This window comes from Manis pentadactyla, chromosome 12, assembly GCF_030020395.1.
Source record: "Manis pentadactyla isolate mManPen7 chromosome 12, mManPen7.hap1, whole genome shotgun sequence".
Lineage (NCBI taxonomy): Eukaryota > Metazoa > Chordata > Mammalia > Pholidota > Manidae > Manis > Manis pentadactyla.
In genome coordinates, this window is record NC_080030.1 from 57,963,137 (window position 1) to 58,035,225 (window position 72,089).

A 72,089-nucleotide genomic window follows, 5' to 3' on the forward strand; every position below is an offset into this window, starting at 1 on the left:
AATAGCAGAGAATTGCAATCCAGGATATGAAAGCTATAGCAGGACCACAGACATGGCCAGAGAACAAAGGAAAGGAGCCTTCTTTTATAGAGAAATGGGCCACATTAGGAGGAATGTTTCTAAGCAAAAAGTCCATTGGCGTTAACTGGCAGCCCTGTGTATCATGGCTTCCCATTGGCTGAGTTGTGGCGGTCTCTCATTGGCTGGGCTGTAGATGGGAGGTGGAAGGTGGGTGGTAACCAGTGAAACAGTGTGGCCTCCATTTCTTCTGATGGGATCTGATATTTACCAGGGGTGGTGGGCATGAGCTTCTCCTGAAGGGCTCCCAGCGTCACGTCAGTGAGGTTTCCCTTAAATAGTTTTCACAACTTTCAAGTCATCTCTCCTGAGTCCTGATTTGTCTTTTATTTAACAGGTCAAAATAACAATAGCTATTTTATTTCCTTTTCTTGGTGTATACTAGTATTTGTTTTTCAACAGTGATTATTGGCTATTTGGGTACCTTCTTACACAATTTATAAACCTCCCCAGATTAATCCCAGGGGACGTCAGTCATTTGTCTCTTAGAAATTCAGCCTGCAGGGACAACTCAGCACCCCTGGGTCTCTCTGCTTCTCTGTCATGACTTTAGGTTCCCGCAGAGTCTCCGCCAGGCAGTCTGGGTGACAGGACCAGTGCACTGTTCAGTGAAATAAAGAAAAACTGACCCCATGCTGGGGACCACCAAAAGGATTTGTAAGGCCTAAGTATTGAAAGTTTCATTAACTCTGGGAGCCTCAAATGGTCACCTTTGAAACTTAAACTTCCAACTCTGCAATAACGTCTGCTCATTAAAACCAAGTTAAAAGCTAAACAGAACATATAAAATTCTCTTTTGCCATCCAGATTCCTGCTCAAGGACATAAGATAAGCAAGAACGTTTGCCCTTCCCTTTCTTGTCCTTTGGTACCAAGATGTAAATCAACCTCGACCCTTCTTTTAGCACTACATATTTTAAGTGAATGTACCTTTTTTGAAATTCTGCTTTTCTTGCCTGTCTCTCTGAGGATATAAGAACCTTAGCAGGAGTACGGCCATTTCTCCTGTTCATGGGCTTAGAAATCCTCAGCCAGGCCCAAGTAAAACTCCACCTTTACTTCAAGGTGACTTCGATGAATTTTGCCTTGACAGTTCTAAATCAATCAATCCATAAAGACTATGCTTCTTCCCTCACTTTCCCCTCAGAAAATGTGCAGTTCTAAGTTTGGGATCTGGCTTTCTACTAAACCTGGTTAACACAACTAGAAAGTGTGGAGGGCTTAATGCCTATGGGGTACATTTTGATCCAAGAGAATCAAGAAAAGGTTGGGAGGCAAAAGTAAACACCTCTCCCTTCTCCCTTTTCCCTCACACTCCTCCAAATTTTGTTTGAGGGCGCAGTGGTTCTACAAGGCCCATCTGGAAAATGCCCCATGTTGTTGGTCCTAAGTGACTAAGCCATGTTTTTTGTTGATGTGCCACTTTGCGTTCACTCTCCCTCCTTTCCTGCAGTTGTCCGTCCTTCCTCCTTGCTCTTGCCGCCCTAGGATTACTGTACAGCTTTCGTATAAAGGGTTGGGGAATAGGAGAGCGATGGTTTAAGGGTACAAACTTGCAACTGGTAGATAAGTAAGTCCTGGAGATCTAAGGCGCAGTATAATGAATATAGACAATACTGCATTATAAACTTCAAACTTGTTGTTAAAAAATGATTAAAGAAGACAAGTTCGGTGATACAAACAAACTTTATTTAACACTTCTTAAATTACACACTCTCAGAGAACTGCAAAATGGAGCAGAAGGCAGGAAACTCTCACAGAATAAAGAATAAAGAAAAAAGAAGAGAAAAAAAGAAAATACCTGATTGGCTGGGGCCATAGTCAACCTTGTTTAGGGTGAGAACCAGAGTTAGCTTAGCATCTGGGGATTGGCTGACTGGCTATTGTGTTTCTGGTCAAGTGAAGCATTTACAGGATAGGAAAGTTATCTAAATTTGCATTTGCTAACATGACACCCCATCTTGGCTCTCCTTGGGACTGGGGATTTATTTCAATACTGCTCAGATATTAGATCTTAATTATTCCCACCATGAAAAAGAAATGGTAATTATGTGAAGTGATAGAGGTGTTAGCGAACTCTGCATTGACAATCATATTGAATATATAAATGTATCAAATGAACATGTTGTTTACCTTAAACTTCCATGATGTTATATGTCAAATATATTTCAACTTAAAAAGCTTTAGTATGTAAAATTGTGCCTTAGGCTCTATTTTTTTTGGAAAATTGGACTAAGACGTTTCTGTGAAGTGTCTATGCTGAGCTTTTGTTAATTTTCCTAGCCTAATGTGTTAGATTGGTTGTCTAGATACCCAAACTTCTGTGAGGAATGATAGAACACTGAGAAGACTGCTCACAGGAGAGGAGGAATAAGGAAAATAGGATGAGCAGTGGGAAAGCAAAGAATGTGCTCAGCTGGGTACTAGCTTCCATCCCATCCCATGTGAAAGCTCTGGAGCACAAGCTGACCACAGAATCAGTTTCACTACAAGTCCAGGAGTTGATTCCAGTCACTGACTAAGCCTGCAGGGTCAGAGGAGGATGACTTCTGTGTGAGGGCCTCCCCTTGAGTCAAAGGCAGTTCTCCAGAGTAGGCAGATGAGATTTGTCTCCTTAGCTGATATGGCAACTATAGTAGGTTACAGTGACAGTTAAAAGGAATCAGGTTGGCAAATCAACAACATCTACTTATGAAGTTTGTCTTTCTTGTAAGGGATGTTAAAAAACAAAATTCAACTCACTAAATTTGAAGATCTAATTGGCATTATTAAATGATTCATGAATCTGGCAGCATTCCCATCCAACAAGTGGAGAGATGCTTGTACAAAATGGAATGCTTTTTATAGGAAGGAGAGTAGAGCAAGAAGTTATTAGCAAATGCTAAGAAAGTATTGTTTCAGACAAGGTCACTCTTAGGGGAAATGGCAAAGGGTCTTATGCAGATTGCTCCATCTTCTTTTGGGTGATAGTGAGGGCTCATGTGACAGATTACGTCATTGGTGCTGACTAGAAAATTCCTGATTGATTGCTAAGACTGCATTACTGGGGGAGGTCAGTACTGCATTTAGGCTAGGTTTGAGCTCTGCTTTGGTGACCTGGTCCAGCGCAAGTGACTCTCTCTTGGTTCTGTGGTTTTCTTTTCAACAATTAAAGTATGTAAACCTTTGTATTAGAGCTTGCAAGTATTTTCTATTCATTTGTCATTCTCTTTCATTTTGTTTATGATTTTAATGAAGAAATTATGAATTTTTATGTAAAGGGGATTAGAATATGCTACCACAAAACATACCACTTTGGTATAAAGATTAGTTTAAGCTGAAGATATTTTAGATTCTAGAGATGAAAAAGAAACAATGAACTAATGTACCTTCTCAAAAATTCTCTTATCTGACTAAAAGCAGCAACTTGTGAGAAATAACTACTAGAAAATTTCTCTTCAGAGTAAATCTACTCTCAGAAGGGAAACCCCCAAATAAAATCTACCCCAAATCCCTTCTCCAGGGGAGTTTTAAGACTACACAGACCTGCAAAGACAAACATTCTTAATTGTAGTCTGTTCTCTTAAAAATTGATTCATCTTTCCTAAAGAAACCTATTAGTTTTTCCATGAGAAGCCTTTACTGCTCCCTACTTTTCCCCTACTAAGTTAGGTATATAAGCCTCCATCTCTACACATTTGATGAGCCAGCTACTACCTTTATTGGCTCCTACATATATGCAAAAAACCTTTATGTCCTTTTAATCTGTCTTTTGTTAGTTTAATTCACAAGCCCTAGCTACAGAATACAAAAGAGTAAAGGAAGTTTTTCCTCCCCCACAAGAGTCATAAATACAAATCATCCTCTCTAAGGTTTCTGCTTTCCTTGTCTTTTTCAATTCAAGGTGAAAAAAGTCACTTTTAGGTAAGGGAATATGATATAGGTCATAAATTTGGATCAACACAAATGTGAATATTCAGAAATGGAATATACAAAGTTAAAACAAATTTTTTCTCATTTTAAATTGCTCTAAAAGATGAATGACTATATCAAAAATAGAAAAACACATTGTGCTTTCATAACATATGTAAAAGTGAAATGCATGACAACAATAGCACAAGAATGAGAGAGAGAATTTGGGAATACACTGTTATAATGTACTTAGAAATATATTACTAGCCTAAGGCTAAATAGCTGTCACCAGGGGAAATAAAGCCACAGCAAAGTAGAACAATTAATTATTAAGAAGATGAAAAATCAAATCAACTACCCCCAAAGTCAATTGAGGGACAAACGAAGAGTACAGAATATGATACCTAACATATAAAGAATGGAGAAGGAAGAAAAAGGAGGAAAACAAAAAAAGAACCTTCGGTTGTGTTTGTAATAGCACTAAGTGAGTTAAATTAGACTGTTAGATAGTAAGGGAATTACCCTTGAATGTTTGGTAACCATGAATCTAAAGCCTGCAATGACAATAAGTACATACCTATCGATAATCACCCTAAATGAAAATGGTCTGAATGCACCAATGAAAAGACATAGAGTCACTGAATGGATAAAAAAACAAGACCCATCTATATGCTGCCTACAAAAGGTACACTTCAAACCCAAAGACATACACAGACTGAAAGTAAAAGGATGGAAAAAGATATTTCATGCAACTAATAGGGAGAAAAAAAGAGTTGCAGTACTTGTATCAGACAAAATACACTTCAAAACAAAGAAAGTAACAAGAGACAAAGAAGGGCATTACATAATGATGAAGGGGTCAGTCCAACAAGAGGATATAACTATTATAAATATCTATGCATCCAACACAGGATCACGTACATATGTAAAACAAATACTAACAGAATTAAAGGGATAAATAGAATGCAATGCATTCATTTTAGGAGACTTCAACACACCACTCACTCCAAGGGTCAGATCAGCTAGACAGAAAATAAGTAAAGAGGCAGAGGTACTGAACAACATAATAGAACAGATGGACCTAACAGACATTTACACAACACTCCATCCAAAAGCAACAGGATACACATTCTTCTCAAGTGCGCATGGAACATTTTCAAGAATAGATAATATATTAGGTCACAAAAAGAGCCTCAGTAAATTGAAAAGACTGAAATTGTACCAAACAGCTTCTCAGATTACAAAGGTATGAAACTATAAATAAATTACACAAAGAAAATGAAAAAGACCACAAACACATCGGGGCTTAATAACATGCTCCTAAATAATCAACCAACTAATGACCAAATAAAAACAGAGATCAAACAATATATGGAGACAAATCACAACAATAATTCAACACCTCAAAATCTGTGGGATACAGCAATGCCACTCTAAAAGGAAAGTATATTGCAATACAGGCATACCTCAGGAAAGAAGAACAATCCCAAATGAACAGTCTAAACTCACAATTAACGAAACTAGAAGAAGAAGAACAAATGAGGCCCAAAGTCAGTAGAAGGAGGGACATAATAAAGATTAGAGCACAAATAAATAAAATCAAGGAGAATAAAACAACAGAAAGAATCAATGAAAGCAGGAGTTTGTTCTTTGAGAAAATAAACAAAATAGATAAACCCCTAGCCAGACTTATCAAGAAAAAAAGAGAGTCTACACACATAAACAGAATCAGAAATGAGAAAGGAAAAATCATTACAGACACCACAGAATACAAAGAATTATTAGAGAATACTATGAAAACTTATATGCTAACAAACTGGATAACCTAGAAGAAATGGACAACTTTCTAGAAAAATAAAACTTTCCAAGGCTGACCCAAGAAGAAACAGAAAATCTGAACACACCAATTACCAGCAAGGAAATTGAACTGGTAATCAAAAAACTACCTAAAAACAAAATGCCTGAACTAGATGGTTTCACTGCTGAATTTTATTAAACATTTAGTTAAGACCTAATATGCATCCTCCTTAAAGTTTTCCAAAAAGTAGAAGAGGAGGGAATACTACCAAACTCATTCTATGGGGCCAACATCACTCTAATACCAAAACCAGGCAGACACCACAAAAAAAGAAAATTACAGACCAATATCCCTGATGAACATAGACACAAAAATACTCAACAAAATATTAGCAAACCCAAAATACATCAAAAAGATCATCCATCATGATCATGTGGGATTCATCCCAGGGATGCAAGGATGGTAAAATATTTGAAAATCCATCAACATCATCCACCACATAAACAAAAAGAAAGACAAACACCACATGATCAATTCCACAGATGCTGAAAAAGCATTCGACAAAATTCAACATCCATTCATGATAAAAACTCTCAACAAAATGGGTATACAGGACAAGTACCTCAACATAATAAAGGCCATATATGATAATCCCACAGCCAACGTCATACTGAACAGTGAGAAGCTGAAAGCTTTTCCTCTAAGATTGGGAAAAAGACAAGGATGCCCACTTTCCCCACTTTCATTCAACATAGTTCTGGAGGTCCTAGTCATGGCAATTCAGGCAACACAGAAATAAAAGGCATCCAGATTGGCAAGGAGGAAGTTAAACTGTCCCTGTTTGCAGATGACATGATTTGTACATAAAAAACTCTAAAGAATCCACTCCGAAACTACTAGATCTAATATCTGAATTCAGCAAAGTTGCAGGATACAAAATTAATATGCAGAAATCTGTGGTATTCCTATACACTAACAATGAACTAGTGGAGAGAAATCAGGAAAACAATTCCATTCACAGTTGCATCAAAAAGAATAAAATACCTAGGAATAAACCGAACCAAGAAAGTGAAAGACCTATACTCTGAAAACTACAAGGCACTCATGAGAGAAGTTAAAAGATACCAATAAATGGAAACACATCCCACGCTCATGGATAGGATTAATTAATATTGTCAAAATGGCCATCCTGCCTAAAGCAATCTACAGATTAAACGCAATTCCTATCAAAATACCAACAGCATTCTTCAACAAACTAGAGAAAATCATTCTAAAATTCATATGGAACCACAAAAGACCTGAATAGCCAAAGCAATCCTGAGAAGGAAGAATAAAGTGGGGGGATTATACTCCCCAACTTCAAGCTCTACTACAAAGTGACAGTAATCAACACAATTTGGTACTGGCACAAGAACAGACCCATAGACCAATGGAACAGTCTAGAGAGCCCTGACATAAACCCAATCATGTATGATCAATTAATATATGATAAAGGAGCCATGGACATACAATGGGGAAATGACAGCCTCTTCAACAGATAGTGTTGGCAAAATTGGACAGCTACATGCAAGAGAATGAAACTGGATTATTGTTTAACCCCATACACAAAAGTAAACTTGAAATGGATCAAGACCTGAATGTAAGTCATGAAACCATAAAACTCTTAGAAGACAACATAGGCAAAAATCTCCTGAATATAAACATGAGCAACTTCTTCCTGAACGCATCTCCTTGAGCAAGGGAAACAAAAGCAAAAATGAACTCATGGGACTACATCAAACTAAAAAGTTTCTGTACAGCAAAGGACACCATCAACAGAACAAAAAGGCATCCTACAGTATGGGAGAATATATTTGCAAGTGGCATATCTGATAAGGGGTTAACACCCAAAATATATAAAGAACTTACACATCTCAACATCCCAAAAGCAAATACCCGATTAACAAATGGGCAGAGGATATGAACAGACACTTCCCCAAAGAAGAAATTCAGATGGCCAACAGACAGATGAAAAGATGCTCCACATTACTAGTCATAAGGGAAATACAAATTAAAACCACAATGAGATATCACCTCACACCAGTTAGGATGGCCAGCATTGTAAAGACTAAGAACAACAAATACTGGCTAGGATGCAGAGAAAGGGGAACCCTCCTACACTGCTGGTGGGAATGTAAGCTAGTTCAACCATTGTGGAAAGCAATATGGAGGTTCCTCAAAAAACTAAAAATAGAAACCCATTTGACCTGGGAAACCCACTCCTTAGAATTTATCCAAAGAATACAACTTCTCAGATTCAAAAAGACATATGCACCCCGATGTTTATAGCAGCACCTTTTACAATAGCCAAAATCTGGAAGCAACCTAAGTGTCCATCAGTAGATGAATGGATAAAGAAGATGTGGTACATATACACAATGGAATACTATTCAGCCATAAGAAAGAAACAAATCCTACCATTTGCAACAACATGGATGGAGCTGGAGGACATTATGTTCAGTGACATAAGCCAGGCACAGAAAGACAAGTGCCAAATGATTTTCCTCATTTGTGGAGTATAACAATGATGCAAAACTGAAGGAACAAAATAGCAGCAGACTCAGAGACTCCAAGAAGGAACTAGTGGTTACCAAAGGGGAGGGGTGTGGGAAGGCAGGTGGGGAGGGAAGGAGAAGGGGATTGAGGAGTATTATGTTTAGTACACATGGTGTTGGGGATCACAGGGAAAACAGGGTAGCCCAGAGAAGGCAAATAGTGAATCTGTGGCACTGATGGACAGTGACTGCATTGGAGTATGGGTGGGGAGTGGTTAATATGGGTAAATGTAGTAACCACATTGTTTTTTCATGTGAAACCTTCATAAGAGTGTATATCAATAATACCTTAATAAAAACTTTAAAAAAAATAAAAAAAGAATAGGCCAAACAACGCCTGGTGTATGACCGTGGATTACAGAGAATGGAATAAAGTCACACCTCCATTGCATGCAGCTGTTCCCTCTGTAGCAACAGTTTTGTTTTATCTCTGTGGCCAGTGCACATGCCTCCCATAGCCCTATATATTGACCCATCTGTTACTCCCACAGGGAGGGGGGTGAAGGTCTGGTATACTAGACTGGAAGGAGATGCCATTCCTGCCACTGTCCTATTACAGGACCACCCTCTTGCCTGCATCCTACTTGATGGGCTGGATTTGCCTATGCTACTATCACTGAAACATGTATCTTATTACTCTTAGGGTTATTTTCTTCTACAGTCTTTGTTGCTTGTACCCACCTCTTGGCTACAGCTGCTGCTTGCTGAATATGCACAGAGCTCCCTATCTGTTCAGCTGCTGGCCTCCTGTAGAATGAATGGGCAAGCTATGAACTTAATCTGAGTAGGACTTTAAACCTAGCTGGATACTCAGGCTTGAGTATTATCATGATTTTATTGTTACCTGTATTCCTGCTGGTTACAGTGCCCCAGCTTTCTTACACAGGGGCCATTGTGAAAGATGGGAACTGAGTAGATTGTACGGCAAGAATTCTGGAGGGTTGGGCTGTGGGTAACACATAATGATAGGTGTTTACCGCTGCAACCTCTTGCAGCCTCTGGGGACAAGGAGTAAAGAGAAGCTGTTCTTTCCTCCCCTTGCTGCTCAATTGGTCTAGTGCCTGTCAGTTGCCAGGGTGCTGCCTGCAGAGTTTCTCCCAGAAGGGGTGGGGGAAACGTGAGCGGGTGCTGGGACAGGAAAGGAACTGAGAGCAAGAGCAGCTGCAGGAGAGAGACCAATGAAGCCAGGCATCTTGTAAGCAATAAAGAGTTTCTGCCATCTAGCTTTTCCCTTGACTAATTTCAGCTTCACTGGTTTCCCTGGCTTATTAACCCCAGGCTGGGCACATTCTTTCCCCCAAAGCTACAGGAGGTAAAATGGAATCACTTAAAATTTTTTAATTAAACTCAGAGAAGAAAGAAACAGAAAAACACGCAAAGAACAAATTGAACAAATAGACAAAAATTAGAAAGATGGTAGATTTTAATCCACATATAACAATAATGACTTTAAATATGAAGGATCTTAATATATCAGTTAAGATCAAGTGGAATTTGAAATTAAAAATACATTTTTGATAGCACCAACACAGATGAATAAATTAAATGTGACTTACAAAATATGTGCAGGATCTGCATACTGATAATTATGAAACATTGATTTAAAAGATAAAATAAAATAAAAATAAATGTAGAGGTGTACTGTGGCCATGAAGAAAAAGTGTCAATATCTTTAAGGCATCAATTCTTCTCAGGGTAGTCTATGGATTCTATGTAGTTGCCACCAAAATTTCAGCAAGATTTTGTAGCTATTGACTAGTCGCTTCTAAATTTATGTAAAAAGCCCAAGAATTGATATAGCCAAACATTTTTTTGGGAAAAAAGAGATGCACATAACCCAATTTCAAAACTTGTTCTAGAGCTTCAGTAAATAAGACAACATGCTGTTTGTTGAAAAAAAATAGGCTCATAGACAAATGAAACAATAGGGAGAACACAAATAAATTCACACAAATATGGTCAACTAATTTTTGGCAAAATGCAAAGGCAATTCAATAGAGAAAGGACAGTTTTCTACAAATGCTGGTATAATTACATATTCATACCAAACACACACACACACACACACACACACACACACACAAAAGAAACTTGATACATGCCTCAAATATTACAAAAATTAACTCAAAATGGATTGTAGACTTAAATGTAAAATGTAAAACTATGAGACTTTAAGAAGAAAACATAGAAAATCTGTGTAATTCTAGGTTTGGTGATGAAAAGATTCTACATTAAAATCACGATCCATAAAAGAAAAATTCAGCAAATTGGACTTTGTCAAAATTAAGAAATATTGCTCTGTGAAAGATATTGTAAGAAAAATTAAAAGACAAGCCACAAAAATGGGAGAAAATATATGCAAGTGACATATTTGATAAAACACCAGAATATATAAAGAACCCATTAAAATTCAACAATAGGAAGGCAACCTAGCAACAACAAAAATGAGCAAAAGATCTGAGCAGACACTTCAGTAAAGAACACATGAATTTCAAGAAATGTATACAAAGATGTTCATCATTATGAAAATGAAATTAAAACCACAATGAGAAGCCACTATATTGCTATTAGAATGGGTAAAATTAAAAAGTAAAATCCTACAATATTAAATGGTGACAAGGGTTCAGAACAACAAAAATCCTTCTTCATTGCTGATGGAAATGCAAAATAATACAGCCACTTTGGAAAACAACTTGCCTTATGCAAATAAATACATACAACCCAACAATCCTACTTCTAGATATTTACCCAAGTGAATTGAAAACTTATATTTTTATCAAAACCTTTATAGAAGATTTATTTGTAATTTCCCAAAATTGGAAACAACCAATAGGTGAATGGATAAACCACATTACATCTAAGCAATGGATGGAATATTACTCAGTCATAGAAAAGAACAAACTATGGATTCATACAACTATGCGGATGCATCCTAAATGCACACTGCTAAATGAAGAAGTCAGACTCAAAAGGCTACATACTGTATGATTCATTTTATGTGACATTCTGAAAAGACAAAACTATAGGCACAGAAAATACAAGTGGTTACCAAGGGTGGGGAAGAAGCTTACTAAAAGTTACTGAAAAAGGGAATTTTACCAAGGTGAAACTGTTCTGTATGGTATTGGGGCAATGGATACCTGACTCCATGCATTTGTCCAAAATCCATAGAATTGTATACCACAAAGATAAATGTTACTCAAAAAAAAAAAAAAATCAACTGGTATGTTTGGTGAGTTCCCAAATAGAATGCAGATGTGTGACAAATCAATCTAACTGCAATACAAACATACAACTTCACTGAAGGGGGTGGGAAAAAGAGTTGATCTTGATAATTTTGGAAAACGTTGTTTTGACTCAATATTGGAAGAGAAAAAAACAAAAAGAATGGTCTTTTTGTACTTTTTGAATACAGAAAAACTAGTTACTTTTTTCTCTCACAGGAGTACGAGTCAGCAATTCTGAAACTACATTACATAAATACGTAACTGAATCTTAGGTCCATGGGAGTTAGGTTCCTCACTGTTAGAGAAATAAGTTAACAATAAGGAAGTAGGGAAGGCTGTAGAATGAACCTGTGGGGCTGGATTGGAGTCGGAACTAGGTATATGAGTTTATATTTATATACATACACATAAGATCAGATAGAATTACAGATATGTGTACACATGAGTTAATAGGCATTATTTCTTAGCTCTGTCTAATTAGATGGCATAGAAGCAATGACACCCCAGTGTAACAACGAGAAAGCTAGCTCCCAGATCTTGTTTTCTAAATACTGTTTTCCAGTAAAAGAAAAAATAGCTACATAGTCAAATGACTGCTTTTAGAGCTGAAACAGGGAAAATATAAGAAACACATGGAGCATTTTGTTGTACCAACAAGTAAGGAAATGCTAGGGGGATAGACATGGAATCTGTGAAAGGACACAGGAGTCAACCTGAAAAAAATTCCCAGTGATGGAGAGGGAACTTAACTAAAGAATAAAATAAATATCCATAAATCCACACTTATATAAAAAAATGATTGAAAAAATAAATTAGGGACAAGTAACAAATATTACTTAAGGAAGAACTGAAGTAAATAGGAAATCATCTTTAGACCATAGCAATAATAGACAAAATACATAGATTAGTGCTAAAATCAGTGGGCAAAACTTTAAGGAAAAGCAGGATATATGCATAGCCTTAAAGTATCTCTCTCCATGTATGTATTACTCACTAGGGTAGTTTCAATATAAATCTGTACATTTTTACTATTCCTCCTTCCAAAGATGGGACTCAATTCTCTTCCTCTTTCTTGTGGACTGGGCTTGCTAATTCTCTTATAATGAGTATAGTATGGAAATGGAAAAATAGTAACTGCATGTTGGGGAAAACTCACAGACATCACCTTAGCCAAGTGATATAAGTCAGCATCACCAGTAGGAGATCATGTGATATCATGTACACCATGAAATGGTCCAGTGAGAACACCTCTGTGGTATTCTTTCCAACAATCTATAAACTAGTCTACTCATGAGAAAAACCATAAATGTCTATAAATCAGTCTCATCATGTGAAAACATTAGACAAACCTAAACTGAGGGACATTCTATAAAATGACTCACCAGTGTTCTTAAAAAGTGTCAAGTCCATGACAAAAGGAAGGACAGAAAACTGTCACAGATTGGAGGAGACAAAGGAAGCATACTGTATAAATAACGTGGTATCCTGGATTGGAACCTGGAACAGAAAATGCACTTCTGTGGAAAACTAGTGAAATCCAATCAAGTCAATAGTTTAGGTGATACTATACCAATGTGAAATTCTTAGTTTTGACAAAGGTACTACAGTTATATAAGATGTTAACATTAGGAGAATCTGAATGAGGTGTGTATGGGAACTCTGGACTATCTTTGCAACTCTTCTGTAAGTCTATAATTATTCTAAAATTAAGAGTTTATTTTAAAAATGAGGAGGAAGAGAGAACATATTCTAGTTCAAGGGAACTGAATGAGCAAAGCACAGAAATAGGAAAACCCCTGATATGTGGTTGGAGTGCTGGTGGCAAGCAGGAGGGAACAGAAAGAGAGGGAGCAGTTCTTGAAGCTAGCATATTCCAAAGTATGACTTTTGATAATTTTGATGCAGAGAAAGGCAGGATCCTGTAGGTCCTTATAACATAAAGTGACCACACAATGCTTCATTTGAACAGGGACACTTCTGAGAATGAAAGGGGATGCTCCGCAGACAGGAGACTGGGACAAAAATCATAAACTGGGACTGTCCTAGGCAAATGGGATGTATGGTCACCCTATTTATATGCCATGATAATGGGCTTGGACTTGATTTCAAGAGCATTGTTTTCTATAATGCATATTTTGAAGGTCCTTGCAGCCATTAAGCGTAAGGAAGTTTTACTGTCAAATACATTCAGAAAATACTAGGTTAAAAGAAGTTGTATTTGTTTCTTTACTGAACTAGTTTCCAGAGTTTTTAATTTATAATCTTGACGAATGTATCATAGAACAATTTCCAAGACGTTTCTCCATAGACATCCTTTTCTGGTTCGTTCCCCCAACCTACTCAGCCCTGCATCCCTGCTCAGCTAAGTACTTTTATCTTTAAAGAGTATATTTGGGGCGTGCTGCAATCACGGAGATGGCATGAAGCCTGGAGTGATGTTTTCAGATTTGTGTTTCAAATGTTCCATGGTGGCTCTGAGGATAATAACATTGAGTAGAACTGGAGGTAGAGATGCCAGGAAGGAGGCTGTTGCAGTGGATTGGGACATAGACAACGACGGACAGAGAGAAGAGGGCACGTTTGAACAATACTTAGGAGGTAAAATGAGAAACGAGCATACCAATCTCATGCTCTAATTGTCTATGTAAGATTTCTGTGGGTTGCCTATTTATTACTTCTAGGTTAAACAGACAGACCAAAATCTGTTCTGTGCTTGGCATATTGCTAGGCTTGTGTGGTCTTACAAAACAAGCAGACTGTAGAGGGAGATGGAGGGAGATGCTTAAAAATAAGAGAGGGTGAAATAAACTCCCATTTATTAGATACTAATTTAAGCTGCTTTTTAATCTATCACAGATTTCTGAAAACAGCTGTAATTTTTCCATTGTATTATAAATCAAAAACAAACTTTCACAAGTCAACTTGAACCTCTCGTTTCTCCGTAAGTTCCTTTTCTTGCTATACAATCCTTTTTGTGTCTTTTGCTTCTCTGGCTCTACTACAAGATCACATGGTGATCTTTTAAAACATTTTTTTTAGTTGAGGGACTATTAAGTGAACAGGTGATTATGTCCTTCTGCTCACCAGCACTGCTCTTCCCCAACCTGGAGACAGAGCAGAAGAGAGTGCCTCATCCCACACGCAGAAGTAATTTAGGTGATATTTCTATTAGTAAGGACACAACGAGTATGCCTGTAACAATCCAAATTACAAGCCATCAGACATAAGTCACTTGCACAAGTGTAAAGGGTTTGTTTGGAGAAAAGCAAAATGATCACTTGTCAAATGAGTGTTCTTCTTGAGCCCTACTGGGTCCAAGGCACCTGGCTGAATGTCACTAAGTACTAGCAGGCAGACGCTCAGGTGGGAGTCCATGTCAGGAACTCTTTTGGAATTCATTTATCCTCTGTGCCTCAAAATTCTGCAAGATTACCTAAACCATACATATTTGTCCACTTAAGGACAAAGGAGTGAAATCTTATTCCTAGTTTTCACAAGACCTGGAAGGAATCCACTCATAACATATTTTACAACGTGAGAAATTGGAAGTAGCCCAGGAGAAGGATTCAGACAACTGAATTTTGGTCCCAGTTCAGTCAGTAGCTATCAGGGAAACCTGAAGATGCCACCTAGACTCCGGTTCTTCTACCAGGCAGTGTGTGCTTTTCCTTCCGACAGCCCATGGTTCTATCAAAGTTAGCATGAAAGGATGTTTGGAAAGCACAGAAGACCCTATGCAGATGTTAAGTTCTTTGCACAATAGTTCCTTGAATGGTTGAAATGCCTCTTCCTATATTCACTGACCGTTTCCTAATTCTCAAGTGCAATGCACAGCTTTTGGTTCTTAATTTACTGGAACTTTCTGTGACATGTGATATTATAGACCATTCCCTCTTTTTGAAATGTTTTCCTTCATTCTCTACCACACCTTTTCCTGGCTTACCTCCTCTCTCTCTCTCTGATTACCCCCTTTCAGGGTTTTTCTTTCTCTACCCTTCTTTACACACTGAAGGGCCATAACATTCCCTCTTGGAAGAGTTAGGGAGTTAATCTCTGCGTAGCTCCAGCCAGAACTGCAGCCTGAGCTCCAGCTCACATTTTCAAGTGCCTGTAGGGCATCTCAAAGTAGATATCACTTCCCCAGAATATTAAATAAAACACCTCTAAAGCTAAATTTATTTTGACTTTCTCCTTCATTTCCCCAGCTCCATCCTCAAACTGCAATTGCCTTACTGTCGATTTTAGATCTCACATAGCTACATCATGTTCAGCTCAGCTTCACAGGTTCAAAAAATACTAATCATCTCTTTCATTCTCCATATTTAATTGATTTCCGAGTCTTCTCAAATATTTCTCAGAGCAATCCTCACCTCTTCTTTTCCAGTGTATTTGCCTTAATACAGGTCTCAATTCCTCTTTCTTCACCCCTCCAGACTCAGTGATCTTTCCCTTTAATTTCCCACACTTTTCCAGTTTTCTTCATAGCATGGAATCATGATCACATGAAACATTTGCTTAAAATTTATAGTTTAACTCCTATTAGATACCCATTAACAATGTACAGAGGCTTTTCATCATGTAAGTTCCACATGCCTTTCCAGTCTCATGTCCCTCCAACCCACCTACTATGCTTTACTCAATAAAATTATATAGAGATCCTTTACAGTTTGCACTTGCCTACGGTTTTATGAATAGTTAAGTCATCTTCCTTTTGCCTGGAATATCCTTTCCCGTCTTCTTTTCCTAGTGAACTCTTATGCATCTTTCAATATTCTGCTAACACTTCCCCTTTGGAATGGTCTCTGACCCCACAGTAAGTCAACCTTATCTCTGGGCTCCCACTGTGCTGTGTACAAATCTTTATCTATACATACACAGTGCATCGTTTACAGTGTCCTAGGAAGGATCTCACTCCTTGAGCTCCTTGATGGGAAATACTATACCATACTCATCTTTATGTCTGCAGTGCATAGCACATTACCTGGCACATGGCAGCTTCTCAATAAATATTTGCTGAGCAAATAATATGATAGGAAGAACTGAAGATTTTGAATTATATCATTTGTATCTGTGTTGCTTGTACTTATCTGTGTGATTTTGTTGAAGATTTTTGCAGTTTCTTTTTCTTTAATCTCTTTCCTAAATGATGATGTAGAGCTAGATATCCTATAAGGTCCTCTCCATCTTTAATACTCTATGATTAAAACTATTGCTTGTTATAGAGGATGAAATAGCTATTTGTTCACAGAGTGTTTTATAAACATTTAATATTGAAAAAAAAGATTTCACATAGAAATCTGAATTTCCACTACATTTTGAAAAGCAGATGATTTGATCATATTGGAGCCAGATTCCTAAAAGTCTACAATTGGCTCTAGCTGAGTCATGCTGCCTTTTTAGATGGGATTTGTGCCTTCTGCTTGGCCAGCATGTCCACCTCTCTCTATTGCTCTTTCTTTACAGAGGCAGAGTATAAGTTGCTGTTTATTATTATAATTGCACTGTAGTTTCTTCAGAAAAGATGAGCAATAGGAAATATATTTTGTGCATATTTTTCTGTTAAAAATATAAACATGAAAAATAAACAGAGAAACCCTTGTGTTTATTATCCCTGGCTAACCTCACTTACTTACATACATATGTATGTATAAATACCAAAACAACTTAGAATGTACTCAAGAGGTACCAAATCAGAATATTTGGGGTTTTTTTTCCACCTAAGTGCATCTGGACTTTCAATATCCTCAGGATTCTTTCAGAAAATAGCGTTTCCTTGATAGAAGCAAAGGTCAAATCTCTCATTAATTTGGTATTTCTTTCACCTGAAGCAATTGATGCTTAAAAAAATATTTTTTAAACTGAAATATAGTTGACATACAATATTATATTAGTTTCAGGTGTACAACATAGTGATTCAACAGTTACATGCATCATGAAATGCTCACCACCATAAGTGTAGTTACCAAGTCACCATACAGTTGCTACAATATAATCGGCTACATTTCCTATGCTGTACTTTCATCCCTGTGACTGATGTGTTTTATAATTGGAAGTCTGTACCTCTTCATCCTCTTCACCTATTTTGCCTCTGGTTTTTACCTAACAATTACATTATGTTTGTATAGTTATCATGAAAACATTTCCTGATCTTTTCAAACCCTGTGAAAACTACTCTCTGCTCCTCAAGGATGCTTAGAATGACTCGTATGTGCTATGAAAACTTGTCCTAAATGAACACATGGAGGTGGCTCTTCATTTATTCTTTCATTGTTCTTACTAGGAGTGCATGTTTGCGATCACATTTTTAAATGGAGCTATGAATGCAGTCTACTGCAGATAAAGGTTAGGAAACAAGATAGGCATGATTTAATGGGGCAGGCTGAAGACATGAGTCCAGGGGACGCAGCATCGCCAGATAAAGAAGACAGCTGCTCTCCAACCCCTCCTCTTGTTTTTTGCACGCAGGGTGAGGCATCACCGTCTGTACATCAAACCTCAAAGACCATCTCCCTTGCAATTTTTCTGTTACTCCTTTTGCTTAGAACCTGAGTGGGGCGGGAAGGGAAGCTATCACTCAGCCTCTCTGGCCAATGGGAGGGGAATGAACCCCGGCTCCTTCCCTGGGCTGTGTTGCGGGCATGCGCACTGGGTGTCCCAGCGCCACCGCCCATCAGCTGAGGACCGTAGCTGGGGTCTCTGGGGCCGGTGGGTGCCCGCGGCCGGAGGAGGAGGAAGCCGAGGAGGTCCGGGTAAGAGGAGCCTGGGGAAGGGTCCCGGGCCGAGCGCCCTGGAGGCGCGTTGTCGAGGTTGCCGCGCCTCCTTGTTTGTGCGCGTTGTCAGGTGGCCGCCGCCCTGCGCTTTGCAGCAGGGCGGCGCTGCCCCAGCTCGGCAGCGCCCGCAGCTCCCCGCGCCTCCTGGCCGGGTGCGGGTGCGCGGCACGGTGAGGCGGGCAAGGGCCGCCCCGTCAACCCCACGCCTGCCGCGCAGCCGCCCGGACGCCTCCCCGGGCCGTGCTCGCCCAGGCGCACCCGCCGGCTGGCTGCGTGCACCCGCGCGGGGCCGCGCCCAAGCGGCGGAGGCCGAGCTCAGGAATCCAGCTTCTGCCTCGAGCAGGACGCGAACCGACCTCTTCCTCTTTTTAACTCACGGATTAGAGAACACTTTAAAGTTCTCTTCCCGAGTACGGAGGAACTGGAAATGTGTGGCTACAAGAAAGGTACCACATACGTGTATTCGGAGGCTCACTGTAGTTGGTTTTCTGTTTGCCATGATGGCACGTTTTCTTTGATGCTCTCAGTGCTTGTCATTTAATTTGTTTACATTAAGACCTTTAACAATACATAAAATATTTCAAGATGCCTCTTCTCCCCTTCTTTGTTGGGTTGTTATTTCCTTTAAATAGAGACAAAAAGAAAAAACAGCATTGCCTTTCTGGTCAAATGCTGTATTTTTTATTTTTTGCGCAAGCTTCTTGAATTTGCTTGTTTTATACACACACACACACAGTAATTTTTGTTTAATTCAGATCAATGTATTCTGACTATAATTTAAAACTTTCACAGACTCTGGAGGAAGAGGAAATGATTATGAAGTGCCGTGCTGTTTAGTTATATTGATGGTGGACGTTTCTTATGGGGTTGCCTTGAGTCTCACCCGGGTACAGAGTCTTACACTGTGTCTTGTGATGTGGCCAGACCTCTGTTTTGCAGGCCACTTTGAGAAGTTTGTCTCAGACTTGTGACTAATTAGGACTTACGCTCTAGTTTCAAGGTTTCTGAAGTTAATATGATACCATATTAACTTATTAAGGTCTGCATCATTTTTCTTCAGTTACTTTATTTCTGCTACTCCCAATAACAAAGTAGGTCCTAATTTTGATTAGGATCCCAAACTTTAGCCAAGTGCTGGTAGTTGGAAAGTAAATTATAAAAAAAACACCTGCGGTAAAGTCTGACTAAAGTTTGCCGTGATTCCATTTAACTTGAAAGTTTAGTGTATGAAAGGATAAAAAATAATCCTTGGGATTGTGAACTAAAAGGAATAGTAGAATAGTTGATGGAGCAGCTAAGCTAAAAATCGCAGTGAATGTTGTTTATGTAAGAATGCTCATGTCCATAGAGTGATCACCCTCATATTCATGCAACAGCCACTGTGCAGCCGACACTGTGGGTTCCACAGATGACAAGGTTCTCTCATATTTATATTCCAGAGGTGGGATAAATACTACTAACTAGATAATTTTAAAGGAAGATTAGCACTATGAGGTCATAAACTAGACCAGGAAAGAGTGGCAGTGTTACTGACTTCTCCCTGCAGGTCAGGGTGGCCACAGAAGGCTTCGCTAGCATGTGATGAGACTGTGCTGGGGAAAAGGACCCAGTCCCAGGAGATCGTGGGAAGAGCTTTCGCAGGATAGGAAATGGCACCCAGCAAAGGCTCCAAGGCAGTAATACAACTGGGACATTCAGGATCTGAAAGAAGGCACTGAAATTCAGTGTCTTAGAAATGGTAAATAGTTACCATTTCTCAGGATGGGTGTGTGTTCTTAGGAAATAGGTACATTCATTCATTTTTCAAATATTTCTGAAACACCTATTATACAGTCAGGTCCTAAGAAAAGATCAGTAGTCCACAAAACTAGACAAAAACCCCTTCCCCTCTGGGAACTTACATTTTGAGACAGAGGGTTGAGGAAAGGCCAGTGCTTCATGCTGGTGCTCACAACTAAGAAAACTATTTCTGTTGCTTTGTCCATGCTGAGATTCACAGAGCATGAGATTCATGCATAATGCTAACCTTAAGGATTCTGCAGTTCCCAGAAGTAACCGGGAGTAGTGTTTGACACTCAGTATTCCATTTTAAAACTCCCTTCGTTTGTTCTTTCACTGGTGCTCTGAGAAACAGTCTTGAGAAGATTCTCATTATGAATATTGCACTTGATCCTCTCTTTCCTTCTTTCCCTTTATAGTTTTTATATATCTTCATAGAAAGGTAATTATTGAGATGTCTAGATGAGCACTGTTCAGTAGAACTTAGAGTATGGTGGAAATGCTCTGCATGTAAGCTGTGCAGGCTGCTGGCCACACATGTGATATCTGCACACTTGATAGTGTAGGTAGAGATAATAAGCAATAAAACTAGGAGTTCTGAGTGGGCTTTCAAAAGTACTCAGCAAGAGTACTTAAGCGCGTTTTAGCTATGCTAGGTGCTGGAGACTGACGTGAAAAGCAGACATCAGAATAACTTGGTGGATTTAGCCTATTTGCAAAGATTATGCACTTTAAAAGTCAGTTGAGTTAGCTGTCCCATCTATGTGTATATATATTTTTTACAGTAAAATTAGAAATTTGGCTCCTGTATTTCTCATTTTTCCTCATCAGAAGAGCCAACCATTGTCTTTTGGATATCATTATTAGCAGGATAAGACAGAAAAGGAGAAAGCTGTTCGCTGGGTTAGCTTGATCCACACATATAGTTATCTCAAGTCAGTTTCCTCATCCTAAAACATGATTTAGCAAAACTTCATACAGGGTCAGCAAAGGATGATAAATTTGGGTTTTCTAATTGGTTGGGTTCACGTATCCTTAATTCGTTATACAAGGAAGCAATATGGTTTAGTTTTTTAAATGTGAGCTCTAAGATTTAGTTTCAAATTATAACTCTCTTCTTACATGAAGCAACCTGCTTATTTTCATTATTTCTCGGTTTCTTCATATGAAAGGTCATAGGCTTGTTGTAAGAATCAACTGAGGAAATAAATGTAAAAGTCCTAAGCAGAGTGCTCAGGAAATAGTTAAGTTTGCTGGTGATCTTGTTGAGTTTTTATGTATCTTTCTCTTCCATCATTTTACAATTTCTTTTCAGGCTTCACTCAACATTGAGCCAAAGTGATCACTGCTGTGCCCTTTCTCTAAGGAAATTACACTCAGTCCAACAGTAACTGCTCTCTGGGTGGATGAAGCCCCATTATCCCACCAGCAGGAACTTTCCCACATTTAGGTGCTTGAGTAAAGGAATGAGGAAAACTGGTAAAACTGGTAGGGTTTGTAGCTATTGGGTGATTCAGTAAAGAGGGAAAAAAGGGGGCCTCAAAAGAAAACTGAGAAGGCTTAGACTGGGTTTGCCTGAGTTTTTAGTGAAGGAGAATGCTTCAATACTAAGCTCAAATTGACAAGATGCCGTGACCACACCCCCTCTACTGGGGAGAGAGTAGGCTTCAGGTAAGGATGTGCTGTGGTTCTGATGAAGGAAAGGTTGTCAGGATCTGTCCATGTTGGCTTTGCAGATCCAAGAGCAGATCATGCCTTTCCTCCCTGAGTTGAAAAGCTCTTGGCCCCTGGACATGCATTACCTCATTTTGATCCTGGCAGCAAGGCCCACAATGATAAGTATCTTGCCCAACATGGAGATTTCCGGTTGCCAATTGCACCAGCAGCTGAAAAGGCCATTGGAGGCAGTTGGTGGGTTCCTGTAGCCTCACAGACATGTCGACACTAGAGTTAAGAGTGTGACTTAAGAGGCATGGATGTGAGACTCATTTGTGAACATGGATGGAGGAGCGCCCTCTAAAGAGCACATAAATAAGAAAAAGGAACATTTCCTCATTCAGTGTGTTTGCATTGGCTGTGAGCCAGTTTTTTTTTTAGTGATCAAGCTGATGGAAAGGAAAAAGAAGGATGTCATTGAGCCAGGAGAAAACTGTCTTTATCCATGTACTGAACTGTTAGGCAATGAAAAGGAGAAAAAGTATTGATTCATGCTACACTGTGGATGGGCCTTGAAAACATGCTGAGAGAAAGAAGCCAGTCACAAAGGAACACAAATTATATGGTTCCATTTATATGAAATGTACAGAATAGGCAAACCTTCAAAGAACATAAAGTAGGTTAGTGTTGCCTATAGCTGGCATAGCCAGAGAGAATGGGAACATGAGTGTTAATGAGTATGGGCCTTATTTTGGGGTAATGAAATATTTTCAAAGTGATATGATGGTTGTACAACTTTGTGAATATTTTAAAACACCGTTGGATTTTGCACTTTAAGTGGGTGGAGCATATGATATATGAATTACATCTCAAGCTCTTACTGAAAAAAAAAATGCAGAAATTAAAGATCCAGTTGGTGGTTTGTGGGAGGCTTGGGGAATGGTCTCATTTCTATCTCAGCTCCAGCTCCTCAGGCAGCTGCAGGCCCAGGTCCAGGGCTACCTGCAGGGAAGTTCATTCCTGCTAGCCTGCTCCAGCAGTTCTGCTGTCTTTGAGTTGAGGTTTGCATTTACCCTTTTATGAAATTGGCTTGGGGTCTATCTTTAGGACTTGGGGAGGTGCAGAATAGATCAACTGGACCTGTGGATCCATGAAGGGGAATGGAGAGCATATCAAAGCTTCCAGGATCTCCAGGGCAGTCAGGCTCATCCCATGATGTACCAAAGTTTCAGGCATAGAACCAGTACTGTCCTACCCATTTCGACAATTCAGCTGTTGCACTTCTGCCAACGCTGACCCTTAGAACAAAGACATGTATTTCCCTGTGGCCTCTTCTGCCCTACCAGAAATCTCCAGTGGTTTCTTATTGTAGTGTATTCAGAGTAAACCTTAGCATCCAGGCCTTCCTTCTTCTGTGACATTAGTTTTGTGTGGTAGCAAACATAGATAGCTTTGGACCCAGCACCCTGGGATTGAATCCCACCTCCACCTGATGGTTGGGTTGGGTTACTTTGCCAGTTAATCTTTATAAGCTATAGTTGCTTGTCTTTAGACAAGGTTTATTTGCTACTACCTACGCTGAAGGGGAGATTTAGGAAATTAAATTAGACAGTCGATGTGAAATGCTTTTCATTTCACAGGAATGTTAGTTCATTCCAGCTCCTTCCTGTGTTGTCTCCCACTTGTCCCATCCATGAATCATCTGATCCCGGGTTGACCAGAAGCCTCCCCTTCTTTGGTAGATGACATACTGCATTTGCCCTGTTCACATGTTCTGAGTCCATCCCACCCGGGCTTCATGTCTTTCCCTTTGTTGTTTTTCTATACTGGTCATACCCAGGTATCCAAATCTTATGTTTTTCTTTTCATAAATTCTTTCTAGATAAGGGCAGTAGTGGTATTTCCTTATTGTAGTCCTGTCACTTTTGCCTGCATATGAGCTTTTGCTGACTTGTATGGCTTTTGCTGTTTCATATCATTAACTTTATCCTTTCTCCTGATGACAAACTTGATTTGAGCAGAATCTTTATCTTCATTGTTTTGTTTGTTTGCTTGCAACTCTGCAGTGCTTCATTTAATGCTGGGCATGTGGCAGACTCTTAGTAGAGGATTGGCTTACAAATTGACTGCCTACAACTTCTAAGTATTCAGTGTGCACACAGTGAAAAGATGGGAGTCAGAGTTGTTGAAAGCCTTTGCTGTGCATGGTTGTATATGCAGGAGCACCCCTTTTCATTCTTTTTCCCAGGTGGAGTGTGGATTAGAGAAGAAAAGAATGTCATCTACCTCCGTCCCATATCTGTCTCGGCTGCGCTTCCTCTCCTAAGGTGCTGGCTTCTGGAAAAGGACAGTTGTTCCTCTCTGGTGGGAAGGTGTTATGAGCATCTGCTCTCTCACATTTGACCTTTCCATTAAAATTAGAGACCTATTAGTCATATGTTCCTGAGCTGTTCCTGTGTCTGCTAAATTACACAGAATGAAATTTCTAGGGGATACCCTGAAGTCTGTGTTCCATTTAATAAATACTGAAATACCAGTTCTGTGCCCAGAATTGTTTTAAATGTTGAAGAAAGAAAGGTAACACATGGGCTCTGCCTTATAGTTGTTTGCAGTTGAGTTAAGGAGAAAATATATAAATAATGTGAATCTTATTTTACTTGTTTAACTTGACTCTGTCCTTTAAACTTACAACTTGGAGGTAAAGTCTAATTTTTTTGATAGGCAGGAGTTTTACTTCTTAACTTGTCCCTTTGCTACATTTTAACCCTTTTAGATTAATCATTCCTCCCTGATTGGTAATTTTGAAAGGGTAACTTTAAAATATATAACTTTAAATCAATAACTTTAAAAATATAATTATGTGACTTTTATGTTTTTTAGGTGACCATTTAGAAACTGCTCAGCCCACCAACATCTGATGAAATTGGTGAATAAGCAAATCAGCTATGTCTTACACTCCAGGAATTGGTGGTGACCCTGCCCAGCTGGCCCAGCGAATCTCTTCCAACATCCAGAAGATCACACAATGTTGTGCGTTAAGTTTTAAATTGACTTCACGGTTTGTTTTCAATTCTTAACTGAACTTGGTGGAGGTTCATAAAAGGAAAACTGAGTTGAGAGGAACAGCTGTTAGTGGATGAGAGGGAAGAACACTCCTCTAAGAACAGATTTCAAAAGGCTAGAACTCTAGAGTGAATAGGACCTATAATTATATTAGAAGATATATTACTTATTGTGTTTTTTCTGTTCAGCCCCAGACACATAATACATTATTTCATTAGTGAAATAAAGGTTTAAAATAATATATTTGTTTTAAGACCATCTGGTTCTAGATGATATTAATGAGACTTACTGACTAAACCCCTTAGGTTTGGAACTGGGAAGCACCATTCAGAACTTCAGGGACATGTTGATTGAAAGTAAGATTTTTGTAAAGGCAAATACATGGTATTTTGTAAAGGGAATACATTTTTATGCAGCAGGGAAGAATTAAGGAGGCATCATTTTAATCTATTGAGGCAGATACAGAAGGTAATTATCTGGATTCCCACAAACTGTCTTTGCTGTACCTGTCAGAGGCAGAATACTGATAGACCGATCCCATGTCATTTTATTTGAAATCATTACTCCTCAGAATATATTTCAGTACAAAAAAAATTGCTGCAGTGGATTTGAGTGGATTTTTTGTTCCTAAATCTCAGCTAATCACACACCTGCATCATTCTGGTCACCTTCTGGCCAGTATTTTGGCCCTCTGAGCATTACCTCAACTCTTTTGGTGTATGTTGATACAGTTTTATTCTTCGGCCTACTTCGTTAAGGTTATTCTCTTTACCACAATGTGTTAACAAACTAGAAAAATAAAGAATGTTTTCAGAAGACCAAACGTATTTTCTTAACTAATCATTAACTTTCCAACAGTTATTACCCAACCCAAAAGATTTAAATGAGATGGCAGTGTGCTGTGGAGGTAAAGGGAGGACAGCTAGATTACGGAAAGTTCTAAAACAGTGCTGCTGTGCACAGTGGTGTAAAATAACCCTTATTCTGATTTGGGGTAATTCTTGTTTTCTTTGGCTTTTCTTAGAGAAGCAAGGAAGTGAAAAAAGTAGAGGTCTCATGTTGTCCAGGATTGCCCCAGTTTGTCCCAGGACACCACCAGTGACTCCACCTTGCTTTTCCAACTTCAGATCTATTGTGATGGTAGACAGAAGGGCCCTTTTGTGACTTCTTTTTGTGACTCCCTTGCTGCTGGTTAGAAATAGTGCTGGTCTCAGGCCACCTTTGTGAAAATTAAGAGAGCTTTTAATTAAGTTACATGTGTGGAAAATCATGATCTTTATGCAAGAAAGGAGACCAGGAGGCGTTCCTCCAAAGGATAAGGGTGGTGGCTTATAGTGAGAATGACAAACAGTGTCAGGGATTCTGGGACACGAATGAGGAGTGACTGATATACTGAGATTGAAGTATGAAAGATACATGGATCGTGTGCGGGCTTCAACTGGAAGGAGACGAGTTAACTTAAATCAGGTTGTGCTCCCTCAGAAAGAGATTAGTTGATCCAGCCAGATGAGAAATGATAAATTGGGCCAGATTTGTGTGGCTGATAGCCAAGTATGTGACTGCATTGCAATTCAGGGCAGTTGTAGGGTGTGCCCAAGTGGTGGTAAGGCTCACAGCTCGGCCTTGTGAAGAGCTGTTGCGAAAACTGCAGCTGTTCAGCCATGAGAAGGCAACAATCACCACCTTCACCCATTTGAAGCACTGTCTTGTGTAAAACACAGGAAATGTATTCTGCATCGTTGTAAGGGACTCCACAAACAAACAGAAACAACAGCAGTGAGACTTCAGCTTGAGGAGGAATAAGGACTTTGGAATCATCCCTGATGTTGAGGGATAGAATAGCCAGCCCCAGGAGCAGAGCGATCCCAGGCACAAGTGACTGGCAGGTACTGGGCAGATTCTGGTGCTCAGGTTGCTTGCTAAGAGGTTTACATGCTGGATTAATGGTTCAGACTAAGTGACTTTAATTATTACAATCTGTATTCATTTAGCAAATAATGTACTAAGCACCTTCTATTTGCTAGTCAAGTGGGCCAGACCCTGGGAACCCAGCACCAGACAAGATCCACGAGGCCCTCTTCTTGTGTAGCTTATAGTGCAAGGTCAGGAAACAGATGGTTTAAAAAAAAAAAAAAACAATGAACAACATAATTTCCTATGGAGAAATAAAATGAGAGTGATGTGAGAGCAACTGGTGGGGTGGAGGCTGCCTTAACTTAGATGGTCCCTTGAGTGAGAAGGGGCTGGTAGTGAGAGGATATAGGGAAAGAGCATTTAGATGGAAGCAATCCAGAGTGTGAGGTGTTCATAAAATAGGAAAAAAGAGAAATCTAGTGTGCTGAACACAGTGCATGAGGCAAGAGTGGCAGGAGTTGAAATCAGAGAGGAGGCTGAGCAGGTCGCCTAAAGCCTCTGAGGCCATCCAGGAAATTTATATTTCATTCTAAAAGGCAGGCAAGAGACACAATCAGATCTGTCCTTCGAAAGGATTACTTTGGCTGCTGCTTAGCCATTAGACTTTGGAGAAATAGAAGGGAGGCACGTTGGCCATCTTGGGTCTGATCAAGAGGTATGGGCTTGCACCAAGGTGGTAGCAGGGGGGACAGAGAGAAATGATGAATGTTCTTTGGAGGCAGTGCCATCAGGACTTGCTGATGAATGTGGGTGGATTGGGAGAAAGAGAGGAGTCCGAGATGACTCCATGGTTTTTGCACTGACTAACCAAGTGGACAGTGGTGGGCATTTGCTGAGATGGAAGGACTACAGTTTGGGAGAAGTGAGGAGAGTTTTGTTTTGCCCATGTAAAAATTTTTTTTTCTTTTTAGGAGATTTCTTTTTCTTTTTCTTCTTTTTAATTAAAGTGTCATTGATACACAATCTTATGTTGGCTTCAAATATACAACACAGTGGCTCAACAGTTGCCCATATTATTAAATCCTCACCCCCTCTAGGGCAATCACTATCTATCAACATAGTAAGATGTTACAGAGTCATTAACTGTATTCTCTGTGCTGTACTGCCATCCCCGTGACCATTCTATTTTGTGATTGCAAATTATTGTGCCCCTTTATCCCCTTCACCCTCTCCCTCTCCATTCCTCAACCCCTCCCCCTTGGTAACCACTAGTCCCTTCTCCATGTCTCTGAGTCTTCTGCTGTTTTGTTCCTTCTGTTTTGCTTTGTTTTTATACTCCACAAATAAGTGAAATCATTTGGTACTTGTCTTTCTCCTCCTGACTAATTCCACTGAGCATAATATCCTCTAGATGCATCCATGTTATTGCAAATGGGAGGATTTCTTTTCTTTTTATGGCTGAATAACATTCCATCATGTATATGTGCTACATCTCCTTTATCCATTCATCTGTTGATGGGCACTTGGGTTGTTTCCATATCTTGGCTATTACAATAAGTGCAGTGATAAATATAGGGGTGCATATTATGGGGTGTCTTTTCAAATCAGAGATCTTGTTTTCTTCAGGTAAATTCCTAAGAATGGAATTACCAAATCAAATGGTATTTCTATTTTTAGTTTTTTGAAGAACCTCCATATTGCTTTCCACAATGGCTGTGCTAATTTTCATCCCCACCAACAGTGTAAGAGAGTTCCCTTTTCTCCACATCCTCACCAGAATTTGTTATTTTTTGTCTTTTGGATAACGGCCATCCTAACTAGTGTGAGGTGGTATGTCATTGTGGTTTTAATTTGCATTTCTCTGATGATTCGTGATGTGGAGCATCTTTTCATGTGCCTGTTGGCCATTTGCATTTCTTCTTTGGAGAAGTGTCTGTTCAGGTCCTCCACCCATTTTTTAATCAGGTTATTTTATTTATTTATTTTTTTGGTGTTGGGGTGTATGAGTTCTTTATATATTTTGGATGTTAACCCCTTATAAAATGATTCATTTATGAACATATTCTCCCATACTGTAGGGTACTTTTTGTTCTACTGATGGTGTCCTTTGCTGCACAGAAGCTTTTTAGTTTGATGTAGTCCCACTTGTCATTTTTTATTTTGTTTCCCTTGCCCAGGGAGATGTGTCCAGGAAAAAGTGCTTGTGTTTATCTTCAAGAGATTTTTGACCATGTAAATTTTGCTGTGCCTTACAAACATCTACTTTAGACAAATGAATTTGGAGATGAGAGTATAAATGGTATTTAAAACCATGGGTCTAAGATAATCATGAAATAGTGTACAGAGTTAAGAGAAGAGGGCAATGGATCACTAGCGTCTGGCTTGCCTTCCGTGCACTGTACAGATTCAAGGCATAGTGTGGCATGGACAGTAATTGTGGTTGGCAAAGAATGAAGAGTTCCTGTCTGGGCTGTTTTGTAAATTAAACAGGAGGCAAAGGCTTTGGCTAAAGAATGGGAGGAAAGACTTGGTAGTTTATGGGAAGAAGAGAAGGTGACTGCTTGTAGTTTTGACAGCTGAGACAATTGCCTTATCTCAGACTTGGAGAAGGGTTGTTTGACAGCTTGAGTATTCATTTGACATTTGAAATTACGAGTTCAGTGAAACCTGTCATCTCTGGGTATTTTTCCTAGTTCTGAGATGCAGCGTCTAAATGAAGGGAAATTTAGAGTCACATAGAGTTACAGTTGTTAAAAATCTAACCCACCATGCAGTGTGTATCACAGATACGAGCTATGAAGAAATCACATGAAAGTGAAAGACAGAGGTGTGAAATTTCAGTTCACTTTTTTTCCCATCTGGTAATGCTGATAATACTGGCTGTGACTGAATAAAATGGTGCTTTGCACCACACTTAGGTGCTCACCTTCACACTACATTTGCATCTTTTGAATTTGTGTCAGTACAAATTATCTAGTTTTACAAAAATCTAGAAAAGATCATGTAAGTAAGGTAATGCCCTTCATTTAGCATATGAGCATCTTTTCAACTACAACTGAAGTCTTCCTAGGTACTGCAGGTGGGAGAGGTTGATTTTCATATTAGTTTTGATTAAGGTAAATGAAAACTTGTAAAATATTGAATTGCGTGGTTTAATTTATACCAAAGAAAGAAATAGCAATCAAAACGATTTTTAATTCTTGGAGGAACCAAGCATAACATTTAGTAGGATTGGAATTGGGGTGGGGTTTTTTGTTTGTTTCTTTCTTTTTTTCTTGTAATCTGGCAGTTCTGTTCTGCAAAGAAGAAGATAGATGAAACCAATGTTTTTAAACTTTTTTTTTTCTTAAACTTCTTTTTCTTAAGAATAATGTTATAGTCCTTGTCAATTCGCTTTAGTGGTGAGGTATTTAAACCATATTATAATAATATAATTAATATTAGGAGAATATTTAATTATTACAAATACTTAAATATAAACTGTATTAGAAATAGATTATATTAAAATAACTTTTTAAGAATAACTAATAAACTGGTATAGCAAACTAGAATATTATTAGACATTTTTCTGTGGAGCATTTAAAATAATTAAGAAAATGTTTTTATCCTGTGAGAGAAAGTGTCCTGCTGGCTCTCACAGTGTCAGGAAGCATTTGTGCCCCCCGTGCTCCATCCTCTGCCAGTGGCATCAACAGTGTGCTCTGTCGCTGACCCTGGCATGGCATCCAGTATGTCTTAACTCAGTGCTCCAGGCAACCATTCCCAGTAGACTGGAGTTGGCATGTAAATATAACCATTTGTAATAGAAGATGATAATGCACCAGAGAAATGCTTAGATTTAGTTCTCAAGCTCTGGATTGAGATGTTCAAAAGTAACATTTTTATTAGCAGTATCTGAAAATGAGATACACATCCATTTACCCTTTATTGTTGTCTGTATTTTCTATGAGACAAGTTTCTACTAGTGAAGTGTATGGTATAAGGATAAGCAAGCCTCTGTGGAAACCAGAGTAGGATATTTTCACAGGGGTCATTCATTGTTGCACAAATACAAACAATGTAGAAATATGTATTTAGGACACACAGAACACGCAGAAAGAACTCATGTTTTTGAAAGAAACAATAAATATATTGAAATCCATCACATAAAGATTGGATTTCTTTTTACTGATAAAGAATAGAAGTATAATATATATCAAATAGCACATCAATTATTAGTGTATAGCTCAATGAATTATCTGTTACAACACCACATATATGAACAAATAGGATATTATCAGCCCCCTGAAACCTTTCTTATGCTTATATCTCCTCCATACTCCCCCCAATAACCAGTGCCCTGACTTCTAACATCACTGATTCATTTTCCAATTTTTTTAACTTTAATAGAATCGAATAATGTATTCTATCTTGGACTTCTTTCTTCCATTACATGTGTGTAATTCATTCATGTTGTTGCAGGTAGCTGTAGGTCATTTGTTTTCATAACTATATAGTATTCCAGATCCAAGCATATCAAACAGTTTATCTACTGTCAAACATTTGGAGTGTTTCTGGTTTTTTTTTTTTGGCTTTGTGTTTTGCTAGTATGAACAATGCTGAACGTTCCTGTCCATTCTTCTGCTTCATGTGTGCACCTAGGAATTGGGTTGCTGGGTCATAGGATATGTATATGTTCAACTGTAGTGAAGGTTGCTTAGTAGATACAGCTAAATAACTCCCACCAGCCAGTGTATCAGAGTTCATACTGCTCCAAATCCTTGCCAACATTGGCATTGATGGTCTTTTAAATTTTACCCAGTTTAGTCATAGTTATATCTCACTGTAATTTATATATTGCAAGTCCCTGATGAGAATCAGAGTTTTCAGAATATTGTGGAGTTAGAAAGATCAATGAGACAATAGGGAAAGTTTCTAATTAGGCAAGCTTTGTGTATGTGAATTCACATTTCCTGACGTCAGGTCCAAATAGCAGTGTGACCTTGAGTATTAAGCTATTGCACTCTCTAGGCATGCTTTTCTTACATATATTTTCTGTGCATTGGATTATGACCTATTCTAACCTGAATGAGCTATAATTCTAACCAAAGCTTTAAAGAATCCTGAAAGCTCTTCTAACATATGCAGGAATATTCTCTTTGTTATGAAGAGACCAACTGCCATATATGGACCTATAATGCATATTTTTAAAACCCCATACTAGAAACAGTCATTCACAAGAACAGCTAGTGTTCTGCTAAGACTTATGTATTATTTTTAAGTATTAGGAGATGGGAGAGTTGCAGTCACAAGAGATTCCGGTCTGAATCATGTCAGAATTAACTAAGTTGTGAATTGAAGGAAACTGATAAATAGAACTGACAACAGCTGACCATGAAACATATTCGTTGAGATAAAATTTTCCTGTATGTACATATAGTAAATCTTACCATCAGTGCTAATGAGAATTCTGGCGTTTGAATTTTTTTTTTTTAAGAATAGTCTAAAAGGAAAAAGAGAGTGTAGCTAAAAATTAGCCTTTGGAAAATGAACAAAATAGATCCATTGGTAACATAAAATATACCCAGCCAAATTTATAAGTGAAGTTTTTTGCTGACAGATGCCTAATGTGTCAAATGTCCTATGTGTATATGTTCCAGCAGATTTGGGAAGGCAGAACTTTCTAGGGAGCCATAAAATGTGTGAACTTAAGTCCATGTTATAAAGGTTAAGAGAAGGTGACTAAAAAAAATGTTTATGTTGAATCTTCATTTTTTCTTTCTGAATCATTTGTCTCCTATAGATTAAAGCTGTTAGTTCGGCACAGACTTGTTTACAGTTGAAAAAATAGTGGTTTCTCCATGTTGTAGTAGCTTTTCATTCTGTGTCTGTACTTTCCTTTTTTGTTACAAAGGATCAGTGCTTGGCTCTTGTCCCCAGAAGCTTCTTAGGACTTTGAGATAAAATATAAAGTCTGTATTGAAGTGTGAGCCCTTTTGTTAGCTTTAGAGAATGAACACAGTTCTTTAGAGTCTGGTGATGGGGACACTTATTTTTCATTCTTAACACATGACTGCACAAAAGGGAAGCTAATATCATCGACTTCTCTTTTTTGGTGCCAGGCCAACCTTTTCTTTAAAAAAAGAACCTCAGTCCTGAGAAGTTAATGAATTTACTGGAACTGTATATTTATTCATGAATTGGGGATGTTTCTTTTTTCTCTGGGGTGGGTGTTGGTGGATGGGAAGGCCGTTTGTGGGAGAAAATGAGTTGAAAGTTTGTTCTCTCACCTCCCCTCTCCCTTCCCTCCTCCGCCTCTTTCCAGGTCCCTCTCTTTCCTGTCTCCCTCCTTTCTTCCACCCCTAAAGTGCTGTTTGATACATCTACTCCTAACATCACACATCTGAAAATAGTCGGTTGGAATTTTTTCCTTTCACAGAGAAAAACTTCAAGTAGCTGTGATTTCATCGTGATTTTCTTCATGCCTAAGGTGTTGACATAGAACAGAGATAGGTGTGGAAATTAATGTTATCTAAGCGAGTTCTAACAGAAAGGAAGTTTTTTTCTTTTCTCTGATGGCTTTTTGTATATGACCTAACTTGAGTGCTGTTTATAACTGAATGTGGGTAAACTCTTTTGTTTTATGAACCAAAGCATTAAGATATGGCCGTAGCGAGCTTTATCATTCCCTGCTTCTACATGTGAACCATCTACATGCCTCTTCCCAGAACATGAAATTTATTACCCTTGGTTCCAACCCCAAACCCTAGTACTGTGTGTCTTTGCTTCCCATGTTCAGTCTAAGTACAGTCCTGTTGGTTCTGTCTTCCAAATTTATTAATTTCTCTCCATCCCTGTTGTTATCACACATGTCAAACCACTGCTATTTCTTTTTCACATACCTGCAGCCTCCAAATTGTTCTCCTTGCTTCTATTCCTGCCTATCTACAGTCTACTCTCCACACACTAGCCAAGGGGAACTTCTGAAACTAATCAGATCATGTCACCCATAGCTTAAAACTCTAAAATGACTTCCGGTGGCACTTACAATCAAATGTAAATCCCTGCCAGGCCCCACAGCATCCTCCAGGACCTGATCCCTGCCCCCATGTGCCATGCCCCTCCTCACTGCAACATTCCAGCCACATTGACCTTCCTTCTGCTTCTTGAACTCATTCTTACAGTGTTATTAAGCAGTTATTAAATATGAATGATGGAAAGAGAGGGAGGAATGGGAAGGGTTGAGAAATCCCGCTGTGGTGCATTGATAGTACTGAGGATGCCGTGAGAAGGAGGCCATCCACAAGCCGGGTGAGAAGCCTCGGGAGAACCCAGCCCTGCTGGCACCTTGACTTTAGACCCTCAGTTTCCATGCAGAACTGGGAGAAAATAAAATTCTGTTGTTTTTTGTACCTTGACACTTGCTCTTCCTCTGCTTCAGACGTCTTCCCAGATCTTCACATGATTGGCTCTTTCTCGGTGTTCAAGTGTCAGTCCAGAGGTCACTTAACCTGTCACCAGAGGTCACAGCCCTGAGATTCCCTGTCATTTTCCTCCAATCATTCTTTTTCTCATTAACCTGTTTTGTTTTTATAATGCCTTTTATCAGTAAATTGAACTACTATAATTTATCTATTTTCTGCCTTCCTTACTAAAATATCAGCTCTTGGGAAAAAAGGGCTTAATATGTCTTGTTTCTAGCAGTATCTGTACTATAAGGATAGTGCCTGGTAATGAATCAGCCTAAAATTGGAATGAATGATCTCAGATAGGTTACTCAGTGTACCTAAAGTGCATTTCTCTATTTTCAAGAAGTGGAGATGAGTGTGGCTAGCATGCAGTAACCATTGGATAAATGTTCCTTTCTCTCCTTTCCTGTGGCAGCAGTCTCCTCTCTCTTATTTGGTAAGGAGATGCTGGTTGTGAATATTTTTGTATTTCATCTTTTAGTCTATTTTTTTCTAAGTGCTAATTTTTTTTCCCTTAACTAGCCTATTAATGTCTTCTATGGACGGGAATCATGTCTTTATGCATAGATATATTCCTCAAGAGCTTTGTAAAGAGCGATAGAATTCAGCATTTCAGAAAAGAGAATGTTGTGATTCCAACGTGTTGTGACACTGTGACACTGGAGAGAAGAAAGACAGTTCAGTGGTGGGAAGCTCTCAGAAATCCTAGTGTGTTGTAAAATTACCTTAATGAAGAAGGAACAATTAGATACAGAAGTCGTAAAGGAAAGGCGCATTACCTGCCTGTGACCTCAGTTCTTAAAAAGAAGCAGTTATTAAATATGAATGATGGAAAGAGAGGGAGGAATATGAAGGGTAAAGAAATCCCACTATGGTACGTTGATAGTATACTGAGCACTTGAAAGTACTGGGAACACTTCACCTAGAGGGGAGCCAGGATTGCTGCTTTAAAGAGTTGAGGGTTGTCAGATGGGAGAGGGTCTCCCTTCGTTCCTCATGGTGTTAGGGAGAGCAAGAAGGCACCAGTAGGGGGAAATTACAGTGAGTATGACTGGCCCCTCTGGTTTGGCTTTCTAAGGATGCTGTGGACTGGTACAAGTTACTCATTCATCGAGTGTAGGCTGAACATACATGAGAGGTGTGTTTATTTATTCATTAGTAGTTTTCTTCCAATTACCTCTCACATAACTCTATGCAAGTCCTCATTATGGACTGAATTGTGTCCCCTCTAAAAATGCATAGGTTGAAGCGCTTACCCCCAACATAATTGTATTTGGAGATGGGGTCTTTAAAGGGGTAACTAAGGTTAAGTGAGAGTGAAAGGATGGGGCCCTAGTTCAATAGGACTGGTATCCTTACAAGAAGAGGAAGAGACATGAGGGGTGCATAGGCAGAGGGAAACGGCCCCTGGGAACGCGGTGAGGAGGCCATCCACAAGCCGGGTGAGAGGCCTCAGGAGAAACCAGCCCTGCTGGCACCTTGACTTTAGACTCTCCAGTTTCCATGCAGAACTGGGAGAAAAAAAAATTACGTTGTTTCAGCCATGCAGTCTTTGATATTTTGTCATGGCAGCCCTAGCAAACTAATGCAGTTCTGCATTCCCAGCCACATTGTACTGGGATTTGAAGTCATAGGAAACCCCTATAACACTGAAATTAGCCTTTGAACCCTGAGGTTCTGTATTTTGTTATAACTTAATTGCCTCTCATAAAGTAATGGGTATGACTGTGCTTTGGAAGATATTCTTGATCACATGAAACAGAATGAGAGAAGAGATATTTATATTAACTTCTTGGACTTGGATAAAAAATTCAAGATTCCAAAGGATGTTTTCATTTGCTAAATAGCACATTAAGAAGAATAGCTGAAATGGATAGTAATATAGAAATATCTGTACTAAACATGCATTCCTTATGATATGCTTCCTATTTGAAGCCATTACTTTTAAATATAAGCCATTAAAAGTAAGCCAAGACTAACAGCATGACATCAGTTGATTTCTCAGCACTTATCTACTAAAATCGCTTGCTCTTCAGTGGCAAACTAAGGCAAAAATCAGCTTTAAGGTCAATTTGCATGCTTTTATTTAATAATAAATCTAAGTGGTTATATTTATTCATAATTATATTACTTTACTTTTTATGAAAATGAGGTCATCTTATACCTATTTTTTGTTGCTTGCTTTTTCTCTCGTCTATGTTGGTTGTGTAATTTTCCATTATGTGAATGTTCCATACATCATTTCACCAGACTCTGTTAATGGGCATCTTGCCTTAATATTGTATGTTTAAAATTTGGGGAATTTAACATTTATGCTTCTTCCACAAATGAATCTTGAGTTCCATGTAGATAAAATGTGATGCTGAGTCTACAATGAAAATGTTCATATGTATGTTTCCACACTCCATTTATCTTGAAATTATTATTACCAGATTTTGTTTCACTGTAAGTATCTTTAGTCTCGTAGTAGTTGTATTAAAGAGTGGCTTCTCTTTTATTAAAAAGGTTTCACGGTTGTTTGGGTAAACATCACTCAGCCCCTCCTTGCTGCTGCCAGCCTGCACATTTTAGTCGGCTGGGTGCAGATCTGAGAGCAGAGAGCACATGTGAGGCTAAGCTGCTTAGTTTGGGTTTCTTGAAATGGTTTTGAAAATTCTTGTCTTCATCTCATTGAGTCTTTTCTTGTTTTTCACCAATTGCTGAGTAACATTTTTCATTAGAGAAATTGCCTTTTATACTTACTCTAAACTGTATTTTTTTCTTAAAGTAGCTATTAATTGGTTTGCCTGTTAATTTATTTGGAAGAGCCCACAGGTTATACAGAGTAGTGTTCTGTAAGTCTTTGGTGCATTAGATTTTCTCAGTCTTCCTTTTTGTTAGAGCGTCATTATCATGATCGTTATTTGAGGCAACCAATATTAGTATAGCCGTTTGCTTCTCTGGGATAGTTTTGTCTTCATCCCATTTAAAGTCCCAGAAATATCACCAAGATCCCTCCTAGCCTGTGCACTATTATTTTCTTTAACTAAAAACCCATCTGAGGGCCTGTTACTTGTGAGTATGCAGAGCACTGCCTTGCATGGGAGGGAAGAGAGCTGGGCAAATGGCGCAACTAAACCCAGCCATTTTAGTTATATAGTATTGCCCGTGCACCCTGCTTTATTCAAAAGTATCTTTCTGGAAGGTATGTTAAGTTTTAAATGTCTTTTATGAACTGTGTACTGTGTGCCTTGTATTTGGTATTTTGTATCTGTTTTTTTGCACATTGCCATTTGATCTTCCATCCAACTCTGGCAAATGAGAAAGTGTAGGTTTGGAGTGCTTAGGTCACTTGCTCATGCTCATCCTCTGTTAGGTGGGGAGGCTGGTATTTGAACCTAGAACAGTCTGATTCATGTAGCACTATGCATTTGGATTTTGTTTTATGTTGTACCAGGGCATTACTTGTGCATGTAGGTGCTTTCATTCATTCCAGGAGTATTTATTAAGCACCTACCTGTGATGTGCGAGACACTGTCTGGATACTGGAGAAATGTCAGTGAATGAAATAAAAAGTACCTGCCTTTATGACTTTACCCTTTAGTGAGGGAAAACACATATAAGTAAGTACATTATATAGTATGTTGGAAAGAAATGTTAAGTGTTAAGACAGAAACATAACAGTGGGGATCTGTTATCCTGGAGAAGGGATTACAGTTGTAAATGGGCACATGAGGTGCCAGGGTAGGCCTTATTGAGGAGATGATAGTCAAGCAGGTATTTAAAGGTAGTGAGGGGGTATATCCTTTGGTATCTGGAGAAAGGATGTTCTAGATGTAGAAAGAGCAGGTACAAGGATGCCACTGTGGGAACCTGCCGTGGGGGTGTGCTAATGATGCTAGTGTGCACAGGGCTCAGAGGGCAGAGTAGGAGCTGGGGGTGGGTTCGTGGGGCCTTGCAGGCCATTCTAGGGACTCAGGATTGCACTCTGGGTTTTGAGCATTTAAATAAGTGGAATGTGGAACCACAATAGGAGAATTTTATCATATAGTCAGCATCACATTTTACTTTGTCTATATAGAACTCAGTAGAGTTCATTTATGGAGGCAGTGTAAGTGGTAAGTTCCCCAACTTTTAAAGATAGAATCTTTACAATGTCCATTAACAGAGGTTTGGTTTCATGACGTATGGCATGTGCGTATGATACAGGAGGCACAGTGGGCTCAACCAGAGTTTTGAATTTGCCAGGTGGTTAAGATAAACAGAAGAAGGGCTCACAGAGGGTATAAGCAAGAGGTGAATGTGAAGCCTGACCGTGGTGGCAAAGTTGGGTCAGGAGGCGAGTAAAGACATAGGTTTGGCGGGGAGGTTGTGTGAGGGAAAGTGGCAAAATGGTAAGATCAGAGGGTGGTAGGACTAACAGGTGGTAGGACTGGTGGTGAGGCCTGTTGGAATCAGGGCACCAGTGATGATGAGCTAGACACAGGAGGCGGTGATTTGTAAGTAGTGTGCATGAAAGTAAGATTGTGGGCAGAGTTACTATTTCTGGTAACGAAAAAGCCTTTGATATGATCTTTGAGTGTGTGACTAAGGTAGGATAGAGGCCAAGATCATTTAGGTAGAAATGTGCGAAGAATGGAGGCCAGGTTGGTGGAAGGATCATTGATGTGTGTTGAAATCGCCAGGCAGTGAGACGGTCGGGGTGAGCAAGCCAAGAGCTAAAAGCTACAGGACAGTGAGGGGGCGTGGCCAAGGAGCCCGGGTGATTTCCGCGGCGGAGAATGCGCAGTGGCTATTGTATGTGTCTGTTCATTCTTGTGCCTCCGTCCTCTGGTCTTCATTTCTGATTTGTCTTTTTCTTTCCTAAGTTCTCTAATTCCTACTTTGCCAACGCCTGTTATCTGGCCATCTCATCTGTGAGTTCTTTTGTGGTCTCCCCTTAAAATTGCAATTGCTTCACTGAGTCAAAAAAAAATTGTGGTGCAATTTTGGGTTATAATTTTGACTTTATCCTCTTTGTGGCAACATTTTTTCCTTCTGCGTGTTCTTTATAGGGAATGTTGCTGTTCTCTTCTACAATGTTTTTTCTAGTCTCAAGTGTGTGGTTACTATATCTACTTCTTTTTTTCCTTCAATGGATTGAGTTTGATTTTCCTGGCAGGAGGGTCCTGTGAAGGGAGAGGAAAAATGCCTGTCTTTACTCAAGGGCTCCTTTCTCTCTGTCCTGGCCTGAGGCAGTCTTTCCTCCTCTGTCTCTCAGGAGTCTGGCATAGGTCTTTCTCCCTAAGTCCTGATCCTCTCCCCCCCAACCCCGTAATCCTGTTGGCCCAAGATGCACAGCCACCTCTTTCTAAAGTGTCTGCCTCCTCTTAGAGAAAGGGAGTCCTTGATAGATCTGCAGCCTGTGGGCCCCCTGAGCAGAGGCCAGGCCTCCCCTTTGGACTGCCCTGCAGAGTGCCCAGGCCATTCTCAGCTCTGCTCCTGGTCCCACCATGGGGGCAGTCATCTTCTGGAAGAGGATGTTTGCTGGTGATGTCAGCTCTGCCTCCCCAGTTCCCTTCTGCAGCCCCCCTGGTCCCTGCCCACCCATAGGGCTTCCCATTCACAATCTGCTCTTTTCTGTTGCTTTTAGCCGCATGTACATATTTTTGAGAAGTTTTTTTTTTGTCTTAGTTTCTCTGAAAATTTATCTTTTATGGGTCATCCTCCCAACCCCATCTTTTGTATGACTTGAAGAGGTAAGATTCAGAAGCAAACTTCTGCCATGTTCTTGTAAGAAGCAGAAATTCATTTTCGGTGTTTTTAGCAGCACAGTGTCTTCACATACAGAACTAATCAGAAATTAGGACTAAGGGAATGGTTTGGAAATCACCGCCGTATAAACTGGAGGTGAACTTACTGTGATAGCTGATACTTGGCTGCTTTGGGAGTAGGAGAATTAGTGGGACTTCAGGATGACAGGAAGGAAGCTCATCAAGGAGGTGGGCCAAGGGAGGGTCAGGCTGGGGAACTGGAAGGGCAGGGCTTGGCAAGTCCTCCACAGATGCCCTTCTCAAGGGGCCCCGTCCTCTTCTGGGCCTTTGGTACTTCTGATTCTGGACTCCCGCTGAGCAAGCCCATGTGATAAAGTGTTAGAATCAAGTATCTTTGCTAAGAGATTGTTTGCAGTGTTCCAGCAATCTTACAAATGCAAAGTATTGTTTACATACAGTTTTCAAATCGCTTGTTTTTTTACTTTGTTTATTTTTAAGAACCTTACCTTCAGATTTAACTCATCATTAATCTGTAATAACTTTAAAATGCACTGTATTTCTACTTTGCTAACCTGTATGCCTTTCTACCTTTGAAGTTTCTGGGAAGAAAACTGGTGAGAAAGTGAAAAATAAATGTGTTTAGTGTGTTTTAAATCTGAGATTGCTTTGTGGATATGCCTGCCCTTGTGCTAGTCTGGGATGCAGAGCCCAGCACACCGGTAGGCTTGGCCCCTGGAGGCACAGACTCCACGGGGAGCTCAGCTCTTGATCCTTCACCTTTCTCCCCACCCCTTCTCTTTTTCACAGATTGCATCAATTCTTTTACATACAGGGAAGATAAACTCCCTGTTTGGATCACAAGACACAACATGAGATAGAGGGCATACTGGAAAAAAGCCCATAATTATTTTAGTAGCTGTCTTTCAGATCCTTTAGGGAGTTTTCCTGCTTGTGATGTGCCTTATAGAATTACAATATTTGTTTCTTAGTTTTTCTTGGTTTATGAAATAGACCAAGTTCACTTGATTTTTTTTTCTTAAAACCATTTTGTGTTGATATTTTACTTTTTTCAACTAGCTGACAGTTTCTTTGCTCTGTGACCCTGTGCCCCTTGTACTCTGTAACAAACCTAACTAATGATTCTAATTACTGTAAACTTATTAGTAATAGCATCTTGTGTTCTTATAGAGATCTATGCCAGTTCCACAATGTTTTCATGTATATACAATTTCATGTAATTCTCCAAACCCCCTTTAAAGCAGGTGGAAGGATTGATAGATGAGAAGAGTTGAGTCTAAATAAAACAGAGTTGGTTTAATATTTAGGTTCCTTTTTCTAGTTTAGTTTAAAGTATATCCCTTGTATGTAACTGCTACATGCTTGTCACTGTTACTAGTAGTGACTCTTTTCTCTTAATTCTGGGATATAAATGTTTTATGTCCATTGATATTTATCATTATCTCTACAATCCTTATAACTATGTCAGAGATTCTTAAGTTCCAGTGCCCTCCTAAAGCTTGGTTCACATTATTTAGTTAAACATGTTAATAAGAATATTCTTTTCTGACTTTCAGAAGAACATAAACTACTTGATACTGTTAGCTTTCATTTATTGAACTTGCTCTTACTATGTATGTACAAGGTACTTAATGTTTTTTTCCATGCCAGTTCATGACAACTGAGAAAGATGTGATTTTTCTCTCCATTTGGAACAGTTTTAGCTTAGAAAGATTAGGTGAATTGCCCAAGGTCAGCAGCCAGGAAGAAGTGAGGTCGGGTTTCCAAATCAGACTGCCTCCCAGGCTGCTGGCTGGTCAGCATTAAACTCTACTTCTTCTTCCTCAATGTGATGTGGGTGAGACTGAGTGAGAATCTCAAAATCACCTGTCCAGGAGTTTCACTAACCATTATTTTTTTTCTGTGATTAACTATTACAACTCTGAGTTATTTTGTGTTGAGCAAAAGAAATGTTTTGGGCTATAAAAGAAGATAGCTGTATTCTGTTCTCAGAAATTTGGAGACAGTTCTTGGAAAGCTGTACATGGCTGATAGGGCTGGCGCAGGTGTCCCTGCAGCCCAGCCAGTCTTACTGCTCGGCAGGGTCCTCCCCACATCCCGGTGAACTCCATCCAGCAGACTGGAACCCCGAGTACCAGCTGCTATCTACAATTTTATGGCAAAATACATGCTCTTTGCTATGAGGCTTGTTTTCTTACATAATCCACTAGATGGCAGCAGACCCACATGGAATAGAATGTGGTTTCGGTACGGAAGGTAAAAAGAGCCAGAAAGGGGACTGTTCTGTTTTTGAGGAAATAATAGTGCACCTTTTTTGGATGTGTGGGAAATACTGTTCTCTTTGTGTTATGAAAAATGTGTTATATTCTTTAAACTTACCTCTCTGGAAGTGAGAAATGGTGCAAATAGTTCAAAATTGTGGACAAGACAAAAATAATCTGTTCATTGCATTCTTGCAGAGGTGCATCTTTCTTTTAATCCTACCTCCATGTGTCTGGTCTTCAAGAAACTGTTTATGGTTATGTGAAGACTTTGTTCCTTAATTTTCGTGTTTCATGACTTTTTTTTTTTCTTTAAAGTTGGACATATACCAATTAAAATTGAATGTGACTATCCTATAAATTCACAAAACCCCAGGCTAAGGAAGTGAAATCCTAAAGGAACTGACTTAGAAGAAACTAAGAATGATTCTCAGTGGTTGCAGATCACCATCTTGCTTGTTGTCTTCTTAGAAACCTAAATTTTTGTCTCTAAGCTAATTTTTCTTAAACATTTTTAACATGGTCCACTTGGGGGTGGCTAAAGATCCCATGAACTACTCTCCTACTAGTCTTACCTAACAGAAGGAAAAAAAACTAGGAGATAGTTAAAAACTGGAGAGTAATAAAATAAGAGTGATAACAATAACAGCAGTCACTCTTCAAAAGTGTTTCTCCTACATATGACAAAGTAACTACGGTTGTTTCTAAATTAACATAAGAGATTGGAAATAATAACCTACTCAAGCCAGAACCTGTGATGTTTTGATTACATGTTCTTTCTGAAAATTGTAGAAATTCAAATCAGTAAGTATACATGTTCAGTGGAAGATTTGAAACATTGTTAAACATTATAGCAGGTAGACCTAGTCACATAATAATACTTAATACAAGTAACCTGGGGAGTTTAGTTTGTGAATACAAAGTTTTAGAATTTTTACTAATTTACGACAGGGATTGGCCAGTTTTTTCCTGGACCAAATACTAAATAGTTTCGGCTTTGCAAGCCACATGGTTTCTTGCATATTGTCCTTCTTTGTTTTTGTTTTTGTTTTTGTTAATTCTTTAAAAATGTAACAACCTTTCTCAGCTGGAAGGCTTTACAAAACCGGCCCAATTTGCTGTGCCTGATGTAAGAGGATAATGCCAGTCATATGTTAAATGATGTCGCTGGAATCTTGCCAGTTCATACTACCTGAAGAAAAGACAAGCATTTATTTCTTGTTCAGTTTCCTCTGGGCTGTAGGGCCTTCTGCCGGACTGGTGGCTGTGAAACTCAACAACTCAACTCTTTAAATTATTCCACGTTAGTACACACTTAATTTTTCCTTTGTTTGCTGTGGCAACTGTCATACACCTAAATTACAAAATAATCTTTTTAAAAGACTTACTTTGAGTCCTTTTTAGCAGTCTGGAGAAAATTGTTTTGAAAACCAAAAATCTGCATTCTAATCCCTGCTCTTCTGCTAAATAACTGTAGTTTCTTGGACAAATCAGTTACTCTTTCTGTCTCAACTTCTTCATTTGTAAAATAGGATTAAACTAAGGCCATATAATATTTCTCCTAAGTTTGATGCGGTAATTTCGAATTTATGTTTCTATTGGCCCTTTATCACCTGACCAGATGATACCTTTAAGTGATCCTCAAGTTTAGAGCTTTACAAATCAAAGGAACAATTGAATCATTGTTGATGTCCAAAGCCTGCCCACTGTGCTTGGTACCTTGGTACATAGTGGATGCCCAGTAAATGTTTGTTGAATGAATGAAAAATAAATCAGTATTACTACCTTTCTTAACTCTCCTCTTAATATATGCTTTCTATTTTAGAAATACATGTAATTTCTTACATAAGGTTTGATCTTTCTAATGCTCTTTTGTGGTTCAGTTCTTAAAATACTCATTGAATGTCAACCATTTTGTGGGTTCTAGAGACACAAAAGTGAGTAAGACTTTAAGGTAAGACTTTAAGGAGTTTGCTTGCAAGATGAGCATTACCAGTAGGTAATCTGATCATTTCAATTTATATTTAAGCATGGTATTAGAGGTTTGAACCTCCAAACTAACCATTACAGATGCCACCTCCATTAAAACTTTTTGGATTGTCCTCTAAGAGAACTCGTACAGGTCCTTATTTGAAGCACTTCCAATAATAGCATTAGTAACTTCTTCTTTGGGTTTATATCATGCACTTTACTTCCCTTTTTTAGATTGTGTGTTACATGAGTATAGTGGGCCCTGTTTTTGTATTCATGGAAACATCTAGCCCTTCAGTTAAATGCATTCTATTAGGCATAACATAATAGTAGTGTTTGTAAGAAATTTCATTTTATAAAATTCTGTGTTAAAATAATTGTTTCAGAATGAAAAGGTTGTCAGCCAAAGAATTTGACTTGTAAGGAATTTCAGTATCTATAAAACCTAACTAGCACTAAATAAATATAGCTTTTCATTACAACCAGCTTGTTTAAGAATCTGATCTTTCTTTTTGTGATTGCTACTAAGTTTTTCATTATTAGTTACATCTATTTATAATGGAGGTAAGCAAAGCTCAAGGATTCTTAAAACCATTATATTGCTTTAACAACCAGCGTTTTCCTGTAAGACTGGTTCCCTAACGGTGCTTCCTAGTGGTCATGATATTTTAACCAAAAGATCTGAATATAATAAGCATTTTGGGTATTAGGTAGCCAAAAATAAATATGCATTATAGTTCATCCCTTTTATTTCCCACAGTGAACATTTCCTTTTTTTTAAATACATAAGCTCAAAAAAAAAAAATCCCCTGCCTAACATAGTTCTACTGTCACACCACCAGAGTGCCTCTCCCATTTCCACAGAAGGGGTAAAAGCAAGGCCTGTTCAGCTCCTGCATCCAGTGCCAGGTCTCATCAGCGATTCCAGTTCTTGCCTCCCCTGCTTCAGCAGGATTGAGTCACAGTATTCCTTAGCCTGTAGACCAGAGTGTAAGTGTGATGACCACTAACAACACGCCCCTCCCTATAAAACAGTGGGGGATATGGATAGGGCAGGAGGCAGATAGTTATACCATCTAAATACACACATTGCAGAGCAAGGAAGAAGATACTGACAGGCGCTGGAGTTGCTGCTCTGCAGGAAACGCAGCTGCAGTTTGCATGAATACTTCTTCTTGAGGGCCGTTTCATGCTCTTGCCTTCATTTCACACCCCGGCTGTTTGCAGTGACCCAGACTTTGAAGCCGCGTCCTTGCTCCTGCTCACATGCTGTGTGGTGCTGACTATATGACTGAAGGTGGCAGTATTAGCAAGTTTCCTCCAGCTAATCTACTGAGCTTTATTTACACTCCTCTTTCTAACTTTGGTGTAAGCATACGCTTGCACCCCTTTAACTACCTCAGTTGACATTACACAACCCTGGCTCCAGGTGGCTAGACGTAGTCCCAGCCTTGACCGGGTTGTACTCCTCACTTGGATAGTGTCTCTAAATTACCTCGGGGGATGGAAGAAAACTTGTAAGTAGGTAATTAGGTGTTAATATGAAATGTTTCTCTTCACTTTCACCTTAGTTCCCAAATCTTAAGTTTTCTTACTGGCTGTGGGTGAAACAGCATGGTTGTTATTTGAGAGCATTAAATTCCTATAGGGCAGCACATTAGCTTCCCATGATATTGTCTCCTAGGTGACACCATAATTAGTCTAAAATGGGCCATTAAACATTCCACAAGTTCACCAGGTTCTGGATAATGCCATACTGGCAGATCAGTGAATCCTGTTGTCTTTGGAAGATCTGTTAATTTTTTTTCTCTGTAAAATGAATGTCTGATCAGAAGCTCTAGTGTGTGGAATCCCATGCACCACCAAATCCATTCTAAAGGACTCGTGTTTTTTCCTATTAGGAGTTTTATACAGCATCCTGATACTACACAGGCACTTAAGTTACCATTGGATCAAACAGCCACTAAAGCCAAGTTGTAGAGGTGATTGTATTGCTGGATATGCACTTGAACCAGCTGGGTAGCCTTTTCTTTTGGGGACTTAAAACCAGAGCTGCCAACCTTGGCAGGCATTCAGTGAAATGGTTTGGAGCAGCATAGAAAGTTTCACTAAGCACTGCTTCGCACTTGTACTTGAGATTGCAAAGAACAGTAATTTGTCATTTATTTTGTAGGAGCATGTCAGTGGTCCATACAGATGAATGAATAGACCAAGGTTCTTGGCTGAGGAAACAAGGCCCTTGTCTTGCTGTGGAATTTATCGTCTACCAGCTGGCACATTCGCCTCCTTCCAAGGGTGCTCTTGCTGCTTTTCAGGTCCTAAAAGCAGATGTAAGCAGTGAGTTGGACTAGTGTAGGTGATCATCCTTGAAAACTAAATTGTAGTATAGAGATGAATTGTGTGTATAATAGATAACCCTGACACTGAAAGCTCACTTCTGTCTCATCCAACTGAATGCAAACTTCTTCTCATGTTCTCTCCTTTTTTAAGATAGAGCAAGTAAGTATTTACCGTATCATCAGGAGATTGTAATGATCTCTTCAAATGCAGGTTATTGAATTTGAAGTCAGCATCTGAAAACACTTCTAGCCATCATGACATCTGCATGCCCCTGCCAGGCTGGCCAGCATAGTGGGAAGAGGAGGGCATCAGCACCCTCGGCTTGTGGTGGCATTTCTGAGCAATTTGACAGGAGTAGGTAATTGCTCTTGGTTTACAGTTTTGTTAGCATGCAGCGCCTCCAGTGGCTTCAGATGATCTCTCTTCCTTCCCCTGAGAGCCCTTACTCAGGAGGTAAGGGTGAACACTGGGCTCGCTGAGTATATCTGTTAAAAATACCAGGGAAATAACCACTTGGTAGATAGAGGCTCCCATGGGGCCTGTCAGAAGCAGTTCTACTTAATTCTTTTTAATGGCTGAGCAATTCTACAGAATTATTTATGCTTTCCAAGATTGATCTACTTTTCAGACGTTTTTTGCTTTTCATTTATCCAGTGACTATTATTAAAGTAACTGTTCTTGGCCCATTTTTATGCTGGCTTGTGTGACTTTTTCTCAATAATTTCTGGTTCTTCATGCAATATTGATATTGTTCTTCCTACGTGTGTCTCTACTTCTTGTTTTTAGGGCTTTGATTATAATATCTTTACCTGCTTATTTTTCTTGTTACCAGTCTGATCTGTGAAAAGTTATTATTGATGAGAAGTTGAATTTCTCATGTTTGTTTGCTTGTAAATATCAAGATGATATCCTTTATCCATTTTTCTGTTACCAATTTGTAGGAGTTTTTTCTCTGTTAGGGATATTTACCTTTCCTTCTCAATGGCTGCAGATATTTTATCCCATATACACACATACACATGTGTAATTTATGTATATCTGTAGTACAGGTACACATTTTTCATATAACTTAAAAAGTTTTGTGTTGTCAAATTTGTCGTATTTTCCTCCAGGCTTTTTAGTTTTATATCATTAGGTAATATTTATCCTCCTCTAAAATCATAAATAAGATCATATGCTAAATATCTATTTGTAGTTTCATGTGTCAATTTAATGATTTAAATTTTTAATATTTAAATTAATAACTTATTACAGATTTATTTTGTTAAATAAAGTAAGATAGAGTTCTGCTTCAATCCCCAAATAGTCAGTTTTCCTTGTGTCATTTATTAAATAATCTGTTTTTTCTCACTTAAAATGACTTTTTTAAAAGATAAGAACCCTCGAGAGATGAGCGAAATGCCTGCTACTATCCTACAGATGTCCACGCTACAGTTTGTCTTAATCAACATACCTCTTTTGAAAATAAAAGCTTTACATTCCTGTAAGAAAGTCCAAAAAACCTGTTGAGATTGAGAAAAAAATATATAACTAATTGCAAGGAGTCATAAGTTAAAAACAGCAAACATGATTTCTCTACCCTGCAAAAGAAAAATCTACTACCAAACAGAAACAGGCAAAAAACTCCTTTGAAACTAGGTGAAAGGTTAACAGTCCCTATATGCTCTATGACTCTCTGCAGTATTTATATTTTCCAACTTTGACTTGAAAGCAATGTTCATTACATCATCCTCAATGAACACAATTATCCTGCATTTGGAGTACAATCATTTCCTTGATCCCATAAATAAATGATGACTATCTTAAAACATTTAAATTATATAAATACACCACTTGTTTAAAATAAAAAGAATGGGTGGGTTAGATCATTTTTTCCTAGTTCTGGGCAATGTGAAACTTCACCGCTTTGAGATGGATTTTCAACTTATTTCTGCATAACATGTTATTTGTGGACACACTGGCATAAAGTTATAGATCTCCCCTTTTGTGAAGAGATTTTTTTATTGCAGTACTTAGATTTTGGATTGTGAGCTTAGCATGAATTTTAAAACCCTGACTTATCATCTTAAATATGTTAAACCTATGAAAAGTAGAAGTATAGTAGGGCGAACTTTTTACATGCCCTTCACCTAGGCTCACCAATTGCTGACATTGTTCCACTTTTGTCTAGTATCTATTTCTCTCCAAATTCAGATTTCAAAATCTAAGTTGTCTCCACAGTATTTTTATAGTGTTTGACTGATTCAGAATCCAGTCAAAACTCATACATTGCCTTTTGGGTAGTTTAGTATTTTTGGGTGCTTTACTTCTTTAATTTGGAAAGCTCCCTGTCCGTGCCATGTGTGTGTGTGTGTGGAAAGCTCCCTGTCTGTGCCGTGTGTGTGTGTGGAAAGCTCCCTGTCTGTGCCATGTGTGTGTGTGTGTGTGTGTGTGTGTGTGGAAAGCTCCCTGTCTGTGCCATGTGTGTGTGTGTGTGTGTGTGTGTGTGTGGAAAGCTCCCTGTCTGTGCCGTGTGTGTGTGTGTGTGTGTGTGTGCGTGGAAAGCTCCCTGTCTGTGCTGTGTGTGTGTGTGTGTGTGTGTGTGTGTGTGTGTGTGACATTGCTATTTTTAAAAGTCCAGACCAGGTTGTTTTGTAGATTACACCACAGTTCTACATTGGGGTGATTTTTTATTGGATTCAGGTTGAATATTTTGGCAAGAAAAAAGTGTAGATCCCATTTGATTTTCTCATTGCGTCATGTCAGGATGCTCTTAATACCGATTTGTCCCATTGGTGCTGCTAAATTTGGTCATTTGATTTAAGCAACAAACTTATCTATGATAAAGTTAACACTTTTATAATTAATGTCACTTGTGAGGTGAAAATTTCAGGTTGTGTGACTATTTTCTATTTTTAGCATCCTTTGATGATCCTTACCTGATTCAGTTATTACACAGATAATCGAAAAATGCTTTTTTCTAGTTCTCCCTCATCTTCTGGTCCTCCCTCACTTATTAACTCTGATTCATTCACTTTATATAGCGGTGAATTATGTAATTCTTACAATTGTTTTCCTCACATTTTTTATGCCAGTAGAGTTCAAGTGAAAGTCCATGTGCCATTGTACTAAATGTTCTGATGTGATAGGAAAGAAGGTAGTATTTCTGGATCATAGGTACATTTTCACATGTTCACATCTCCACACAATTTCCACTTAAAAAGTAATCTATTATTGTCACTAATTAGGTTTAAACAAAACAAAACCCTTTCTTTTTTCTCAGTTAATGTTTTCATCTTTATTTTTCTATCATTTTCTAATTGTCCAATTGCCTATGTTAATTTCTAACTTAATTTCTGTTGTCCTGACGTTTGTAACAATCATATATTTATTTTCCGCCATAATAGCTGTGGAAATACAGAGGACTCTGAATCAACTTGGCACACCTCAAGACTCACCTGAATTGAGGCAACAGCTGTAAGTATTTAATTAAACAGAAAGAAAGACCTATTGTTGTGTTGCTTTAATAGGGTATAGTGTTATGTTAACTGGAGAAGCAAATGGAAAATTAATTGTACCAAGATTCTGTGTAGGTTTTTCCCTGTCCAATGTAGGCAAGTGTTTTCCTTTTACTTTAAAGATCTGACTTACTCTATCAGAGCAGAACTTCCTTTATTGCCTTTATCATACTATTTAAATAGGTTATTTTGGATGGCTTTTGAAAAATGGTACTCTAAACTTCTCTGTTTATGTGACTTACTTCCCATAGCTGACAATCCCCACAATAACCAGGTTTTTATTTCGTTTAGATCCAGTACATACCCAATATGAGCTATCCTCCCAAAAGCTTATGCTGAGATCCTTTAATTTAGGAAAGCATTAGCCTCAGTTTAAAAAAAGTTATCATGAGGTTATATAATACATGTTTTAGTAAGTAAATATGTTGTTAGAAGAACAATAATACTTCATGGTGTTACAGATTTTATAGTTTTTACACATTTTCTTCTCTGAACCCTACAAAATTGGAGTGGGATGTATAGATTAAACAAACTATTTCCATTTTGCTCATAAGGAAAATGTATCTCTTGTGGGTTTGATGATTTGTCTAACATCATTCTGAACCTGAATCTTAAATCTAATTCAATGCTGTTACAGCCAAATTTCAAGTAATATATATGTAGTAGGTGATATTCCAAACATTAGCCATAAAAGGAAAAATTGCAAAGAGGAAGAAATTAAAAGAGGTAATAAGAATTCATATTTTTTCTGATGTGAAACTGGAGGAATTTATAATTCTCTCTCATTTATATTGTATTTTTCTGCAGTGGATGGATAGGGTGGTAAAAATGCCCCAAATCTAAATACTAAACCATCATTTATTAAAGTAAAATGTAATAGAAACACATAATTCTTAATAGCTACAACATTTGCTAAGGTGTCAATAGTGGAGATTCTGAATGGTATAAAATAAAACCTTCCTTTAAGAAATTTAACTATATTATGTTTCCTAAAGATTTAAAAAGGCATATTAAAGATGGGGTACATGATAAATATATGTAAGTAGGCTGTAATTCTTCCTTATCACTCAAATACAGATATCAACACTTAACCATACTTTTATGTAGTATCTCATTATTTTAAAGTGTCCTAAGTGTGAGCGATACATGTTATAATAAGAGAGAATATATTTGAGAGGTACAAATACTGTAATTTGTAAAGCATCACATTAATACAAGCTTATCTCTTTAGTGTTAAGTTCTTTATTTAAAATCTTACTTTTTTACTTCATAAGCCTGCTAACGAGAGCTAAAGATACCAATTAAAGATACAGTACAGTTTACCTTTTGTAATCCTGTTTCCTTTACAGAGAAACAATATTATTTTTTTCACAGCAGACTGAAATAGTAGGAAATTTGTACTATTGCTTATTTCGTCTTTCCTTTTTTTTTTTTTTTTTGTAAGAATCTTAAAGATAGAAATGGACAGGAGAGAAAGAAGAGAGGCTAGATATACCCTAAGATTTAGGAACTAGGTAGAATCTAAGGCAACAGATCTGTTTTTTACCTATTCCAGTGACTTCTCAATTGTGGGATGCAGATAAAAGGCTCCCATACTTCCAGTATCTCCAACACCAGACATCCTACAGTATCGTGCCGGCTCAAGCCATCTTTCTGTCCAAATGGCTGCTGTTTTTTATTTCTCAAAGCTGAGTTACCCTAAGTGAATCAAGAACTTCCCATGTGCAATTTGCTCGATATGTATCAAAGAATGGAACCTACAAATTTTGTTCTTATAGGGAAAATTTGGAAGCAGTCTATAAAAAAGTGATTTTTATGAAACTATCAGGGGTGATTGAAGTGGCTGAGCCGTAGCTTAAATAAGAAATACATTAGCCTCTTGGCCTTAATGCGTGTTTCCTCCCTTCAGGCATCAGAAGCAGCAGTACACGAACCAACTCGCCAAAGAAACAGATAAGTACATTAAAGAGTTTGGATCTCTGCCCACCACCCCCAGCGAACAGGTATCAGGCTTAAAGACGCATTGTTGATGTGCTGAATGAATGTGAAAGAAATCAAATGCATTGTAGGATCTTTGAATTGCTGTACTAGAAAGGAAATTAGGGGAGGGGGGCATTCTATTTGAGATTAGTTCACATAACACAAAACTATTTAATTGCCCAGCTAGTATCCTGTGGTTCAGTAAAGCAAAAATTATTTCCATGCCGTTGCTGTGACCCATAATTATGTGCTCAGAAAATGCTTCCTGAGTAATTGTTTCCTGCTTTCCAGGACTGACTCTATGCAACATGCACACTCATTTACCATGTCTTTATTCCTTGCTTATTTAGTGAAAGTTATTGCTTAGGTAAGAGTTTAAGGTTTCATTTTCCTAAAAAAAAAAAAAGACTACTTTGAAATAACCTCAGAATCATGGCCCAGTAGTTTGAATAAAAGTTTTTGGTGAGAAATCCAGCATTATGGGCCTTTTACCTCAAGGTAAATGTACACAGTATTTGAATGTTAATTGTCAATGTTATTGAGACTTATTGAGTAAGACCCTGTAATTGAGAGTGAGTGAGAATTTCAGAATTAAATAAAGAGCCAGTTAGTGGTAAAACAGCTTTTGCAAATTCTATAGAACTTCACAGCTTGATTCTAGTAGGTTTTTTTCCCCATTTCCTCCAGCGTCAAAGGAAAATACAGAAGGATCGCCTAGTGGCTGAGTTCACAACATCACTGACAAATTTTCAAAAGGTCCAGAGGCAAGCTGCTGAGAAAGAGAAAGAGTTTGTGGCTCGAGTAAGAGCCAGTTCCAGAGTATCTGTAAGTATTTGAAAAGGCATTGTAAAAATGAACGTGATATTCTCTAAGGGTCCCTTAAAAGACTACACTGGCATGAGCCTTTAAGTCATAAATACCTAAATATCTTGGAAGTTGGTATTTGAATATTTATTTTCAGTTTTTTTCTGCTCAATTTTAAGAAGGATGATAGTTATGTATTGTGGTTATTTTGCTCATGTCATGGAACAGTACATTACAGATTATACAAAAATATAGGAACATTTTGTCTGAAAAGATGAGAGGTAAAATCCTGACTAGTATTCCCACACTGATTTGTACTTGAGGCTGTCTGTGTCTGTGCTCGATTAGACAGCATTTTACTCTACTGGGTTATATGAAGAGGATGCAGATGAGCACAGTGTGTCATATAAACACTGAAAATGAATAGAAGACTGGAGAAAATACATAAAAGGATAATGTAAAGGGGGATTTTGACTTAATCTAAATTCCCTTAGAAACTGTCAAGAGTTTTTTGTTTCTTAATATAGAGGTTTTAAGATTACATAATGTTTTGATCAAGTAATATTTATTATTTGGCCCTTGAGAATATTTAATGAATTCCTTCCTTGTCAGTTTAGGATATAATTTTATTATTACTTGAAGTACTTGACCTATAAAATTAGAACACGAACTTTGCTCTTTCTCTACACACATGTGCACACAGGCATACATAAATCAGGTTAGGTTATTATAAAGGAAAATGTGAGTTTTATGGTGGTTTTCTTTGCTCCTTCTCAATCCATTCTATTACTGAATTATTCAGGGTGGTTTTCCTGAGGACAGCACAAAAGAAAGGAATCTTGTATCCTGGGAAAGGTAAGAAATAGAAAACACTATATAGATCAAAAGATAGATTTTTCATATACATTTTATACACTATAGTCTCTGAAATAGAATTCAAGCTTTCAGTATATTATGTAATGACTATCCTGTTATTTATAAATAGAAAACAACAAATTTGAAAAAATTCAAAATGATTTATAAAGTATGAATTACTAATTTGATAACATTCTAATAGCAATAATACTTTATTTTATAAGTAGTTGTTTATCCAAAATATTGCTGAGTTAATTATCATTTGATATGGATTATTTCTTCATGTGAAGTTTAAGTCAACTGAAAAGAAATACACTGTTGCCAAATGTAGCCTCCAATAATTAAGTAACAATAAAAAATAGTATCAGTGAAGTGAAACATGAATAAAATTTGATTCACACTTCTGTTCTTAGAATTTAAGGGAGCAATTATCAGACTTTGAAGAAAAAATACTCCATTTATTAAGTATTTCTTAAGTAAAGAAAGTCGTCCTGTTATTTAATCCCAGTCTTTCTTTTTTCCATATTCTGTTCTTTCTCTTAGCCAAACTCAACCGCAAGTGCAGGTGCAGGATGAAGAAATTACGGAGGATGACCTCCGCCTTATTCATGAGAGAGAGTCTTCTATTCGGCAACTTGAAGTAAGCTTCACACCATATAGGTGGACTTCTGCTCTGTTCTTAATGTGTTTATCTTCAGGATGCCTAGGTAATGCTAGGAAAGGGGTGGAGAAAGAAAATGAGTAAATGTTATCTGTTTGGTGGCATTTCTTATATAAATTAGAATAATTCCCTTTTTTTTAGAATTTGTGCTAAGATGAGAGAACATACCTCCCTCAACTCCAGCTTTTGTTTTTTATTCTGTTAAGTCATCTCAGGTCACCTTAACATTGAGAAAATAATCAGTCTTGAGATAAATATCCATTCAAAGAGACTGGGTGGCTTCCATGGCACATGATAAACCTCATACCTGCGTGAATAAGACTTTCTATGAGAGCTTTGAAAGTATTTTATTTATCTTTAGTATATTTATGACATCAAAGAGATCTAAAAGTTAAGTAAGCCTGAGTTCTCTGGAATCTACCTATTCCTTAGATGAGCCAATAACAGCTAGCAATAGCTACCATATATTGAGGGCTTCCATGTGCCACGCAGTCTGTGATAAGTGCTTTGTGTTTGTTATCTCATTTAATTCTCACAAAAGCTCTATGAAATACTTACCTGTGTTATTATCATCACCATTTTACAGACAGGGAAACTAAGGCACAGGATGAATATGTAAATTGTTCCCTCCATAAAATATGAAAACTTACTCTACAATCAGGCAAAAATTAGTTATAACATATTGAAGAGAAGTAAATTTATAACTTCTTTATCCATCACTACTCTATTGCATATTCCTATTTAGTAACATGAGACTGAATTTAGCCCTAATGTTTTATTTTTTAAATTGCCAAATTGATGTGTAAATTTTTACTAGAAATACCTCATAACAAAATTCTTTACTCTTGTGAGGAAATACTGCTTGTGATAACAAAACCATCAGACTGTGTAACATAAACTTGGTAACCAGGGCCCTTCTTTGTTATAAACCCTTCATTTCCATCCTGCCTCGCTTGGTATTTTTAATGACACAAACTTATTTTTAAAGAACTGATTACTGTTTTTGAAGATCTCCTTACTTAGGATTGCTTGTAGTGAAACCCATTTCTTGATATGTCCAGAATTTATTTATTAAGTCGAGTAGTACGATCACTTATGTATGAATGGTAGTTTTTGTTTTTATTTTTTAATTTTTTCCTCTTTCTGGATTGGGGACTGAATTCTGGTTATAATAATATGTGTGGTTTTCTCTTAGGCTGATATCATGGATATTAATGAAATATTTAAAGATTTGGGAATGATGATTCATGAGCAAGGAGATGTGATAGGTAAGCCTGCTGATTAGATTTCATGAGGTGGGGGCAACCTTTGCAATTTATGTGTGGTGACTTCTCAGGCAAGCATAACTGCTTCCTCTCTCTGTTTTGGTCCCCCTGAAATCAAAAGCACAATCTCTGCAACAGACAAAATCACTGGAATTATCTAAAACAGGTCTCGTTTTCGGCTCCTAATGGCTGAAATGACCAGCTTCATGTATTTCAGAAGCCCCAAACTTAATCTACCGCTACTGAGACCATGGAAGGCACCATGGAACATCACTCCAGCCAGACCCCTGGTTTCAGCGTTATCCCAGTTTAACTGTCATCACACCAAGGACTGTTCGGGAAACTTGTGCTAGTGATAATTATGCATAGTCATCTTGTCTTTTAGGTTAGAGGGAATAGGTAGCTCTTTGCCTAACCAGTCATTCTAGTATCTTTACAGTAGATGAATCTAGTAGTATTACTTAGATGCTAAAAAGTCTTTAAGAATTCTTTTAAAATGTCAGGAGCCAAGACTTCCTCCAAGTTTTAAATGTAATAGTTCTCCAAGTAAGGTGTAATTGTCAGTATTGATTAGGATCCTGGTCACTTTTGTCATTTTGAAATACGAAGATATCACTGGGTATGTGTAAAGATACATTTAATGTTTTCTGAATTTAGTTCATTTCAAATACTTTGACCTGTAGTTTAATATAACTGTTTGTCCATTCTTAATCTCCTCTGAAGCACCAGGAGATCATGGGGTAAAATTTCAGAATACAATTCATTCATTCATTTAGTAACTATTTATTGAGGGCCTACCATACCCAGGTGCAAATATAGGTACTGGGGATTCAACTGAAATTAAACAACAGATAAAAGTCCCTGACTTCATAGATCTTATAATCTAATTGGAGAAGAGAGATAATTTTTTTATAAAAGAAAGAAAAGTAAGTAAATGGTGGGAAGGAAAACAGCCGCTAGAGCTGGCAACATGGGCCCTTAGGGAAGGCTAGGTTTTAGCACAGAAAGAGGTTGATGATAGCCACAGAGCAAATGATAGTTTTTAATTCCCTTTATTTACCCTAAATGAAAGTTGTCAGATGCTTAGTACTCAGGTGGCCATCAGAGTGCAAACTAAGGAGACAGTGATTTTCAGGAGTTACCAGGTAGGTTTGGAGTTGTGTTGTCATAGAGTGATCAAGTTTCTTTTCCTCAAAATTTTATGTATAGTTTGGATCATCTGAGAAATAGTATAGTGAAGAATCATAGCCAGTTTAAAGAGAAATTCAGCTTTGCACATATACTACTACTATTAACTATGAGTAGTGAACGTGCTTAATCTTACCTTGCATGAAATTTCATGGTTTATGCAGCTCTGTTACTGGAGCACCAACACATGTAACAGTTTCACGTGTGTGTGTATGTGTTTTATTTTAAAGATAGCATAGAAGCCAATGTTGAAAATGCAGAGGTGCATGTCCAGCAAGCGAACCAGCAGCTGTCAAGAGCGGCAGAATATCAGGTAATATTAACTAATAAATTTTCATCTAATTTAGACTTCTAATCCTGTGTGTGTGAGAGAGAGAGAGAGAGGGAGATCAGGCTTAAAGTGGCTGGAGATGTTTAAATTTAAAATCCTATGGAAGACAGGTCAGAAATTGCACCAGTCAGTTTCAAACTGGGTTTATCCTGTTTATTCTCAGAATTGAGCCAGATCTGTAGCCCACAGGACAGGAAGTTCAGTGCTTAGAGTCCTGAGAGAAGCAGACAGTCCCAGCTTTTCTGACAGCTGGTGGTCTCCAGTGCCTCTGTGACATTCTGACCCAGAAACCTCGGACACCTTCTTCCCCCATTTCTCACTGTTCCCTTTCACTTCATTTTCCTTTTTTCGTCAATGACACCCTGCACTGAGGAGCAAAGATCTTTGTCCTAGAGAGATCTCATCAGGTCCTGTGGAAATTACACTTGCCTGGAGTGTGCTCGATTATACTCTCTCAGCATTTAGCAGACCCTTCACTAGGAATGAATTGATTTCTTAAGCGAATCATATATAGGGAGTTTATATGTAATACATCAAATATAAAGTACTTGTAAAGTACTATACAAATATTAGGACCATGTAGACAGCAAGGGTAAGACCAGGCTTTTTGGAAACCCCTAGATACAACCATAGCATTTGCTTTCTCTTTTAAAACTCCATATTTTGTTGTTTTTCATAATTATTTTCTCAGACCTTGTTACCTTTTTATAAAATATCTAAGAAAGTGGCACCATCTTAGATATTTTCAGTTGCTTTTCACTTTTCTCACTAATCGTAGAAGTTCCCTCTGCTCAAGCATCAGGATTCATCAGTGACTAGGCTTACATATTATTTCATTTTGCTTTTGGATTTGGGCAGCATGTAGAGATATATCCAGGTTTTACTTTTCCTCTTTGTGGAAGGACAAGCCTGCAGCAACCTGAGGAAAAGGAACACATCTTCCTAAGCTGCACCTCCAGATCTGAAGCTGCCCCCATACTTACACTCACAGGCCCTGAAGGGATGAGGAGAGAGCCAGGCAACACCAGTGCCGGGAAAGAGCAGCTTCCTGATAGCTCTGCTTGGGAGCCTTGATAGAAAACTCATGTCTTGGCAAAATATGGCACTTCTAGACCATGTGGGTGAACCGCGAGCATAAAGGAAGGTGATAAATGCCCCTGTCGCCGTCACACCCACGACCTCCCTCCTCCACACTAGAGAGGCTGCCCTAGGCAGCAAGGAACTGGAGCGGAGTCCCTGTGATTGCTCGGTGGACACATCACGCATGCAGCTGTGGGGACTGAGTGGCATCTGTGGGAAACACGGAGGCATGATGACATTGAAGCTGTAGAAAAACTGTGTTTCATGTGTGAGGAGTATTCAGTTGAAAAAGCATATGAATATGTGGAATCCTGAAAGTATTCATAGTTGCCAGGATAATTTCAGAGTCAGAAACATATCTTCCTGGAAATTCTTTGTTTCGTATAATTGACACAAAGCAAATTTACAAATTTTTCTCTTTTGTAAGAAAAAGGACTCCTGCATGTTGCTGTGAGATACATAAGCCATTAAAGAAATAGAAATCTACAGCTGGGCCAAGAATGAAGAATGGAGCACAACTCTTAACCTTTACTTTTTAAATGATTGTATTATAATTTTTTTAGCTCTTTTTTTTATTTGTATGTTGAGATTGTGAATGCAGTTTCCATTAATATTAAAGAGTGAGAATGATTATGGAAAACAACAAAGTTGCTTTAGGAAAAATTGCCAAACATACTTGCTGATATTTTCAGAGAACTTATTTGAAGAGCAACTTCCTGATAAAAGTCAAAAAATGTATAAGCTTTTTTAAGTTGTTCTCTGTTTTCATACATAGATAACCTCAGTCTGTTGCTGAAGTCAGTAACTTTCATTATGCTGTGTCTTCTTTTTGAAGCCTAACCACACCCAGAAAAATGACTAACAAAAGTTCAATCACTAACCCCTGAATCATTAATTAATTCAAGAAAATTTACTTGAAAAATTAGTGCCATATGTATTTAAGAGATTTTTGAACAGCAAAAAAAAAATAGAGCCAAAATTTGAGGGCAATAAAAACTTGAAATGAGCCAAATAATGTTCAGTTGCTATAGAGATGCTCCATTACATCTGTAAACATGTTTTTTATTTTTGCATCTGCAGCGCAAATCCAGGAAAACCCTGTGCATCATCATTTTTATCCTTATCATCGGAATTGTCATTATTGGTCTCATCATATGGAGAGTGTCAAGCTAAAAATTATAAAGGAGCATACTGTTGCACTACATTAGCTAAATTATGTTGGAAGATTTCCCTGTAATCCTGTTTTTTTTTAATTATTTTTAAGCTATTGCATTAAGAATGGTTCCCATACTTTGTTATTTTTGTTTGGGTGGTAAGCTTCCTTTGGATTAAAACTGATAGTTTCTAATACTGAAAGTTTTTCTAAATATCACTGCTGGCATATACCTTCTGTGCTTTCCGTCTAATGACTGTTAGGTTGTTGCCTACATTGTATACACCTTTCATTTCTAATTTATTTATCCTGTTGACTTAGCTTTTGGAATTAGTAAATTTAAAGGTGTGTGTGAAGTTCTGTGTACATCTGTCTTTCTGTCAGTGTAACATGCACCCAGAATTGTGTTACATCAATTAAAAATCTCAAATTTAATTTTGATTTGGGCCAGCAGAGGAAATATTTTCAACAACTTAACAAAATTAACGTATCTGTTTGTCGTGTGTTTTGTTTTGTTTTGTTTCCTCTAAGGTACATAACAGCATAAACTATCTATTTAACTTTTATGATTGGTTTTCTGTTAAGTCCCTTGTTTATTCTAAATGAATTCAATGAATAATTCCCTAGTATATCTCATACTCCTGATGTGTATATATTAAGCATTTGCTGTAGATTGCCTAGTAAATATGAGGATAGATTGTTTTTGCATAGGATCTGTTTAAGTCTGACATTTACTGAGGTATGTGTACTCACTATAAATGTTTAATGTAATTTGGAGGAAGAGTATGACAAAGCACCATCTATTGTCTTAGAAGTCTAAGGTCCCAACTTGTTATTCCACTATTTCTACAACTGTTATGGTGGAAAATTAATTACCTTCCTTTGTGTTATAGAATAATGGTTACATTTTTATCCTTAGGGCAAAATTACTTTTGGGAAATAACTTTCCCACAATTATTGTTTTTGAGCACCTAACACTTAAAATGTAATGTTTACCGTGTATACCATTTTATACCGTCTTTTGTTAGAAAAGGAATGGGATGTTTGCCAATTAACTCACTTGCCTTTTTAAATCAACATTGTTTTGATGCACTAATGTGAACACTGTAAAGGGGATTATCTTAGTTTGTAGTTTGTATTTTATAATGTTCTTTATATAGCAGTTTGATAGTGAAGGCATTGTTTTACATGGCAAACTATGAGACTTCAAATGGGAACAAATAAAATATTAAGTAACTAATAAATTGTACCTTTGCAACCAAAATAAAGATGATTTTGAAAGTGTCTGGGTAGTTACAGTTCATGAGGTCTTTGCTTCCGTGGGACCAACAGTTGACATTCACTTCACACTCCTGCCACTTGGGGTACCTGAAATTTTGAGGAGATTATGACCATATGGTGGCCATTCTACATTTTTCTAGAATACCTGTTCACTCAAAGTTTTTATTTGGGCGATCTTAAGAGGTTTTTTCCACTAGTAGGTAGAAGGTGCTTTATATGTTGCAAAACTCAGTTTTTTCCACAAAAGAGACTCTAGGAAACTTCTCTGTGCATGAACAATTAGAAACTTTGAGACTTTGTGTTCAGCAGAATCAGCTTGCTTTAGTGAACAGGTTGGATAATGCAGAGAGGAGAATTCATACAGATAGGATATGACCTTTTTGGAGGTCAGTATGAACCAATCGGGCCTGCTTGAACACGTTCCTTCTCTGAGTACAGAGGAGCATGCTCTTTCATGTGATACAGCAGCAGCTTGCGGCTGTATAAAAGTCCCAGTGGCTGCCACAAATCAGTTCAATTTTGGGTCACAGTTGTACTTGATAAAATGTTTGTTCTCTTTCAGGCAAAGGTGTTTATTTCTGTTCATTCCATGGAGAGGTCCCAGCAACAGCAAAAGCACTTAATTGGCGGGGAGGGCATGATTTCAGTGTGTTTTATAAAAGTGTAATATTTCATAAACTATTTTAACTAGGATACAAATCAGTGATTAAAAACGGAAACTTTAGTGGCTTGCATTCTTTTAAGAACCAATAATTTTGAGAGAAATTTACACAGAATATTTGGAACACAGAATAGTCTTGACTAGAAAAAAATTAAAGCAGTACAATAGCCAGATTTTCAAACTTCTTTAAGTGTTCCTTCCAGTTAGTTTTAGAATCTCTTTGTAAGGTGAAGTTTACGCTCTGGAAAAAGCAAGAGTTGTTTTCATGACTGTCAGCATATCTCAATCTGTGTGGGTCAGCCAGTTTCAAACTGAAGAACATTTTCCTGCTGGAGTAATACATTGCTCATTTCAGTGTGCTCCAAAGGCCTACTTGAATGACACAGATTGACATTCACCAGCCTTTTTTGCTTAAATCGAATGACAGTGTAGCATGAAGTTTGACTATTGTCTTGGTCATTAGTATTATGAAAATGCTTTGGTTTTGCATAGTGATTGAGGATGGAAGATAACTGGTACCACTTCAACATAATACAGCTTGTTATTTGGTAGGCATGGGATCAACTTTAAGGAAACAGAACTGTGGGCATAGATGGAGTTTGAGGTGGGACAGCACATCATGGATGCAGCCTGTGGTGCTGGGTGCGCAGTGGTGGTGCTTCATTGACTAAGAACACTGCATCTTGAAGAGGTTGCCTGAGGTCCTCTTTGGTCAAAAATGGTAAAATTTTCTCTGTACAAAAGAATGTTTTGAATACCAATCTCTTTAGGTAAATAGATAAAAACAAAATGACTTTGGAAACCTTGTCCCACAAAATTAGTCTGGTTTAGCAAGCAAAGTGCAGAATAGGTTTCCTAGTTGGTGTAATTTTTCCATTTATTTATTCAGAAAAAACTCATAATAAAAGATAAAACCTGTAGAAAGAAAAAAGGTCATCTTCCACTCTTCCACCTTGATAGTAAAGAGCAATTCACAAGGGTAACTTGTTCAGCACTTACTATTTGAACTGAAAAAGTGACTATTTTTAACACACAACCAGGAGGTTGCTGCAATAAAAATTAAATTTCCGAATGGAATAAAGAGAGCTGTTTGGGTAAGTTACGAGTTATGTGACATTTGTAGTTCATTTAAGTATGATGAAAATAACTCATTAGTGGTAAAGAACGTCATCAGGCATCCTCCTTTCCTGGAAAGGAAAAAAAAGGAGTTGTTTGTACATTTTCATGATTCACTTAAGAAAACAAAAAAACTAACCTGTGCATCCCAGACCTCTTCGGTCCACTGTAAGATCTGAGCAGCTAGAATTCTCAGCAAGGAAACAGCACTTGGCACAATTTATACCAATAGCAGCCTGTTTTATATAATCCCACTTCTTCAACAGAATGCGTGACATCTCTACATAACAACTGTCCAGTTCATAAGTTGGTAAAAGTAGACCACTTTTTCCACATATTTAGTCCTCCAAATAGTGCAACACAGGAAATAAAAATTGGATATAAACCTGCAGGGTCATTGTCATTTCAGCATTTTCCAAAATCACTGGACTTAGTAAGGTAGCATCTCATTCTCCAAGTTAACAGGACATGTAAGAAACTCATTTTCCCTTAGTGCTAATTTAAACTATTTTAATGTTTCTATCAAGATAACTTGATACGAGTGCAAAGCGTTTCAATGTGGGGAATTGAAAGCCTCCAGCAGCTTCAGAAGGGCAGCAGAGGGAAGGTGCTGCAGCAGCCCCACCTGGGGCAGGTCTCGGGAGCTGGCCGGGAGCCACTGTGACTCTGGAAACACTGGGAAGCCTGTCGCCCGCGTCTGCAGCCCTGATGCCGTGAGTCTCAAGGAGCTGTGACTGTCTTGGCTGTTAGCACCGAGGCAGGTGACCTGCAAGAGATCGTGAAGCCGCTGCAACGCTCCTGTCTGCGTCCGGCCCGCACCTGCCTGCGACAGCCTCTGTGTGAAATGTAGTTTCCGGCTTCCCTGCAATGCAGAGGACATGGCAGAAGGAGGGGGCCGCGATGTTGAGGTGATGGCAGACGACCCAGCGCAAGAGTGAAACACTGATACACGGAGCAAAGCAGAGAGCCTCACAGAATTTTCTCTCCCATGAGGGGTTTGATGGAAAAAAATTTAGAAGCACTGCTTGTAAATGATAAGCAAGTCAATTTCCCCAGGCAGAACAGAGCCTATAGAAACACAGTTTCCGCACCCAGCAGTTCCCTGCCTTGCTCTGCAGTCTCTCAATAAACACTTGTTGACTTAATTTGGAACTTACTTTGTACCTGGTTGCTAACAAACCTGGGCACAGAGAGTATGAAAGTGAACCAAAAGAAAATTGATAGTTTTTAAAATAATTGCTATTCATTTAAAAGGTGATCTATATGTAATGTTTCCAAAAAGGAGCCTTCCTCCTTTTGGTGGTAGTGTCTGGATTCAGAGCTAGCGCGTCCTCATAGGGTTGATTTTTATAGTCCTTCTTTGGACCTTTGCAAATTATTGCTCCCAATAGAAGGCAGAGCTTGAGAAAGCCGAGAAAAAGCTAAAAGGAATTTGCCAGCTTTCTTCAGCACGCACTGAAAGCCCATGTATTTTGTGTATCCCCGGCAAAGTTCCTTAAAATGTTTTAAATTTAACCCTACCCTACTCTTGACAAATCTTTCTTTCTTTTTTCTTTTTTTTTTTGGTATCAAAAGGGAATAACACCCTCTCAATGGCTCCTGCTAACCCATTTTCGCATAATTCAGATACTATGTTGATATATGGAAATTTTAATTCTTTTTTTGGGCAAGCATTTGGTTAACATGAAAATTATGTAATATTTTTCTCCAAATAATTCTAATTTTAAATGAGAAGTAGAACTAAATAACTGACACACTAAATAGACTTTTATAGACACTGTTGTTTCTGGCAGGTTTTTAAGAGGTTGGTCACTTGATTACTCAGAGTGGGATTCCTGCAAGTTTTGTGTAGCGATGGTATTTCTGCTTAAAATGTAAGTGGTAGAAGGCAAAACCAGATTTCCTGTGCAGTCGTTACATGCACAACACCCCTACTTGTTTTAGAAGGAGTCTGCTAGAACTGAACTGAGTCTTTAAATAAACTTAAAAGGGCATTAATTCCCACTTTGGCAAACCCAAAGTACAACTTTTAAGTGTTTACTGTAAGTACAGCTAGACAGTAGTTGCTAACTCCAAAATCTATCAGCATTGGTGGAAAACTTAGAAATGTAGTTAGTTAGCCCCAACGAAAATTTACTGACACAAGATTGAGTTTTCTAATGCCTTCTGAAAGTTTTATCTCAGCTATTTAAAGATAGATCTGAAATACTGAATAAATCGATTATAAATGAATACTGTAGATCAAAATAAAGAGCACCAGCCTTACATCTTCAGAAGCTAGAGATTCAATCCAAAAGTAAGACAAGTTTTTAGTAACTTGTGTTGCTGAAGACCTGGTCGTAAAAAGCTTTCAGGTCAAATCTGATCCTTCTGTCTTTGATTTATTTAATCAATATTGTGTTCTACATACACTTTTATTAAATGTTATTAAAATTGCACCTAAGCATTTCATTTTTCAAGAGCTTATAAGTGATATTGTATTTTTAATTTCCATATGAACATGTGTGTGGCAAGTGTATGTACAATTGATTTTTGTATGTTTGTTTTGTATTCTAAGACCCAGCTGAACTCACTTATTAGTTTTAGGAGGTTTTTGTAGATTCCTTGGGGTATTTTACATAGACAATCATGTCATCTGCAAATGATAATAGTTTTGTTTCTTTTTTTATAATCAGTATGCCTTTTATTTCTTATCCTTGCTTAATGCAATACCTAGAACTCCCAGCAATATATTGAGTAAGAGCAATGAGTGGAGATATTGTCGCCTTGTTCCCAATCTTAGGAGGAAAGGATTCAGTGTTTCATCATCAAGTATAATGTTAACTGTAGATTTCTTATAGATGCCCTTCCTTGTCTTTTTCATTGAGAAAGTCCCCTTTATTCCTATTTTCTAGGAGTTTTTATCATGAATTGGTGTTAAATGTCAAATGCTTTATGCATAAATTGATAAGGATCATAGGATCTTTCTTCATTAACTTGTTAACATGGTAGATAACATTGGTTTTTGAATCTTGAACCAGCCTTACATTCTTGGAATAAACCCCGCTTGGTCATGTGGTATAATTCTCTTTATATATTGCTGAATTATATTGGCTAAAGTTTTGCTAAGGATTTTTGCATCTGTATTCGTGAGGGATATTGATTTATATAACTCTCTTTTCTTACAGTGTTTCATCTGGTTTTAGTAGCAGGGTAATAGTAGCCTCAAATGAATTGGGAAGTGTTCCTTCCTCTTTTTCTAAGACATTGTTTACAACTGATGTTAATTCTTCTTTAAATACTTGATAGAATTCTCCAATGAAATCATCTAGGTGTTGGAATTGTTGGGAGGGAATTTTTAATTATAAATTCAATTTCCATAATCGATACAGGGCTGTTTAAATTACCTATTTCATATTGAGTGACTTGTAGTAGTTCGTGTTCTGCAAACAATTGGTCCATTTTATCTCAGTTGCCACGTGTATGTATAGAGTTGTTTCATAATATTGTTAAACTTTTGATGACCCTAGTGCTATCCCATTTCATTCCATATGTTGTTATTTTGTGTCATTTCTCTTTTATTCTTTGTAAATCTTTCTAGAAGCTTGTCAATTCTATTGATTTTTTTCAAAGAACCAACTTTTTGTCTCATTGATACTCTGTATTGTTTTAATGTTTTCAGTTTCATTGATTTGTGCTCATATCTTCATTGTTTTTTCCTTACTTTCCTGGTGAATTAGTTGAACATATTTTAGAATTCCATTTTAATTTTTCAGTGCTTTTTAGTACTTCTTTTTATAAACCTGTAGTGTTTGCTTAATATGTAACTTTTTGACATACATGGTGTCATTACTTTACCAGTTCTAGGCAAATATAGAAATCTTATGTCCTTTTATGTCTTTACCCTCCTGTATTTATAATTGTCTTAAATACTACCTCTACTTACATTAGAACCACATCAGTGTTGTAATTTTGCTTGAACCATTTAACATAATTTAGAAAACTCGAGGAGAAGTCTTTTCTACTTACCCATATATATATTTTTTTAATTGTGTTCATCCCTCCTTCCTAATGTTCCAAAATTCCTTTGTGTATAATTTCCTTTCTGTTCAGGGAAGTTCCTTTGGCCTTTTAAAAGTTATTATTTTAGCTCTGTTGTCAATAAATTCCCTTAGTTTTCCTTCAACTGAAATCTCTTAATTTTTCCTTCATTCCTGAAGGATGTTTTCTCTTGACAAAGATCTTATGGGGACAGTTCTTTTCTTGCAGCACTAGAAAATTGTTGAAATTTTGAAATTTGTTTTCAAAAGCTTCTTTTGGACTCCATGGTTTTTGATGAGAAACTCACTTTTTCAGATTGTTTTTTCCTTATAAGCAAGGTATCATTCCTCTGTTTCCTTCTTAAAATTCATTTCATTTTCAAAAGTTTGACTGATGTTTCTTGCTGTAGATTTTTGAGTTTATCTTGTTTAAGGTTTACGCAGATTCTTGAATCTGTATATTTATGTTTTTTGCCAAATTTGCTAAGTTTCCAGCAATTATTTCTTCAAATACTTTTCAGCCTTGGACCTTTGTTCTTTTCTTCTGGGGCTTTAAAAACATAAATGTTAGGTAATTTTTTATAGTCCTTTGAATCTTTATCTTTTTTCTATTTTATTTCAGTTGGTCAGAATACATAATTTCTGTTGTTTTATCTTCAAGTTTATTGATTCATCTCTTCCATTCTGCTATTAAGCCTATCAGTTAAGTGTCCTGGTTACTGTATTTTTCATTTCTAAAATTTACGGCCTTTTATAGGAAAAAGTTTGCTGATCACTAGAGTACAAAGTTGTGATATAATAGAGGATCGACTTAAACTTAGTCAAAAGTTGCTTTATTTAAAAGTATGTATGTGTAACTTTGGTGAAACTGATTAAGAAAAAATAGAAGATACAGAAAAATATCAGGAATGAAAGTGGAGATCAAGAAAGAAACAGATTAGAAAAAGGCACTATAAACAACTTTATACCATTACATTATAAAACAGATAAAATGAATAATTTATTTGAAAAAAATACAAATTACCAAACGACTAGTAAAAAAGTAGATGATTTCTGCTTCTGACAGTGTGGTTGACTAGATACACTCAATAATCCTTCTACTGAAATAAAATGACTTCTTGGATAAAGCACAACACATGTTATTTGGGTAATTTCCTGGCTCATTAGAAAACACGATCACCAAGGTAACTAACAAGATGTTACCAAAAAGAAAGTGAATTAAACCTGAAATACATTGGGAAACAGGAAAAGGCTGTGACTCTGTTAGTAAGTTATGTGTCCTAGGCAAAATAAAGAAGCTAAACCTAACACTCCTGCATAAAAACAGGAATCCTTTAATATATGAAAGTAGTTCTAGGTCAGTGGACTCCAATGGTTACTCTAAGAAGTGAATGAAAATCCTCTCTGAAGGAAAGCCTCCCTAATTAATGCTTCTAGATTAATTAATCAAACACACCAGGAAATAAGCCATTTTGCTGAGACACAGAAGATTAATACACTCAGGGAATTAAGATACTGGAATTAACAGAAATGGAATAATATGAGATGCTTAAAGAAACAACTATGAATTAAAATAAATACGTAATAAGATATGTAAAAGGAAAAGGCAGGTATTGAAAAGAACCAAACAACCTTAAGTATGAAATGAGTTATTGAAATATGGAACTAAATGAATGGTTTAAGAGCAGATTAGTCACAGCTAAGGGAATAACTGAGCACCTAACATACTGCAGTAAGGAGATAGAAAATGTGAATGACAGATTATGAGACCTGAAGGATAGAATGAGATCTAGTATGTGTCTAATTGGAGTCTCCAAGATGGAGAATAGAAAAAAATGAAGAAGATTGCTGAAAAATTTTCAGAACCAATAAAAAATGTGAATTCACATATAGAAGAAACAAGACATACATCAAGCAGGTTAAGTAAAAGGAGACCCAAGTAATTTCCTTGTATGGAAACCAGACCAAAGACAGAAAGATCTTACAAGTAGTCAGAATAACTAAACACCCACCTGCAACAGAATGACAAGCTGATAGGAGACATTTCAGTACAAAAAACAAGCCAAAAGAGTATGAAAACATCTTCAGGGTGCTAAGTGAAAAGTAACCGTCAACCTAGAATGAACGCCCAGTGAAATCATCTTTCAAGAACATGAGCAAAATAAAGACATATTCCCTTTGTTATATTCAAAGGGAAATCTTAGGACCAATAGGCTTTCATTCAAAGAATAAGGATAAATTCTAGGGTACAGAAAAATGACCAGAAGGAAGGTCTGAGATGCAGGAAGGGAATAAGTAGCTAAGAAACTGTTAGTCATGTAGGAAGTGTAAGTAAACACTGCCTCTACTAAAAAATATTTTGTGGGATTCAAAGAAGAGCAAAATGGTGTAAGCCAGGAAATATGTATAGGGGGAAGGTGGGAGGGCGCATTTGGAAATCAGTGTGAGTGGCCCAAGAACCTTGTACTCGTATGGAAGTTAAGATCCTGGATAACTTCAGGCTTTATTGACCTAAGTATTGTAAATTTTCAAGGATAACCATTAAAGAACAACAGCAAAGTATAACTTTCAAACCAATAGGAAAAAAATTTTTGAAATAAGAAAAAAAACTTCTTAAAAAATCTCAACTTTGAGAGACCAAAAAATACAGTAAAAGGGAAATAGACAAAAAAAAGAGAGGAGTGATGAGACCAAGATGGTGGCATAGGTTGTTCCCAGCTTCACTCCCTTTCACAAGAGAACAACTAACAAATTGAAGAGCAAGACACCACTGAGTGAATCCTAGAACGTGGGGCGAGGCTGAAGCTCCCCTCTACACCACGTAGAACAGAACAGACAACATTAGAAGCGTCAGAGAAGTGGCTGCATGTTGACTGCATTGCTCCTCCAGTGCAGCACCATGTGCAGAGGTCTCTCCTGAGCCTCTGTTTCCTCCAGTAGGAGAAGAGATCCTGAGAGGGGAGGACAGCATTGCAGGTTGCTTGCTGGAGGCCCTACTCTGATCTGATACCCTGGGGACTGCAGGAGAATCCATGGGGCTCAACCCCTGGGAATCTATGAGAGAGAAGTGGGAAGAGGATTGCAACAACCAGCACATGGACCTTGGCAGACAGAGTTCGTATCTGTGGTGCCAGATGATAATCCCGGTTTGTGGCATTGATCGTGTGCAGCACCAAATTGGGTGCACTCTGACCAGGGAACATGACAGGGTGCAGATCTGCTTGATTTGGATCCTCCAAGGAGGAGTTTTGTCAGCCCTAGCAGCCAGTTTGCCCATGTCTGGGCAAGGAGCGGACTCACAGCCCCACCCACTGTGGGGTATCTTTGGGCCCCATCTGAATAGAAGGGCTGGCAGCAACTCCTGGAAGCCACGCAGGCCAGTGACACTTGAGCTGAGAGATGGATAGGCAAAGCTGATGGTTTGCAGAGCAAAGTCAGTGGCCCTGATTAGTCAGCTAAGTTACGATGCAAGTTGGCTTGAGTTAAGACAACAGAGAGCTTTAATGACTTTAGAGATACTTCTCCCATTGTATCTTGGGCAGTGAATCTAAATCATAGCTCTGCTCATCACTAAATACAGCCTTCAGCCTGTTCAACCAGGGAACCTAACTGGAGCACATGGGAAGCTACATATCCCACTCAATAGCCCTATCTATGGTGGCACTTAGCACAGCCCAGTGGCTTCCCCCACCTGCAAAGCAAAACCAGTGGCCTCACCCGACCAGGGAACTCAATGCATACTTTGGTTTGATCCAGAATCTGAAACAATGAGGTGTACAGGCCCTGGGTCCCATCTGTTGTCCTGCCAGGGCAGGGAACCCAATTCATGGCCCCATTTATTACTGAATGTAGTACCCAGCCCCAACCATTAAGTAAGCCTGAGCATGGAATCCAGGCAACTGTGGAGCCATCCTACAGATTCCCTTGTGTAGGGCGCTGAGCCAGCAGTCCCATCCAGCTGTTCTCAGACAGTGGCAGTTCCCCGACCCCAACCACCAGTCCTGTCCCTCAGAAGTCCAACACTTCTAAAATAGCCTCACCCTAAAATAGACCATAATAGGCCCCACCCTATCAGCAGACACACCCATAAACGCAAACTGAGCTAATGATGGGGAACTATCTCCGCAAAAGCCAACTTGTAAAATCTGGAAGAGGAGCACAATTACCCAGATGTGCAGATACCAATGTAAGGAGTCAAGAACCAGAAAAAATAAGGTAAATATGACACCACCAAAGGAAACAAATAAAGCTCCAATAACTGAGCCTAAAGAAAAAAGAGGTCTATGAACAGTCAAAGAATTCAGAATAAACTTCTTAAAGAAGTGTAGTGAAATACAAAAATCAAAAAACCACAGACCACTCAACAAAATTAAGAAAACAGTGCACAAACAAAATAAGAAGTTCAAAAGGAAATAGCAGACAAAAAAAAAAAACTAACAACAGAAAAAGAACAAAAATCCTAGAGTTGAAAATACAATAACTAAATAATCCAGTTGAGAGTTTCAAAAGTAGACTCAACAGTGAAGAAGAAAGAATCTGAGCTGGAGGACAGGACATTTGAAACGACCCATTCAGAAGAACAAAAATAAAAAAGAATGAGAAAGAGTAAACAAACCCTATGGGAATTACAGGACACATGAAAAGAAGCAATACTTACATTATTGGAATTCCCAGAGAAGAGAAAGTGACAGAAAGTATATTTAAAACAATAATGGCTGAAAACTTCCCAAACCTGGGGAGGGAAATCTGGACATCAAGATTGGTGAAGCCCAAAAGATTGCAAGTAGGTTGAATCTGAATAGGCCTACAGCCAGACACGCTATAATTAAATTGTTAAAAGTCAAAAATGAGGAATTTTAACATTAAGAGAAAAGAAAAAATTTACATAAAGGGGAACCCTCATAAGACTGTTGGCAGATTTTTCAAGAGAAACCTTTCAGGCCAGGAGAGAATGGAATGACATATTCAAAAAAGCAAAGAAATGGAAAGCATGGTGGATCAACAGTTACAATATAAATGGCCTACCACATGAGATAAAAGAAGGCTACGTATTTCAATATATGCAGTTTACAACAGACAGACAGACAAGAAGCACAAGGATAGAGAAAGGCAAAAAGTAGGATTAGGAAAAATAACATAAGCAAATATACCAAGTTGGGGTAGCTATATCAATATTAGCCCTTATAAATACTAAGGTGAAAAGCCTTAATAGGGATAAAAAGCCTAAAAATGATAAAGGTTTCAACTAATGAGGCAGCAATAAAAATTCTAAACAGTTCTAAACAAAGTAGGAGAACACAAAATTAATAGAACTAAAAGGAAAAATGAAGAAACCTATTCTACTATATTTCTATACCCTCAATTTCTAGCTCAAGCAGCAAAAAATAATTCAGAAGAACACAATAAACTAAACTGATTTAATTAACACATAAATGACTGTGCATCCAAAAATGAGAAAATGCATGCTTTCCTCAAGCACGCATTAAAGATTTAGAAAGAAAATGTTAGAAGAATGTTTTTACGACCTTTGATTAGCAAAATATTTCTTTAAAAACATGCAAAAATATAAACCATAATCTACATAAAGTCAACCACTTTTTATTTGAAACGTCTCTGGAAAAAGCATTGTTAACTGTTTAAGCAATAAACAAGGCCAACCAGTTAATCAATGTCTGTTTAAAGTCTACAAGTCTTTCCATTGAGTAATAGGTGGCATACT

At 37.9% G+C, this 72,089-nt stretch overlaps 1 protein-coding gene across 3 annotated transcripts; it reads left to right on the plus strand.

Annotated features, from left to right (window-relative positions):
• Window positions 1–18,222: 18,222 nt before the first annotated feature.
• STX7 (syntaxin 7) lies at window positions 18,223–60,577 on the plus strand. Of its 3 annotated transcripts, none has more exons than XM_036903772.2 (10): window positions 18,223–18,336; window positions 24,673–24,822; window positions 49,866–49,935; window positions 51,886–51,979; window positions 52,644–52,781; window positions 53,563–53,615; window positions 54,159–54,255; window positions 55,472–55,544; window positions 56,960–57,042; window positions 59,221–60,577. In XM_036903772.2, exons 2-10 carry the CDS (start codon window positions 24,738–24,740, stop codon window positions 59,311–59,313), a joined length of 786 nt encoding a protein of 261 aa, XP_036759667.2. In that variant the 5' UTR covers window positions 18,223–18,336; window positions 24,673–24,737; the 3' UTR covers window positions 59,314–60,577. The 3 variants fall into 3 exon arrangements, with proteins under 3 accessions (XP_036759667.2, XP_036759669.2, XP_036759668.2); XM_036903774.2 differs by lacking the exon at window positions 59,221–60,577 and adding an exon at window positions 58,568–59,212; XM_036903773.2 differs by having other exon boundaries at window positions 18,233–18,292.
• Window positions 60,578–72,089: the final 11,512 nt, after the last annotated feature.

Coding starts and splice junctions, on each gene's coding strand:
- STX7 (XM_036903772.2), top strand. CDS start 24,738: ATGTCTTACACTCCAGGAATTGGTGGTGACCCTGCCCAGCTGGCCCAG. Junction 51,980..52,643: donor CCACCACCCCCAGCGAACAG/GTATCAGGCTTA, acceptor CATTTCCTCCAG/CGTCAAAGGAAAATACAGAA. Junction 53,616..54,158: donor AATCTTGTATCCTGGGAAAG/GTAAGAAATAGA, acceptor TCTTTCTCTTAG/CCAAACTCAACCGCAAGTGC.